Source organism: Arachis stenosperma, chromosome 1 (genome assembly GCF_014773155.1).
Source record: "Arachis stenosperma cultivar V10309 chromosome 1, arast.V10309.gnm1.PFL2, whole genome shotgun sequence".
Lineage (NCBI taxonomy): Eukaryota > Viridiplantae > Streptophyta > Magnoliopsida > Fabales > Fabaceae > Arachis > Arachis stenosperma.
The window spans coordinates 131,505,742-131,577,642 of record NC_080377.1 but is presented as its reverse complement, the minus strand read 5'-3'; the positions used below and the strand labels follow the sequence as shown (position 1 = coordinate 131,577,642).

At 32.2% G+C, this 71,901-nt stretch overlaps 6 protein-coding genes and 1 non-coding gene across 9 annotated transcripts; 5 read left to right on the top strand and 2 right to left on the bottom strand.

Annotated features, from left to right (window-relative positions):
• Window positions 1-29,460: 29,460 nt before the first annotated feature.
• LOC130969728 (piriformospora indica-insensitive protein 2-like) lies at window positions 29,461-31,032 on the bottom strand. Its single transcript, XM_057895629.1, has 2 exons — window positions 30,922-31,032; window positions 29,461-30,735 (listed from the first exon to the last, which is right to left on the bottom strand). Exons 1-2 carry the CDS (start codon window positions 31,030-31,032, stop codon window positions 29,503-29,505), a joined length of 1,344 nt encoding a protein of 447 aa, XP_057751612.1. The 3' UTR covers window positions 29,461-29,502.
• An 11,380-nt stretch (window positions 31,033-42,412) lies between these two features.
• LOC130937911 (uncharacterized) lies at window positions 42,413-46,816 on the top strand. Its single transcript, XM_057867115.1, has 8 exons — window positions 42,413-42,598; window positions 43,220-43,439; window positions 43,970-44,093; window positions 44,176-44,507; window positions 44,688-45,467; window positions 45,717-45,813; window positions 45,950-46,149; window positions 46,555-46,816. Exons 1-8 carry the CDS (start codon window positions 42,525-42,527, stop codon window positions 46,651-46,653), a joined length of 1,926 nt encoding a protein of 641 aa, XP_057723098.1. The 5' UTR covers window positions 42,413-42,524; the 3' UTR covers window positions 46,654-46,816.
• A 144-nt stretch (window positions 46,817-46,960) lies between these two features.
• Window positions 46,961-48,288, bottom strand: LOC130937927 (peptidyl-prolyl cis-trans isomerase CYP26-2, chloroplastic). The gene is made up of 2 exons (XM_057867116.1): window positions 47,229-48,288; window positions 46,961-47,143 (listed from the first exon to the last, which is right to left on the bottom strand). Exons 1-2 carry the CDS (start codon window positions 48,128-48,130, stop codon window positions 47,041-47,043), a joined length of 1,005 nt encoding a protein of 334 aa, XP_057723099.1. The 5' UTR covers window positions 48,131-48,288; the 3' UTR covers window positions 46,961-47,040.
• Window positions 48,289-48,810: 522 nt separating this feature from the next.
• On the top strand, window positions 48,811-48,892 carry TRNAS-GCU (transfer RNA serine (anticodon GCU)). The gene has a single exon. It is a non-coding gene; the product is annotated as a tRNA-Ser (tRNA).
• Window positions 48,893-48,913: 21 nt separating this feature from the next.
• LOC130962048 (single-stranded DNA-binding protein, mitochondrial) lies at window positions 48,914-51,576 on the top strand. Of its 2 annotated transcripts, XR_009079702.1 has the most exons (5): window positions 48,914-49,246; window positions 49,388-49,614; window positions 49,709-49,809; window positions 51,124-51,264; window positions 51,377-51,576. XR_009079702.1 is itself a non-coding variant. In XM_057888137.1 (4 exons), the coding sequence occupies exons 1-4, from the start codon at window positions 49,004-49,006 to the stop codon at window positions 51,204-51,206; spliced, it is 654 nt and encodes a 217-aa protein (XP_057744120.1). In that variant the 5' UTR covers window positions 48,914-49,003; the 3' UTR covers window positions 51,207-51,537. The 2 variants fall into 2 exon arrangements, 1 of the variants encoding a protein (XP_057744120.1); XM_057888137.1 differs by having other exon boundaries at window positions 51,124-51,537.
• Window positions 51,577-54,049: 2,473 nt separating this feature from the next.
• Window positions 54,050-57,510, top strand: LOC130942282 (uncharacterized). Of its 2 annotated transcripts, XM_057870994.1 has the most exons (4): window positions 54,056-54,436; window positions 54,745-54,866; window positions 56,738-56,911; window positions 57,300-57,510. In XM_057870994.1, exons 1-4 carry the CDS (start codon window positions 54,215-54,217, stop codon window positions 57,391-57,393), a joined length of 612 nt encoding a protein of 203 aa, XP_057726977.1. In that variant the 5' UTR covers window positions 54,056-54,214; the 3' UTR covers window positions 57,394-57,510. The 2 variants fall into 2 exon arrangements, with proteins under 2 accessions (XP_057726976.1, XP_057726977.1); XM_057870993.1 differs by lacking the exon at window positions 57,300-57,510 and having other exon boundaries at window positions 54,050-54,436; window positions 56,738-57,024.
• Window positions 57,511-64,338: 6,828 nt separating this feature from the next.
• On the top strand, window positions 64,339-68,012 carry LOC130940410 (putative AC9 transposase). Its single transcript, XM_057868543.1, has 5 exons — window positions 64,339-64,605; window positions 64,729-64,796; window positions 65,210-65,428; window positions 65,736-66,682; window positions 66,873-68,012. Exons 2-5 carry the CDS (start codon window positions 64,754-64,756, stop codon window positions 67,791-67,793), a joined length of 2,130 nt encoding a protein of 709 aa, XP_057724526.1. The 5' UTR covers window positions 64,339-64,605; window positions 64,729-64,753; the 3' UTR covers window positions 67,794-68,012.
• The last annotated feature ends 3,889 nt before the right edge of the window (window positions 68,013-71,901 follow it).

Here is a 71,901-nt window from a genome sequence, read left to right as displayed (position 1 = left end):
TCATCCTCAGAGTCTGGTGGAGTCTTCAGTTCATCAGATTTCCATCTATCATCAGAAAAAGACACTGCCATACAAATTCATACATTACATCACCGACAGAAAAAGAATAAAATCAATACATATGCACATTAATTATAATAAAAAATATACTTTACATACTTTATAAAAAGAACGTGTCGGCGTATCCGTGTCATGTCGTGTCCATATCGTGCGTCGTATCGGTGCTTCTTAGGTCAGACAACTCAATTACATCAATTTTATATCAGGAACCGAAGGTCTATGCTCAAAATAGATGTGGAAGACGTTGTTATTCTCATAGCAGTGCTTGATCATATTAACAAGGTCCTGGTCCACTTGCAATCTCCTAAGACCAAACTCCAACCCATCTTCAGGGTCCAAAAACCAACATGCTTCAGCCTTGTCATACCCCAATTCTCTATAATAACCTATTACCGCAAACACGTCAAGATTGTCTTCATCGACTCCAACCTATTCATCATACAAGTCAGATGTGTAGATAAAATTTCCACCAGGATCTGTCTCAAACTTTTCACCATGGTGAAAAACAAGTTTCAATCGATCAGGCATCTGAATATTATAGCACAATGCACAAAACAGACAGTATTAATCATTTTGTTGCAAAACAACCATATTGCAAAGAACTAGAAATCAACACTATATTTGTAATAAGAACGCATATATTTACTTCCTATTGACTATAACTTAAACCAGATTATGATTTATGTAGTTATAAGGTTCATATCAGAAATCCTAAACCCTAACATTTGTGCCATTAACAACCACAACATTCTAAACCACCCACTTACGTATACAACAACTCATTCACACATAAGTATCAAGAATCCTCAATGAAATACAAAAAATGGAAGAGAAAGATCAACCTGAACTGTTACCTCTCACTGTTGGTAGTGTGCGAAGGTGATGCTTCATCGATAACTCCTTCATTGACCGGAGAGAACATATTCTAAGATGATCCTTGGCGAAAAAATGTGAGTGGGAAGTATGGGAGAATGAACAGACAGAGAGAAAGAGAAAGCTTTTCTGAGGTTTTGGTGAAAAACGTTGAAGTGGAAGGATGACCAACAAGAATTGTTTATTCAAATGGGAGAAGATGTTGAACGACGTCGTTTCACACACTTAGGGCATCCTCTCCCTCAACGACATCGTTTACTGGAATGTCCACATGACAGTTCACGTTCCACATCAGCAACGTTTAGACGGCACTTCTGCGAGGGACTAATGGAGATGCACGTTTTTTAATTTCAGAGATTTAGTTGGTCATTTTTAAAAATTAAAGACTAAATTGAATAGCAATTTGAAATTCAGAAACCATTTTGAGTATTTACTCTTTAAAATAAATAAAAAATAATATTACATAAAAGCCCTTTTATATGTAATTTGTAGGTTTAACATGAGCTTTATTTTTCAATGTAAATTCCGATCAAATACCACGAATTAGTATAAAACGTTTTCATATATCCATACCCTAAATCGTTGCTTCTGAATATTAATTATACTTTGCATCTGAAACTAAGTAATTTATGAGAAATTCTCATGAATTAAAATGAGCAAAAAATATAAGTGAATCATGTGGAGGTTTCACAATAAAAGATTAGACGGTAAAATAATATCCGTATTATTAAATGGCCCTAATAATAAAATATATTTTTAAAAATTTTTAATAATTATTGAATAATTTTTATTTAATTCTAATTATTAATTAATTTTTTATATATTATTTAATTATAAAATTTAATTTTTATTTATAAATTATTATTTTATGATTCATCAATGTCTATTTTATCTTTAAAATTTTATTATTAAGTTATATGAATATTTATTTTCAATCTCTTTTTTAATTTTATTTTAATGTGAAAACCCTGGTCTCATCTTTTTTAAATTTAAAGATTACCAATTTCTTAATCTGTCATCAATTTGTTTTCAATTACAGTTTATAAATCTCCTTTCACTGTGATTATCAATTTGTTGTGCGACGATCGCCGTTATGAATTGGCAGATATGCGATTTTCGCAGTTACAGAAATTACAATCTGCAGAAATCCAATCGATTTTTTCATTGAAGAAATCGATTGGTTGGTGAACATAAGTCCTTTGCCTTTTACGTGGTTTAGAAACCAATTAATTTTTATATTCAGTTAATTGATTGGTTAGTGAAGATTTTTTGTTCAATTGCTTGTAAAACAATTGATTTTTTTATCTAAGAAATTGACTGATTAGTGAAGACTCGTAAAACAATGGATTTTTTATCCAAAAAATCGATTGATTAGTGAAGAAATATTTTTCTCTACAACAATCGATTACTTTACGAACAAAAAGTCACTTTTGTGTAAGTGAATCAATTTTATTACCTATCTAATTGATCGGTTGAGGGATCCAATTGTAGGGTGGACAAAATATACCACATAACCTGGACCAACCCGTTTGGGTAGGGTAGAGAGTAATGCTGGTTTGCCTGCGGGTCCTACCCGCGTCCCTAATATATTATATAGGTTTAATTATTCTGTTGGTCCCTATAATTTTGTTAAATTTTCAATTAGATCTCTATACTTTTTTTCCTTTCAATTAGGTCTCTATACCAATTTTTTTTAATTAGGTCTCTTTTGACAGTAAACATTACAAAAAACGTTAAAGATAGATAAATTGACCATCATATCCATCATTTATCCTTTACCAACCACTCACACTCAATAGGGTTCTAAGTTCTGACTTTCTTTGCCTCTTCTTAACCTTTCTCCTCTTTTGTTTGCTTCTCATACTCTATGAATACTCATAGATCAAAGTCACTTATCTTTAAAAATTTCTAGTTCCAAAACTCTCTTAAGAAAGAGACATCTTTATTTTTGTGGTGAGACAATTGCTGTCATTTTTTCTTCGGCAATAGGAGATGCACGTTTTTTGAAGAGGAGGATCAAAATCATACTTTTCAGCATGTAAAACCAGGATGGGATGCAAAACCAGGATGGCATGTAATATGTATATATTATTAGAAGAGTAACAACATCACAATAAACACAGAGGAATCCTCACCAATTTTGGTATAGCACCTACTTCAACCATCGCGTCATGATTATTGCGGTTTGATGCTAAAGTTGCCAAAATGCCTCCTGCAACTTCCTTTACTTTCATATCCTCATCATCAAGGTATTTAATAGATAATGGTAGAATGTCATTCTTTATCATTTTTATGCAAAGTTTTTAATTAACAGATAAATTTTAGAGTGTATCCATACTCTGCTTCTTCACCTACCAAAAATGAATACAAAAGATTTTCAATTTTAAACACCAGTGAAATATGTGAATATGAATGAAATTTATAGAATAAGAGGTCATAACCTCAGTGGCCAAGGACGATTGTCTCAAAAATATATTTATCTCTTCTACTACTCCACTATCTACTAAAATGTTCGTGTATAGATTGACTGAAGATATTGATCACAAAAAGACATGTAGCTGCCTCACATGTCACACTAGACTCTTATTTAAGGAGGTTTGCAATAAGATTAATACAACTAAAAAATTGTATTATAGTATTAATACACTTCTTTTCACCAAGTGAATATTTTTAGAGAGTAATTATAGCTTATTCTCTAACCAGAGGATCATGATCTAGGCCTAACATACGGAAAAATAAGGCCATATAAAAGAAAAATATCAAGATAAGTAAATAATAATACAATTATCCATATAAAATTTTCCTTCTAGCTAACTGATGGAAAGAAAAAAATTTTTCCTCTTATCTTGTAATCTTCTTGTTTTTTAACAGATTTTTTCTTCTATTAAAAGTAAGTATTACATGAAATAAAATAGCTGTTTATATTGAATTTATATTATGCACACACTACCAAAGTTTTACTACTTCAAGGAACAAACAGTTTATGTATCAAAATAAAAACCCCTAAATTTTGAATAATATTTCTTGGTATCGCCAACTAACAAAGCATATCAGCACAAGGCTGATTTCATTACTCCGCATCAACATAATAATATACTCAAATAACAATTTAATATCTTATTTAAACTTAAAAAAATAATTAAATTTTTCTAACATAACATCTTTAAATGAAACAATATGGCTTTTAAAAGTGTAACACTTAGCTATAAGGTTCTAATAAATATATATCACAATAAACAAGAAAAAGAAACGAGAGAGAGAGAATTTGAACATATTGAAAGCAAAAGGGATGAAGAGCATTGTGAGGTGAAATCAAGACCGTTATTACTGACCTTCGGAAGGAGAGAGAATTTGGAATTTGATTTTGAGAAGATTGAGAGTCTTGTGTTGATTGGGATGAAAACAGGAGATTATAGGTATAAGAACAGTGAAAACCGTCGAAAACATGTGTCAGAACCTGTCACTTTCGGATTAGTGTTATTCAGTGTGATTTCTAAGTTTTTCTAAGATTCAACAACAAATTCTATTGATAAGAATTAGTGTTGGAGGCTTGCAGCTTAATGCAGGCAAGAAGAAATTATATTTGGGCCAATTTTAGTTGGTTTAAACTTTAAAGTGAAGAGTTTTTGTCAGAATCCGAGAAAGTGAAGAATTTTTGTCTAAGGAGGGTTAGTTTTGTCTGTATGAAGAAAAAAGAGTGAGAGCGAATTAGGAATTGAGAAAATAGTTAGGAAATCTTTAGTTTAGGAGAGACTTAATTGAAAATTTGGTAAAATTATAGAGACTAATGCAATGAAAAAAGTGGGTGTTGAACCCATAACGTATCCCTTATAAAAACTTACAATAACCATTAAACTAGCTATTTAATTTATTAATTTAATACATTTATTTTTTTTATAAAGTTAATCTAAAATAAAAATAAAATTCAGATTGAAATATCACATATTACACCAGGTGAATTCAGAAATCCTAATGCCGTTTCTTAAATTAGATTCACTCAGTTTTTTATTAATATGTATGAAATTTCGAATGATTGAATTTTATATTTATTTAAAAAATTTTGATTTTCTGCGGGTAGGGTTTAGAACCATAGAATACGAATAGGGTTAGGGTTAAGAGATTCTTAATCTGCGAATAGGGTAGGGTAGAGTTTTAAAAAATTTTCAACTCGCGAATAAGGTTAGGATAGAGCCCAAACCCTACCATACCCATTGCCAATCCTATCCAATTGATTAGTTAAAGAAAATAATTGATTATATGCACCGATCGTTTGAAAGATTTGTATAAATACACATATTAATATATTACCTAATTTTTTATAGAATGTTTCAATCACAAATAATTTTTTAAATGATATTTACACGACAATAAGAAGAACAAAATTGTATAAAAAAGAGTGCAACTTCTAAATGTCGTAAAGTTGTTCATACTTTAAAGGATTCTATATAAAATATGATTTAATTATTTTAAATAAAATACAATTAGTAAGACATACTAATTATATAAAATAGTTTTTTTTTAAGTAAAAGGAGCTCAACACAACAAGGTAGAACAAAAGAAAAAAAAACAACAACTGACAACTCTAAAATTATCAAAAAAAATTTATAGTCTTTTCCGACATTGCTATCAACAACCAAAAGATTTGCCACCTATCCACTTATTGGAGCTTGTAAAAGATCTATTAATAATTTTTGCCATACTTGAATCTTGATTGTTGAAGATTCTATCATTTTTTTCTAACCAAATTGTCTAGATAATAACAAAAGAAAACTAATCAACCACCTTTTCCTCTTTACCTTTTTGGATAGTACATCCGTATAACTTTCAAAGTGTTGCTTGAATGTATCTGGAATAGTCCATATCCTTTCAAGAACGAATAACCAACCACACCATACTTGGCAAGTGAGTTCACATCCAATAAACAAATAAAAAACAATTTCAACAAATTTATTATATAAGACATATATATTATCATTTTGGTCAATAACACTTAATCTAATTATATAAAATAATTGTTCAAATAATAAATAGATAAAACATATAAATACTCAATAACTAAAGTTCTTTAATATTCTAGACCATTGATATTTTTATATCTAATTATTTGTGTCAGCCAAGACCATAACTCGTGACTTTCTCTAGTTGCAAACTATTGATTAAATGCACAGTTATTATCATGTAAAAATATAAAAAGTATTTATTATATATTATATATTAGTACTAAGTGAAAGTAACGATCTTACATAATAAATAAAAATATAGCCAAAATTTATGGTGTAATTACTTGATAAAAACTATTGACCTAAATTGACAAAAAATTTTTAACACGAATTTTTTTTTTCATATTTTTAATATGAAGTATGGTAATTTTAATAGCATATTTAATTTTTCATTTAGTAATCTCAAAATAAAAACACAGACTAAAGATATGTTAGGCTTATTGTTAGCTCCTATTAATGATTGTTTTGGGTCAGTAAAATTGGGCCTTATGACTTTTTTTGTCAGGAAGCTTTGTGATTGTTAATTGTTTAAGCTCACAGTTGGGCCTATCAAAAATTCAGTTTTTTTAAAACAAAATTTAATTTAGCAGAGATACAGATTTTTGGTTCGATTATTCTGACCCGGTCCTTGACAAAAAAAAAGATAAATACTTCTGTTCCAATTTTGTTTAACATAAAACTCTAACTCTCTAAGCCTATGTTTGTTTAAAGAAAAAATGAAAGGAAAAAAAAGAGAGAAAAGAAAATGAGAAAGAAAATAATAATTTTTTATTATTTGGTTGAAAAAAAAAAACGGATGAAAAAAATTGGTGGAATTTACTAATTTTTTTTTTAATGTTAAAAAGAAAAGAGAAAAAAAACTTATTTTCTTTCTATACTTCTAATATTATTTCTTCACTTTGTTCAATATATTTTATAATACAAGGGTAAAATGATTTTTTTATAATATTTCTTTTCTTCTTATTTTTTTTCTATCCAAACATATTTAAAAAAAATAAAAAATAAAAATCCACTCAATTTCTTTCCTTTTCTTTCTTTTCTTTCTATTTCCTTTTTCTCTATTTCTTTCCTTCCAACCAAACATAGTCTAAAGGTTGTTGCTCCTCTCTTCTCAGACTCAGCAAAATCTAAAACTTTTCACAGATTTTCTCCATCTCTCCTCTTACTGTCGTCCGCCACCCTCCTCCTCCTTCACCGTCGCGCCTCCCATTCTCTAACCTCCCCCTCTCACTCTCAAGGTCACCGAAACACCATTGTCGTGCGCCTGAGAAACCTACCTGAGGAGAGTGTCATCATGGCGTGCCTGCCCGAAGAGAATCATCGCATAAGAGGAAGAAGCGTTGTCGTATCGTCGGGTCAGAAGAGAATCATCTTCGTTGTCCAGCAACAGGGGCGGAACTTAGTTCAGACAAAGGGGGGCCATGGCCTCCCCAACTTTTATTAAAAAAATTAGTAATACTTTTTCAAAAAATAAAAAATAGTTAAGTTGGCTCAAATATTTTACTATAACTTAAAATACCAAAGTTCAATCTTCATCTCGTACTTTTATTGCACAATAGTTTTTAGTTTTAAACATTCAGAAGATGTTGGATTTAGAGTGAATTGAGTGTATTCGCATTTCGCAACTCTCTATTTAATAAGCAACACTCCCTCTACCTTTGAATTCAAATATAAAAAAATTTGGTATTTTTATTTATATAATTTAATATTATTTTATATTTGATTGTTTATTTAATTTAATTTTTTATATGATAAAAAATATTAATTAGAATATTCAATAAGTATTGATACTATCGTATTTGTATAAATTGATAAAAAATTTAATAAATATTATAAATTTTAATATTTGTCATTCTAACTTCTTTTTTATATATTTTATAGGATATATATTCAAATTTTTATATAAAATAATTATGAAAAATCAAAGAATTGTATCTGATTAGTTTGACCTTCATTTTTTGAAACGATACCCTGGAAAAAGGTTTTAAATTTGACAATATCACCCAAATCAGGGAGATGGGGTGAGCTTATCTTAAATGAGGTCTATATCAAAATCATATTGACAATTATTTTCTATCTGACCCCTCTCCCCAAAATTTTATTTCAAGTTCTGCCACTATCCAGCAAGATTGTTATTCATCGCTGTCGTCAGCCCGTTGAATTCAGTAATATGTAACGAAAGCGGATTTTATGAAAATTGAGTAAAAAGAACAAGGTTGACAAACAGGAAGTAGGAAAGGTGGTTTTGACGAAGATATATGTGCTTTTAGAAATAATATCAAAATTTTTAGATTATTTTTTTATCAATAGTAAATGTAAGCTTACTTGTTGTAATTTTTTTATAATAGGAGTACATAAAGAGTACATAGTATAAAAGTAGCAATAACTCAACAAATATTTTTTAAGGAATTTTTTATTCTTTTCATGAATAAATCTCATGTCGTAAACTATTCCAGCAGCCGTGATGTTGATGGTTTGATAAACCAGAAAAATAAGTTCTTCTCATTTTCAAAAGAATGAAAAAATTCATTAAAAAGTATTTGTTGAGTTATTACACCTTAAATACTATGTACTCTTTATGTACTTTCACCATAAAAAAAATTACAACAAATAAACCTACATCTACTATTGATAAAAAATAATATAGGTAAAAAATTATTATTTACAACCGCCAGTCATTGGTAAGTTTACTTGTGTCATTCCTATATTTACAACTTTCTTTTTTCTTTTATCCAGGAAAATCAATGTTTTTATATTTAGAGGAAAATAAAATTTTTTTAACGATAAAATTCGAGTTAAAAAGGTGACAGCAGATGAAATTATTATTTGGAAAGCAGAATATAAATACTATTATAATAATATAGTTAAGCTATTAGTAGCGGATGAAAACACACTTGTATTTCAATCACTGTAGTACTATTTTCAGTCTTCTTTAAACATGTTTTCTGAGCATTTTATTCAAGAAATATCACAACAAAAAAAGGATAGATAGAGAGAAGAAAAAGGAGGTGTATGTTTTTTATTATTATAAAAGTAATATTTTATATTTTCTATTTGAAAGTTGGGATCAACTCAAAGAATGTATTAAAAATTTTGTTATCAAAATGTAATACTTAAATAATACGAAAAATAAGAAAAGGATAGATAGAGAGAAGAAGAAAAAAGTGTATATTTTTTATTATTATAAAAGTGATCTTTTATATTTTCTATTTGAAAGTTGAGATCAACTCAAAAAATGTATTAGAAATTTTGTTACGGGAATGTCATACTTAAATGATATGAAAAAATAAGAGTTAGAGAATCCGAGAAAAAAAATATAATTTAGTAATATTTAACAAAAGAGGATTTTCTATGAAACTTGAGTAAGAAGAATAAGGTTGACAAATAGAAAGTAAGAAAGGTACTTTTGATGAAGATATATGTGCTTTTAGAAATTTCATCAAAATTTTTAGATTATTTTTTTTATTAATAGTAAATGTAGGCTTACTTGTTGTAATTTTTTTTATAATGGGAGTACACAGTATAAAAGTAGTAATAACTCAACAAATATTTTTAAGAAATTTTTTATTCTTTTGAAAATGAGAACTTATTTTTTTAGTTTATCAAACCATTAACATTACACTTTATATACACCTTGTATACTATGTATTCCTTAAGTACTCCTATTATAAAAAAAATTACAATAAGTAAACCTATATCTACTATTAATAAAAATATAATCTAGGTAAAAAATTATTATTTACAACTGCCAGCCGTTGGTCGCTCTTCCTTCTTGTGACTTTAACTGTGTCATTCATATATTTACAACTTTCTTTTTTCGGTTTATCCAGGAAAATCATGGATATATTAACGATAAAATTCTAGTTAAAAAGGTGGCAGGAAATGAAATTATTATTTGAAAAATGGAATATAAATACTATTGTAATAATAAATTTAAACTATTAGTGGCGGATGAAAATCAACTTGCATTTCAATCACTGCAGTATTATTTTCAATCTTCTTTAAACATGCTTTCTGAGCATTTTATTCATGGAATATCACAACAGAAAAAGATAGATGGAGAGAAGAAGAAGGAGGTGTATGTTTTTTATTATAATAAAAGTGATCTTTTATATTTTCTATCTGAAAGTTAGGATCAATTCAGAAAATGTATTAGAAATTTTGTTACGAGAATGTCATACTTAAATGATGATATGAAGAATAAGAGTTAAAGGATTGAAAAAAAAAATATAATTTAATAATATGTAAGGAAAGAGGATTTTCTATGAAAATTTAGCAAAAAGAACAAGTTTGGTAAACATGAGTAGGAAAGGTTTGACGAAGATATATATGCTTTAGAAATCTCATCAAAACTTTTAAATTATTTTTTTTATCAATATGTAAGCTTACTTTTTGTAATTTTTTTTATAATAGGAGTACATAATATAAAAGTAATAATAACTCAACAAATATTTTTTAAAAAATATTTTATTCTTTTTATGAAAAAATTTAATGTCCTAAATAATTCTAGTTGTGATGTTGATGGTTTGATAAACTAGAAAAATAAGTTCTTCTCATTTTTAAAAGAATGAAAATCCCTTAAAAAGTATTTCTTGAGTTATTACATCTTATATACTATGTACTCCTTATGTACTCCCACTATGAAAAACTTACAACAAATAACCCTACATCTACTATTGATAAAATATAATTCAAGTAAAAAATTATTATTTACAACCCTCAGCCGTTGGTCGCTCTTCATTCTGGTAAATTTATCTGTGTCATCTCTATATTTACAATTTTTTTTCTTTTATCCAGAAAAATTATGGATATATATTTAGAAGAAAATAATATTTTTAACGATAAAATTCTAGTTAAAAAGGTGGCAGGGTATAAATTATTATTTGGGAAGCAGAATATAAATACCATTGTAATAATAAAGTTAAGCTATTAGTGGTGGATGAAAACACAGTTGTATTTCAATCACTGCAGTATTATTTTCAGTCTTTTTGAACATGCTTTCTGAGCATTTTTTTCAAGAAATATTACAATAGAAAAAAATAAATAGGGAAAAGAAGAAGAATGTGTATGTTTTTTATTATTATGAAAGTGATCTTTTATATTTTCTATTTAAAAGTTAGGATCAACTCAGAGAATGTATAAAAATTTTATTATGAGAATGTCATACTTAAATGATACGAAGAATAAAAGTCAGTGGATTGAGAAAAAAATATAATTTAGTAATATGTAATGAAATAGGATTTTCTATGAAAATTGAGCAAGAAGAACAAGTTTGGCAAATAGAAAGTAGAAAATGTGTTTTTGTCGAAGATATATATGTTTTTAGAAATTCCATCAAAACTTTTAGATTATTTTTTTTATCAATGGTAGATGTAAGTTTACTTCTTGTAATTTTTTTATAATAAGAGTATATAAGGAGTACATAGTATAAAAATATTAATAACTCAACAAATATTTTTTAAGGCATTTTTAATTCTTTTTATAAAAAAATTTCATGTCCTAAACTATTTGATATTGATGGTTTCATGAATCAGAAAAATAAATTCTTCTCATTTTTAAAAGAATGAAAAATTCCTTAAAAAGTATTCGTTGAGTTATTACACCTTATATTCTATGTATTCCTTATATATTTCTTCTACAAAAAAATTACAATAAATAAGTCTATATCTACTATGAATAAAAAAAAATTTAGGTAAAAAATTATTATTTACAACCGCAAAACATCATGTTTAATCTAAGTAAAAAATTCTGATTTATTCTTAGATTATTTAACCGAGTATTTCATATTTAAGTTTTTTATTGGTTTATTAATTTTATTTATATATTTATTATAACATTATTGTTATAATTGTTTAAGATTATTGTCAAGATTAATTAATGTTCGGTTTTTAGATAGAATCTGATTTTTAACCATCCATATTTATTAAATGATATGAAAAGATTATATTATATATTTATGGCCAATAAATATTTTAGTGAAGGGTCAAAAAATTGGAATTATGCAATATAATCAGAATTTAACTCATAGATTAAAAAGTGACTTTGACTGTAGAGTATATGTTTGGAGAATTAAAAAACCAATGTGACATGTTATCTAGATTATTTTTTTTATCAATAGTAAATGTAAGTTTGTTTGTTGTAATTTTTTGTAGTGGGAGTACATAAAGAGTACATAGTATATAAGGTATAATAACTCAACAAATATTTTTTTAAAAAATTTTCATGAAAGAAAATTTCATACCCTAACTTATTTATGCTGTGATGTTAATGGTTTAATGAACTAGGAATTGAGAGAGGGAGAAAAATAAGTTCTTCTCATTTTAAAAAGAATGAAAATTCTTTAAAAAATATTTGTTGAATTATTACATTTTATATATTATTTACTCTTTTATGTACTCCTACTATAAAAAAAATTACAACAAATAAGCCTACATCTACTGTTGATAAAAAAAATCTAGGTAACAAATAGAAAAATAAACGTTATTTTAAAAGATTATTGTTTTCATGACTTTGACTCTTTGAGCCACTTGAATTCCTAATATTTCTGATGAATTGTAAGTTATTTTGTCTTTAGATATTTCTTTTATAAATTTTGAATTTACTTTTGATGCATAATTATGTTATCATTCTGTTCATAGATAACCTGAATATGTATAAATTTTTTTGATATATTACTTTACATGAACTAATTTTTATATATATATTTTTTTCAATCTGCTTGAAGCAAAATTTCTGAGTATTTTATTTGAGGAATCAAACAATACAAAAAAATATATAGAAAGAAAAAAAAGTATATATTTTTTACTACTTTTAGAATGATCTTTTAGATTTTTAATTTGAGAGTTGAAACTAACTCTATGTTAGAGATTTTCTCAAAATATTATGATATTTACATGTTACAATAAATATGAGTCATGGAGAATTTGATAAAAATAAAATTTAGTTATATCTTATGGGAGTTGAGCAAAAAGGAGAAGTTTGGCAAAAAATAGAAAAAAAAATTAGTAGTAGAACTGAAACTAGTATCAGAACAGAAGAAATATTTTTGGGAAAAATATATTTGCTTCTATAGATGTCATCAACACTATTTTTGTGATTGAAAAGAAATAACATTCAAAGTATCGACTAAAACTCGATTTATTCCTAAATTATTTAATAGAGTATGTAATGTTTAAGTTTTTTATTGGATTTTTAATTTTATTTATATATTTATTATAACAAATTTCTTATAATCATTTTAGAATTATTGTCAAGATTAATGTCTTGTTCTTAAGATAGAAGGTGATTATTTACCATTCATATTTATTAAATGATAAGGAAAAATTATATTATATATTTATGACCAATAAAAATTTGAATGAAAGATTAAGAAATTAAAATTGTGCAACATTATTGAAATTTAACTTCCAAATTAAAGAATGATTTTGATTGAAAGGTATATGCTTAGAGAATTGAAAAACTAATATGACAGATGAAAAGATAGAAATTGTTTTAAAGATCACAATTTTCAAAATTTTGAACCACTTAAATTCTTAAAATTTCTTAGAAATTACATTGTCCATGTTAATATTATTGTAAGTTATTTTGTCTTTTAAATATTTTTTATATAAACTTTTAATTTACTTTAAATGCATAATTATATTATCATTCTGTTTATAAATAACTTGAATATGTATAAAAATTTTTTACATATTACTTTAAATGAATTAATATATATATGCATATTTTAGTTAGATTGAAGTAAAACATCTTAGTATTTTATCTAAGAAATCAAACAATATAAGAAAATAGATAGAAAAAAAAAGAAAAAGGAGGTATATATTTGACCATTATGAGAATAATCTTTTATATTTTTAATTTGAAAGTTGGAATCAACTCAAAGAATACGTTAGAGATTTTTTTAAAGAATTATCATATTTGCATGATACAATGAATAGTAATCATGGAGGATTGGATAAAAAACAACCTTTAGTAATACATAATGGAATAGAATATCTTATAAGAGTTAAACAAGAAAAAGAAGTTTGGTAAAAAGAATAGAAAAAGAACTAATAGTAAGATTATAATTAGTATCAGAACATAAATTAGTAGAAATATTTTTTGTAAAAATATAATTATTTTTAGAGATGTCATCAATACTATTTCTGTAATTGAAGAGGAAGAACATTTCGAATACATAATAGAACTTGATTTATTCCTAAATTATTTAACAAAGTATGTCATGTTTAAGTTTTTGATTTGTTTATTAATTTTATTTATATATTTATTATAACACTGTTGTTATAATTGTTTCAAAATTATTATATGTTCAATGTCATAGTCTCAAGATGAAACGGAATTTTTAACCATCTATATTTATTAAATAATAAAAAATTAATATAATTACATGATACAATGAAAGTTATTTTTAAAGATCACAATTTTTATGACTTTGAACCATTTGACTTCTTAAGATATGTTAGGAATTATATTGTTCATATTAATATTATTGTAAGTTATTTTGTCAATATTTTTTTTAAATTTTGAATTTACTTTTAATGTATAATTATATTATCATTCTGTTTATAAATAACTTGACTATGTATAAAAAATTTGACATATTACTTTAAATGAACTAATTTATATATATATCTTTTTTCAATCACGTTGAAGCAAAATTTTTAGAGTATTTTATTCAAAAAATCAAATAATATAAAAAGATAAATAGAAAGAAAAAAAGGAGGTATATATTTTTGGTAATGATGAGAGTGATTTTTTAGATTTTTAATTTAAAAGTTTGAATCAACTCAGAGAATGCGTTAGAAATTTTCTCAAAAGATTACCATATTTGCATGATACAATGAATAGGAGTAATCGAGTATTGGATAAAAAATAAAATTTAGTAATACACAATAGAAGGATATATCTTATCGAGATTGAGTAAGAAGAAAAACTTTGGCAAAAAGTAGAAAAAGAAACTAATAGTAGATCTGAAACTAGTATCAGGATAAAAATTAGCAGAAATACTTTTGGTGAAAATATATTTACTTGTATAGATGTCATCAACACTATTTCTGTGATTAAAGAGAAAGAACATACAGAGTATCGATTGTAACTAGATTTATTCCTAAATTATTTAACAGAATTTGTCATGTTTAAGTTTTTTATTGATTTATTAATTTTATTTATATATTTATTATAACATTATTGTTATAATTGGTTCAGGATTATTGTTAAAATTAATATTTTGGTCTTAAGATGGAATGTAATTTTTAACCATTTATATTTATTAAAAAATAAGAAGAAATTATATTTTATATTTATGGCTAATAAATATTTTAATGAACGATCAAGAAATTGAAATTGTATAATATTATCAGAAATTTAATTAAGGTATATGCTTGGAGAATGAAAAGTCAATGTAATAGATGGAAAGATGGAAGTTGTTTTAAAAGATCACAATTTTCATGATTTTAAACCACTTGAATTTCTTAGATTTTTTAGGAGTTGTATTGTCCATGCTAATTGTTCATACCCTGGCCCAATAATAAAGGCCCAGGATCAAGCAAAAGACCTAATCCAGAGGGTTGGGCCTCACCAGTACCAATCTTCATCCTATGAAGTCGGTACTCACCACGACCTGTTCTAAAGAAGTCGGGCACGAGATTAACTGGCGGATAAACACTCATTCAAATGAGTAACTGCCCCTAGAATCTCTCTAACCACTTCCACGAGCCATATCTTAACCTCCCTAAGATAATGGGACGGTTATCACCCTAAAAATATGGCACTACTCCAACGGTGGTTATTGGTTCACCGCTATAAATACACTGACACCCCTCAGGTATCTCTAAGTCCAATACTCTCTAGACCTGCTCACACTCTCGCTAACTTAGGCATCGGAGTGTCTTTGCAGGTACCACCCCCATCTCCTCGCACAAATAAGTCGGACGGAGCCTCCCGAGTTGCAGATCCATTCGGAATCCTCCTCCTTCACACATTTGGGCCGGTACCACCCCCATCTCCTTGGACAAATAAGTCGGACGGAGCCTCCCGAGTTGCAGATCCATTCGGAATCCTCCTCCTTCACACATTTGGGCCAACCAATTCCATCCAGCCCATCAATCTCCGGTTACCCACTGTAACATTGGCGCCGTTGCCGGGGAGCCAAGAGATCAACCACTGATGGCGGACAGATCCCACGAAGAAGGTCATGTGGAGACAGATTCTGAACAAGAGAATCTGGACACAGGCAATAACGATGCAGACTTCACCCTCCAACAGGAAATTAATGATCAACACAGGGAAGGTACCTCCGGAGTAAAAAACCCGAAGGTAAACTCTTCAGAAGGGCGCGAGTCAGAGAAAGAGGGACCACCCCATGTAACTGAACTCATGGGATTAGTCCACAGTCGCCTGGAACAGTTAGAACAAGAACGGGAGCGACAAAAGGAAACTGAAAAGAACCTAAAAGAGGAGATGGAACGACGAAAAGAGTTAGAAAGAAAATTCTTAACGTTAGAATCCTCCCTCAAAGGTCGCAACTCCCGTGGCGAACGAGAAGAGCCGCCCTTAGGAGGGGAGGACCCTTTCAACGAGGACATAATGAGGGCAAAAGTTCCAAGGAACTTCAAAAGCCCTGATATGGACCTCTATGACGGAACCACGGATCCAAAGCATCACCTGAGCAACTTCAAAAGTCGGATGTACCTAGCCGATGCTTCCGACGCCACGCGATGCAAAGCTTTCCCGACCACTCTATCGAAAGCAGCGATGAAGTGGTTCGATAGCCTCCCCCCAAGGTCGGTTACTAGCTTTGAAGACCTCTCAAGGAAGTTTTTGATGAGGTTCTCTATCCAGAAAGACAAAGTGAAACATGCACCGAGCCTCCTGGGAATAAAACAGGAGGTCGGAGAATCCTTACGAGCCTATATGGAAAGGTTCAATAAAGCGTGTTTAGAGATTCAAGACCTGCCCACAGAGGCAGTCATAATGGGGTTAGTCAATGGACTCAGAGAAGGTCCCTTCTCACAATCCATATCTAAAAGACACCCCGTTTCTCTAAGTGATGTACAAGAAAGAGCTGAAAAGTACATCAATATGGAGGAAAACGCTAAGTTGAGAGACCTGAGTTGGCGACCTGGGCCCCCTCCCTCAACAAAAGAGAGGGAAAGGGAAACCAAGAAAAAGGAAGAACTCGGTCTCGAGAGACAAAGAAAATATCACTCTTATACTCCTCTGAAAGTTTTTATAGTGGATGTATACTGAGATATTTGTAACACTGAAAGACTGCCACCCCCTAGACCCATTAAAAATAAAAAAGGGGGGAGCCGCAGCGATTACTGTGAGTACCATAAAATATATGGTCACTCCACAAACGACTGTTACGACCTTAAAAATGTGATAGAAAAGCTGGTTAGGGAAGGTCGGCTTGATAGATATCTCATAGAAAGGTTGGACGGTCATGGAAAGAGAAAGCAAGACGATATGGATAGAAGAGACCCACCGCCGCAGACTCCAGAGAGACATATCCATATGATCTCAGGAGGGTTCGCGGGAGGGGAACTCACCGAATCCTCTCGCAAAAGACATCTCAAAAGAGTCTACCAGGTCGGAGAAGAGTCATCCGACCTCCCTACCGTTTCATTCACAAAAGAATATGGGCAAGGAATAATCCCTGGACACGATGATCCAGTAGTAATAACTATGATCCTGGCGAATGCCCATCTCCACAGAACTCTAGTAGACCAAGGAAGCTCAGCGGACATCCTTTTTAAGCCTGCTTTTGACAAGCTAGGGTTGGATGAGAAAGAATTAAGAGCCTACCCCGACACCCTATACGGATTAGGGGACACGCCAATAAAACCACTGGGATTTTTACCCCTCCACACCACTTTTGGAAAAGGGGAAAAATCAAAGACTCTGAGTATAGACTTCATAGTCATTGATGTGGGGTCAGCATATAATGCTTTAATCGGCAAAGCTACCCTTAATCGACTCGGAGCCGTAGTATCCACTCCCCACCTTTGCATGAAATTTCCGACCTCAGCAGGGATAGCAACGGTAAGAGGGGATCAAAAGTTGGCAAGGAAATGCTACAATGAAAGCCTAAATCTGAGAGGAAAGGGCAGAGAAGTTCACACAATAGAGCTCGGCAGTGCAAGGGCCAGAGAAGAGCTGCGACCACAACCAGGAGGAAAAACCGAGGAGATACAGGTCGGTAAAGAGGAAGGGAAAAATACTCATATAGGAGCCAACCTAGGGGAAACCCTAAAACAAGAATTGACTAAGCTCCTAAGAGATAACTCCGACCTCTTCGCCTGGAAGGCCTCTGACATGCCTGGGATAGACCCCGAGCTCATGTCCCACAAGCTCTCGGTTTATCCGGGATCCCGACCTGTACAACAAAGAAGACGCAAGCTCGGCCCAGAACGAGCCCTAATAGTAGAAGAACAAGTGCAGGCACTCCTGGAAGCTGGCTTCATCAGAGAAGTCAAGTACCCAACATGGCTAGCCAATGTAGTGCTAGTCAAAAAACAGAATGGCAAATGGAGAATGTGTGTCAACTATACCAACTTAAATAAGGCATGTCCCAAGGACCCTTATCCACTGCCAAGTATTGATACCCTAGTGGACTCCAGCTCAGGGTATCAATACTTATCATTTATGGACGCCTACTCGGGATATAATCAAATCCCAATGTATGAGCCAGACCAGGAGAAAACATCATTCATCACACCCAGAGCTAATTTCTGCTACGTGGTCATGCCATTCGGATTGAAGAATGCAGGAGCCACATATCAAAGGTTGATGAATAAAGTGTTTTCCTCTCACCTTGGGAGTCTAATGGAAGTATACGTCGACGACATGCTGGTAAAGACCAAGAAAGAAGTCGACCTCCTGTCAGACCTCTCACAAGTCTTTGACACCATAAGGCTGCACGGGATGAGACTAAATCCCGCAAAGTGCGCCTTTGCGGTGGAGGCAGGGAAATTTCTAGGATTCATGCTAACACAAAGAGGGATCGAAGCCAATCCCGATAAGTGTAGAGCCATCCTAGAGATGAAAAGCCCGACTTGTTTGAGAGAAGTCCAGCAGCTGAATGGCCGACTTGCAGCCCTCTCCAGATTTTTGGCAGGATCGGCACTAAAATCTCTTCCACTGTTCTCCTTATTGAGAAAGGGATGTCAGTTTGAATGGACTCCTGAATGCAAGGAGGCGTTCCAGGAGTTCAAAAGGTTTTTAAGCCAACCTCCTATTCTGACCCGACCAGTATCTGGAAAAGACCTCGTCCTGTACTTATCCGTAGCGGACAAGGCTGTCTCATCAGCCCTGATAAGAGAAGATGAGGTCGGACAACATCCAGTTTATTTCATCAGTAAAGTTCTACAAGGTCCTGAGCTAAGATACCACAAACTAGAGAAGTTTGTCTACTCCTTAGTAATAGCCTCACGAAGGCTACGACCTTACTTTTAGGCTCACACAATAAGAGTCCGTACGAACCAACCCATGAAGCAAATCCTCCAAAAGACGGATGTTGCAGGGAGAATGGTTCAATGGGCAATAGAGCTCTCCGAGTTCGACTTAAGATATGAAACTCGGACGGCGATCAAAGCCCAATGCCTCGCCGACTTCATTGCAGAATACGCAGGGGATCAGGAGGAAAAACCAACTACATGGAAACTCTATGTAGACGGATCCTCCAACAAAACAGGATGCGGCGCAGGCATAATATTGGTAGATGAAAGAGGAACCCAGATAGAGGTTTCCCTAAAATTTGAATTTCCAGCTTCAAATAATCAGGCAGAGTATGAAGCCTTGATTGCTGGATTAAAGCTGGCAGAAGAAGCCGGTGCTACAAAGGTGATGATATACAGCGACTCACAAGTGGTGACCTCCCAGATAAGCGGAGAGTATCAGGCAAAAGACCCAAATATGAAGAGGTACTTGGAGAAAACTCTGGAACACCTTGGGCGCTTTGCAGAAACCGAGGTTAAACACATAACTCGGGATCTGAACAGCAGAGCGGACGCCCTATCCAAGTTAGCAAGTACCAAGCCAGGAGGGAACAACAGAAGCCTGATCCAAGAAACCCTCCAGGAACCCTCAGTAGTAAAAATAGAAGACAAACAAGAAGTACTTGAGGTAGTCGGTTTAAACCTCGGATGGATAAACCCCTTGGTCGAATACATGAAATTCGACATCCTCCCTAAAGAGGAGAAAGAGGCTAAAAAGATCCGAAGGGAAGCACAACACTACACCTTGGTGAGAAATATTCTCTACAGAAGGGGGATATCAACACCATTATTAAAGTGTGTACCGACCTCAAGAACTGCCGAGGTATTGGAGGAAGTATATAGTGGGATCTGCGGAAACCATCTCGGAGCAAGGTCACTAGCCAGGAAAGTAATCCGAGCTGGATTCTACTGGCCGACCTTGCAGAAAGATGCCACAGAATTTGTGAAAAAGTGTCAACCATGTCAGATGCATGCAAATTTCCACGTGGCTCCACCAGAAGAGCTCATCAGTATCACTTCTCCATGGCCCTTTGCAAAATGGGGAATGGATTTGTTAGGCCCTTTTCCCCAAGCGCCAGGACAAGTCAAATACCTGATCGTAGGAATAGATTACTTCACAAAGTGGATAGAAGCAGAACCATTGGCCACCATCACCGCTCAAAGAAGTCGGAAGTTCCTCTACAAAAATATCATCACAAGATATGGGATACCTTATTCCATTACTACAGATAATGGAACCCAATTCACCAATTCTACCTTCAGAAGCTTAGTAGCCAGTATGAAAATCAAACACCAGTTCACCTCGGTGGAGCACCCGCAAGCCAATGGGCAAGCCGAGGCAGCCAACAAAGTCATACTGGCAGGGCTAAAGAAAAGATTACAAGAAGCAAAAGGAGCTTGGGCTGAAGAGCTCCCCCAAGTGCTATGGGCTTACAGGACAACGCCCCAATCCGCCACTGGAGAAACGCCCTTCCGACTAGTCTATGGCGTAGAAGCAATGATACCAATAGAAATCAATGAACAAAGCCCAAGGGTAATTCTCCATGACGAGATCGGAAACATACAGGGGCACAAAGAGGAGCTCGACTTGCTCCCCGAAGTCCGAGAAGATGCCCAGATAAGAGAAGCAGCATTGAAGCAAAGGATGACTACAAGGTACAACAAAAAAGTCATTCGAAGAACATTTGCCCCGAATGACTTGGTCTTAATCAGAAACGACATTGGAGTTAACAAATCAGGGGAAGGAAAACTCGCTGCTAATTGGAAGGGACCATACAAAGTCAATGAAGTTTTAGGAAAAAGGTTATTATAAAGTAACCGACCTGAACGGCACTGAGTTCCCAAGGTCGTGGCATGCTTGTAATATGAAAAGGTACTACAGTTAAAAAGCGAACTCTACTCCCTGATGTACTCTTTTCCCAACTTGATGATTTTTTTCCAAAATCAAAGGATTTTTTCTGGAGAAGGGTTTTTAACGAGGCATCATAGTAGAGGCTAAGGAAAAAAAAGCTATTAAAAACCCTTAGTAGCAAGAAGGTACCTCCCCAATCAATAAAGATCTTTTTTCATTTACAATATCTCTTATAAACTCCTTTCTATTTTCTAAGTCTTTCTACGAAACGCGCCGACTTAAGCTCGACAAAACGTGAAAATCTAATGAACCGACCTAGATGGTCGTCAGGATAAAACGACGAGGTACAAGTCGGTGTAATGAGGTTATAAAAGTTGATCGTAAAGAACTCGGAAACATCCCGACTCATAAGTCGAAAGGAAAAAACCGAGTAGAAAAGAAAACGAATCGCAAAAATAAACTAAGTCATAAGAACTCAATAAAACAAAGTTGAGTATAAGAGATAACAAAAAAGAGATTAAAGGCTGTCAAAAAGTCCTTAAACAAAAGGGCTCAGAAAAACAGACAAGCCAAAGAGAAAGGTTTTCAGAAAAAGATCAAGGGGACTTCGAAAAATCAGAAAAGCATACACGCATAAGGTAACTTAAACCCTTATCCAAAAAAGGGTATTTATTTTGTTAAGTTAAAACCCTTATTAAAAAGGGTACTTTTAAAATATTTTGTTTACGGCCTTAAAAGGCCAAAAGAAATCGTCCAAACGCCACCAACAAACAAAGAGTTTAAAAAAGGGGGGACTCACAGGCCGAGCCCCCATATAGCCATAAAAAAGTTATTTCTGCAGAGGAGTAGACGGATCACCACCACCAGAGTCAGGAAGAGCGCCACCAGGATCAGGAAGAGAGTCAACCACGGGAGATGAAGAGGAAGTCGGAGGAACAACAGAAGAACTCGAAGCATCCTTGGAACAAGGAGGGGACTCAATAATCCTCTGCCCCCGAGTCTTCAATTCTGACTCAGAAACGATTACGGGGGCAGGAGGATCCACAATAGCACCATTAATGACGACCTTGTCTGGATCTAAAGGAGAAAGATCCAAGTCAGGAGCAATAACTCCGACCTGCTCCTTGAAAATCCTCCAAGCCTCCTCGGCACCATCAGCGACAGAGTCCTCCAACTCGGCATACGCATTTCGAGAGTTCAGCAAATCCTTCTTCACAGGCACAATATCTTGAAATAAACTCTGATAACTCTCCGTGCTGTCTTCCTCAAACTCGCCTCCATGTTGCATTGGGCTCGCAACTTACTCTCCTTCTCCCGAAGGCTATCTCTCTCCGCCCTCAGCTTGGCGACCTCCTCCTTCAACTCCCTCTCATGCTCCTGATAAGAAAGAAGGCTCCCCTCCAGCTCCTCAACCTTCGAGGTTAACCCCAAAGAGCTGAGAGGAGTCTTCTCAAAAATATCCAAAAGCTTGCCACAAACACCTGCCGCCCTAAAACTCTCCTCAGCCAGAGTGGTGAGGTGGTTTCGAACAGAAATATCATCCAAACTTATATGAGGATATATGTTCTTTCGGACGAATGCAAGAGCATCCGCCTTAACCCCACCATCGAAAGAAGAGCCAGACTCTAAAGTCTTGCGCTTCTTCTTCTCTGGCTCAGAAAGAAGTCGGGCGGAGTGGAGCGGCCGAGATAAAGCTGAAGAAAAAATCACAATGGGCTGAGAGGGAATCCCCACGTTCTGAGGAGGAGGAGGAGGAGGAGGAGAGATGATTGCCCTGGTGCCACCAGCCCTGGCCCGGGACTTTGCTTTAGCCTCCTAAACTCTTTGGTAAGATTCTTGAGCATTCTTCCTTGCCATATCTGCAAAAGAAACAAATAGCAAAAACAACAAGTCGTCATTACCTCAAAAACGGCAGATATAAGTCGGAAGTAAGGAATATATATATATACATATATATAAGCTACCTAATTGCGACCGAACAAAAGTCGGCGATCCCTGGAGGAATTTTCTAGTATCCAAGTGTGGGGCTCTCCCCCACACTTCTCGGAAAAATCCCACAATGGCCGCCTCCACCTCATCCAGGTCGTCCAGACCGTACTTCTCACAGGGGGAGGCCTCCAACCAATAGAGGGGAAAGCGAGGGGAAGAATTCTCATCCAAGAAAAAGGGGTGGTGACCCTCTACAGCTTGCACTTTGAAAAAATAATTTTTGAAGTCGTGGAAGGATTCGTCAAAAAGGGTGAAAATTCTCCGACCTTGTATGGCTCGGAAAGACACCCATTGTTGCTTGTTATTTAGCCCACTGAAGGGCTTAGTCATGTGGAAAAGATAAAAGAAAATTCTCAAAGAGGTCGGAAAGTCCAAAGCGTGGCTTATAAATTGGTAAATTTTCAGAAAACCCCAAGAATTGGGGTGAAGCTGGGTAGGGGCAACTCGACAGTGGTGCAAAACAGACATCTCAAAATTCGAAAAAGGAAGAAAAACACCCAAACGGGTGATCATACATTTATACATAAAGAAAAAATGAGGGGCCGCCTCATTGGCCCTCCCAAAACAAACCTGGTCTTCTGGGCCTGGGACTACCAACTCATACTTTGGCTCGTCCTCCTCAGAAGTACAAATTCTGTGGTGAGTACGAAGATGGGTAATAAACTCAGCATCAACCAAGGGTTCCTCCCCTAGGACCGTGACATCAACCCATTGAGAAAGAACATCTACGGAAGCCATTTCTTTTTCTTATAAAGGGTGACAAAAACCTACAAAAGAAAAAGAAAAGGAAAATAAAAAACACGGTCTCTAAAGGGAGGAGATACGGAACCAAAATCTACAAACTAACCTATCTATCTACAAAATAAAAGCATGCAAACACAAAGCATGTTACGAAAGAAGAAAACCTAACCTTTATCCAAAAATGAAAGTTGGAAGAAGCAGAAGTCTCCGAAACACAAGAATGCAGCACGAACGAAGAAAGAAGAAATTTGAAAAATTGCAGAAACGAAAAATGAAAGAGAGGGAAAGTATTTATAAACATGCTAAGGGGCATAATGGTAAAAGCGGGGCAGTCATTAATGAGAATGCACCGTTACCAAGACCTACGCACATCCCTAACGGACACGACGCTTGATTAGACGTAACTGTCAGAACCAAAAGGACACGGAAAGTCACGTCGGTTTCAGAAAATCACGCCGGTCCTCCAACAAGTCGGCTACGACCCCGAGCAGAATACTCGAACCTAAATCTTGAAAAAATTGGGCTCGAGTAGGGGCACTGTTCATACCCTGGCCCAATAATAAAGGCCCAGGATCAAGCAAAAGACCTAATCCAGAGGGTTGGGTCTCACCAGTACCAATCTTCATCCTATGAAGTCGGTACTCACCACGACCTGTTTTAAAGAAGTCGGGCACGAGATTAGCTAGCGGATAAACACTCATTCAAATGAGTAACTGCCCCTAGAATCTCTCTAACCACTTCCACGAGCCATATCTTAACCTCCCTAAGATAATGAGATGGTTATCACCCTAAAAATATGGCATTACTCCAACGGTGGTTATTGGTTCACCGCTATAAATACACTGACACCCCTCAGGTATCTCTAAGTCCAATACTCTCTAGACCTGCTCACACTCTCGCTAACTTGGCATCGGAGTGTCTTTGCAGGTACCACCCCCATCTCCTCGCACAAATAAGTCGGACGGAGCCTCCCGAGTTGCAGATCCATTCGGAATCCTCCTCCTTCACACATTTGGGCCGGTACCACCCCCATCTCCTCGCACAAATAAGTCGGACGGAGCCTCCCGAGTTGCAGATCCATTCGGAATCCTCCTCCTTCACACATTTGGGCCAACCAATTCCATCCAGCCCATCAATCTCCGGTTACCCACTGTAACACTAATATTATTGTAACTTATTTTGTGTTTATATATTTCTTTTTTAAATTTTGAATTTTGATGCATAATTATATTATTATTCGGTTTATAAATAACCTGAATATGTATAAAATTTTTGCCATATTAATTTAAATAAAATAATTTATATATAAATATGTGTATAATTAGGTATGTATTTTTTTCAATTAGGTTGAAGCAAAAGATGGAATTGTACAGTTTAAACAAGGTGTGAATTTGTAGATACTTGCTAAAATAAGTGAAAAAATTTATCATGTTATTCCAGATTTTTTGTGTAGTTTTTATGAATTTGTGTATAATATGGATATTTTTATGTTTAATGTAGAGAAGTTGTAATTTCTAAGTAGCCTAAGTTTAGTGAACAATATTTTTTAACTATGTCTAACATTATGTGCCTTAATTTTAAAACAGAATTCTATGATCAATTTCTTAATATTGTCTTGTTTCTTCCTCAATGCCAATAGCTCCAAGAATCTTAATAGAGTGTATTTCTAGACTAATATACTGCTTGTTAACAAAGGATAATAATAGCTGCTTTCTTATGTCATTGGTGCTGTGTAGTATTGATGACTTACTAATTTTTTAGCTATGAACAAGTCACATATAATACTATTATACTACTATTGTAAGCTAAATTGTGTTGAGCGTAGTATTTCAATGCTTATTCTATGTGTAGGTAGGCTGTATCCTAGAGCATTTGTTGTAACATGTATACGGATTTGGATTCTCTAAAGTTTGAACATCATTTATTTCATAGGTGGGATTAAAAATAAATAATCGCATATATACAGGTCTTTTGAGCAATGAATAGAGAGATCATTGAGTAAATTTTTTGTCATGGATCATTTATTATCAATGAGCTTAGGCCTTTAATTCCCAATGGGCCCTTGCCCCTGTCCCTAGCACACTTACATATGTTTTTAATTTACAATAAGAATATAACGTTTAATAAAAAATGCTAGCCCAATAGAGCCCAATTAACCAAAAAAATCCCGAAAATGGGTTAATCATCATTTCCAGTGGCAGCAGCACCACCGTGGCCGCTACCATTTATTTTTAGTTTTTAGACGCTTTTAATTAATTATAAAAAAGCAAACGCAAATTCATGATAAGAAGCTCCTTTATTGTTTCACGACCCAAACACGGCGCAAGACTCCGAGAATAAGTTCCATTCAATCATGAATTCATGATGGGCAAGCTCTTCCACACTCCCAAATCAACTTCCAGGTTCTTCTTCCTTTTCTTCCTTTCTTTTATTATTATTATTATTAAATCTTTCGATTCTGTTGTGTCAGAGATGAATGTTCTAGCTTTGCATGACATGGTAAGATTTGAAGCTTTTGGCCTGTGTAATTATTTATTTGAGGATTTAATTTAATTCCTTGTTTTTGGATCTTTATTTATTTTTTAAAATCAGGTTTTATGTGAACTAGGTATTGATGTTATATATGTATTCAGTTATGCTAGATTGCTAGTTGAGTTAATGCCTGAGCTTCGCTTCGCTTCGTGCATGCATAGTTGAATTTGTGGATACTCAACTCATGTTTCTCTGATAATGTGGCATTCCACTTTCGAGCGTAAGAAGCGTCTTTACTCAACTGCTGAGGTACCACACTCGTGGGAGCAAATCTATTTCAAAAATTGTTCCCATGTCATCTGAAATTAGGGAAAGTTCACATTATGTAGTACTCATGATTCTGTTGTGGATAATGTTATAGAAAGCACCCATCATGAGGGTAATGCCGTTGCCGGGGATTGAACCTAAGTCACGCGGGAATACTCATCCCTATACTACCACTTTGATACTACTTTATTTGATATAATGCCTCTCATAAGAATATACGTCAAATGTGAACATTTAGATGATAAAGCGTTGAACACTACATGCTTAATTACGTAATTAAGATTTAGCATCTTCTTCATTTTCACTGCTTTCCAACAGAAATAATTAAAAACAGTGCATCTCATCTTACCAAAACATGACTATTCCAAATAAAAATTTTGTTGGATTTTTTTTCTTTCGTATAATATAAAAAAAATGTAATTTCTAAAACAAATTAAAAGGACATTATTTTTTTGGATTCACTTCTTTGTTGAGTTTTCGTAAAGTTTTTACCATGCACACAAAATTTGCCCATCGCATCGACAAATCTGCCTATTTACAAAATTTGCTTACGTTATGGTACGATTTAGATGGTATTATTTTTTTTTCAATTAATCTAATTTTCTTCAAATAATTTAAAATGAAATGTTTAGTTTAAAATTTAGATAGATATACTTTAAATTAATAATTTAATGTAATTTGAGAAACATCTTTTATTATTATACTCTATGATACACGGACGCTAATACGGACACGAGACATGAGACACGCCGACACGCGAATTTTAAAATCTTATAAGACACAGGGACATGCATATATATAAAATATAAAATATTTTTTAGATAAATCATAATGATATTTTAATATTTTATTGATACCAAAATATAAATTAATTTTATAATTATTTTTAATGTTTTATTTTAATTATATCAATTATTTAAAATATTTTTTGTTTTAATAAATAATAATATATATTATATCTAAATTTATTTCAAGAATATATGTTAAGAATAAGACTGGACACGCTGATACGAGATGGTATTTAGGTGTGTCCAAGCATGTTCGAAATTTTTTTTATTTTTTATTAAGACATGGTTGTCAGACGAGTGTCGGTGAGTGTGTGTCCAACACGCAGACACAACAATTTAGAGATTATACTCATATAATTAATTATGTTTATTCGATTTTAAAAAAAAAACTTCTTAAAAATAATTTACCCATATTATTTATTCTAATTTAAAAATAATACGAATATATATGTTTAAAAATGTTAAATAAACCTACTTGTATTGATTTTAAAATTATCTATACTTCTATACTATATATAATGAAAAGTATACTACTATATATAATAAAAATACAAGAAGATTTGGTGTCCAATTTTCTTTTCCTAAAATATCCTTTGTTGCTCATAATTTATAAAAAATATTATTCCCAAGATTTAAACCTATAACCTTTTATTTGTTCATTTATAAACCAGTTAGCATATCAACTAATTCAATTTTTATTATTTTTACACATTTATAATCTATATATCTCTAATCTATAATCTATAGTATATATAATGGGAATATAAGAATATTTGGTGTCTAGTTTTTTTTTTTCTAAAATTCCCTTTGTTGTATATAATTTATAGAAAACGTCATTTTTAATATTTGAACTCGTGACTTTTTGTTCATTTATAAACCACTTACTATCTCAAATAATTCAATTTTATTACTTTATACATCTATCTATATCTATCTATCTATTCTATACTATATATAATGGGAATACAAGAAGATTTGTTCCTTGTATATAATTTTAAAAAATATTATTTCCAACATTTGAACTCGTAGTCTTTTGTTCATTTATAAATCAGTTACCATCTCAACTAATTGAATTTTTATTACTTTTATACATATTTTAATTTTAATACATAAAAGAGTGAATTAATAGGCACGAATTGATACACTAATTTAAAATAATAAGAGTATGTTTATTTAAAATTTTTAATTTAAAAATAATACGAATACATGTACTTTTTAACTTAAAATTAACAATTTTAAATAATTAATTTTTTTTAAAACGAATAAATATAATTAATCATATGAATTCAATAATCAAGTGCATTTATTTTTATAAATTAAATTAAATAATTAATTTAAATTATATCTATTTAAATTTTAAATTAAAAGTTTTATATTTGTAGAATTTTAAATTGTTTGAGTAAAATTAAATTAATTAAAAAAATAAAAATATACTAATATTATCTAAATCGTAAGAAAGTCCGTTGAACTCATAAACCAACTTTATGTAAATAGGCAAGTCCGTTGTTGTGATAGACGAATTTTGTGTGCATTGCAGAAGTTCCCTCTCTATTAAACGAAGTTTATGAAAAGACAAAAAAAAAAAAAAGTAGATTCTGGAAAATAATGTCCTTTCAAGTTGTTTTGAAAATTAAAGTTTTTTTTATAGTTTATGAAAGTGAAAAATCCAAATTCTGTATGCTTAAAACTCCAATTGAGCAGGGAAGTCAAATAAAAATAATAATAATAATTATACACATATGCTAAATTAGAGACAATAAATAATGTATATGTACATAAATCCGAATATCATAAGTTACTAGTCTAGGCATGAATGACATTGGTCAGAATGAATAGTTAATATTGTTTACTTCTCTAGAGTAATAGTAACACATGTGGTGGTATCAGTTTTCTCTGAAATTAGCCTAAAATGACAAATTCCACAGCAGCACAGTAAGAACTACATTTACACTAAGAATCAACCATACATCATTGAATAAAAAACTTGAAATTCCAAAAGAGGTTTCTACAAAGGAATCCTCATCATAACTCCCTTCACTCATCTCAAAATTCTCAACTGTTGAAACTCCCTCAGAATTAGTTATTTCCTGTAAACAAGGTTTCACACTATAAGGCACTGGTGTCACTTGTTTGGCAACGTAGCACAAGTTTTCATTATTGTTCCAAGCAGCAAACCGCCTTCCCAATTTCCCATAAAACTCTTGTGAGAATTCAAGTCTCCCTGTCAAGTTGTTTCCATTGACATGAAGAGCTTTAAGACATGGCAGGTTCTCAAGATTCCTAGAGAGACTTCCATTAAGGTTGTTGTTGCTAAGGTCAAGAAACCTTAGCTTTTTCATTTCTGTTATGGACTCTGGCACACTACCTTCCAAACCCATGTTGGAAAGGTCCAAAGTCTCAACTTTTGTGAAACTTCTCCACTTTGTTCCCAAGAGATCACCCCCTATTGGATTGTTGGACAAGACCATATCTTTTAAGGAAACAAGTTCTTTGATTGTCTCAGCCAAACCACCAATAAGTTTGTTATGACTCACATCAAGTAATGTGAGATGCTTTAGCCTTCCAAGCTCCATTGGCAACAACCCTTCAAGCACATTGTTGCTCAAATCAAGCTTTAGAAGTGAACTCCAAGATCCAACTATTGGTGGTAGTGAACCTGAAAGATTGTTCCTGCTTGCATCAAATATCAAAAGCTCAGAAAAGCTTCCATAAGTGATTGGAACCTCACCAACCAAGTTGTTTCCAGCAAGGACTAGTTGTCTCAACTTAACCAAATTGCCAATACTTCGTGGCAATTCACCTGTGAGACTATTTTCCAGCAAAACAAGAGATTGAAGGCTTCTAAGGCTTCCAATTGTGGATGGAATTGTGCCAACAAGACCAGGGTTTGATCTGAGTATCAAAGATTCCAAACTTTCTGAGAACTTCTCCCAACCTGAAATTGGGAGTGTAACTGGATTTTTGTTAGGTGAAAGAAAGCAACTGGTTAATGAGAGAACTTTGAGGTGCTTGAGCTTGAATAGTTGTTCTGGGAATTTAGCATCATTGCTGCATATGAGAGAGTTGTCAAAAACTTGTCCAAGGTTCACAACAGTTACATACCAGAATCCATCATCATATAGTTCACATGAAACTCCCTGCAAATTTATTCATGAAATCAAAAAAAGAAACTATAAAGAATGCAATGATAGCAGGTAAAAGTAACATTTTGACATTCAACACAGTTTACTAAACACTGTTATTACTGTTCCATTAAAGTTTTGACTTCTAAAAAAACAAAAAGAAGAAACAGTAGAAACATTGTTGTGTTCAGAATTTCAAACCTGTATTGGAGTCCAGCCACAAGGATCTGGATAAAGGTCTGAACCATTCCACCATTTTCCTACAAAACCCTGAATCACATTGTAGATGACTTGCTTCTCTTTCTCATCCATTGGTGACAATGAAGAAGAGTCTTGTCCCTCACAAACACAAAAAAGCAAAACCATGAGGAACATAAAACAAACAGCTTGTGTGCACTTCCTTGATATAATCCTAATAGCCATAAATATCACAAAATCAAACAATCAAGTCAGAAAAATTTAGCTCAGGAAATTGTGAATTTTATCAGAATAAGTAGAGCAACTATGTGTTAATAGTAACACTTGTACTCAAAAGGACGGAAATGGAGGCAAAGGTAATAACAAGAGTGGTTCTGAAAATTTGAGTATAAAATGGTTAAAAAACATTGATGGGGTAGAGAGGTAAATTGACCAATAGGGTTGTGGCGAAGAAGTTCAGCAGTTCAGGCTAATGCATGTGCATGCGCATTTTCATGTGCCTTTTCTTTAGTTATTAATATTATTGTTCAACTTGTTATTGACCATAATAATTTCTCTAATATTTAATTCCCACATGGTTATGGTTTGAATGGGGGAAGGGCCTTAAAGGAATGAGGGAGAAGCAGAGGAAGATTCATCCAATTATTAAAGCATAGCTTCAAAAACTTTTGAGAATAAATCTGATAATCTAATTTCGCGTTAGATTTTAGGTTAAAAGATTTTTAATTTAAAAACAACTATAGTATTTAATTTAGAAAGAATATAACTTGCTGGAGGCCTGTAGTAGAGCATTCAAATTCTCAATATTTGTTTAAAGAGATAAATATAGGGGTGTTTATGGATCGAATTCGATTTGCATATTCGTAAAAATTACGGATATCAATCCGATTCACAAAACTATCAGATCAAATTAGATCGGATCCGATCCGATCCACATATTAGTAAAATCGGATTTCGAATTTTATATAAATATCTTCATATTCATGGATTCATAAAAATAAATAAATAAATAAATATTATTTTTATTTTGATTTTAATTAATAATTATCTTATATGTGTATTATTTTTTTATTATTTAAAAAAAGTATGTTTATAATATTTTAAAAGTAAACATATTTAAAAGAATAAAAAAAAAGAATTTTATTAATATTTTTTAATAAAAATAAATTTTTAAAAATATTTTTATGTTTTGCAAATATATTTGAGATTAAATCCGATTGGATCCAAACTTAAAAATCGCAGTTTTAATATAGATAAGATCGAAATTTTAATTATATCCAATTCAATCTAATTCCGTTCACTCCTTAATAAATGCACTGATCATTTTTTACTAAGCCAAGTTAGTTTAAGAAAAAACACTTAATCAAAGTATATATAAAATCTAGACATCATTCTAGATCCAACACCTCATTTTCCAACTTCAATATCAGTTCTTTAAAATGTTCTTTGTTGAAAGTTGGTGGTCACATTCAGAAGTCACGCATGTATATTTATTCTGCATTAAAAAAAAGTCAGGAAGACAATAAATTTTTTTTGGTAAAAAGATGTTATCATTATTATTACTAATGTATCAATCCTTATTTTTATATATGTTATTGAAAAAGTGTAAAATAGTAATTTAGTCATTATTAAGATAGTTAGTAAGTTCTTTAATTTAATAGTTAATTGTTTCTTGTTCAAATTTAAGGAATACTTTTTTACACTAAAAAAAATCGAAATACAAATATTCATTATATATAAGTATAAATTATTATTATTAAGTTCATATACTATATAAAAAAAATTAACCATCGTCATTATATATTCTAGCGTTGTAAAATAATTGATAAGAAAAAAATTCATAAATTATTAGTTATTTATTTATAATGTTTGTACATCAAAAATTAAATCTTGTCAAATTTATTATATTTTGTTATTAATTTTATAACTAAAATGCGTCACATATTTTTTTTTTCATTTTACTGTAATTGAAATCAAATTTTTACCTTTAAAATCAAAGAGTTCTCTTTTTCTTTTTCCTTTTCTCTAACTCTCAAATTCATTCACTCACTCTATTTCTTTTATATATTATTATTAATGACTAATTACAAATTTGACAATATAAAATGAACAACATAAAATTCTTTAATTATAATTAAAATTAAAATTGAAATTAAAATTAAAATATAGCTATATTATATTACTAATTTAACAACCAAAATGTGTTATGACACACCCTTTCCTTAAAATTGAGATGAAATATTTTCTTTCAAAATTAATAAACTTCCTTCTTCCATCCTCTTATATATCTACCTCACTCCCATTCTTTATTTCTCTCTACCCTTTCTATTCTATATATAACCTTAGAGTACTAATTACCCAAATCAATCTCTAAGGATTTTAAAAGCGAATATTTTAATAAAAAAAAAAAATTAATACACACAGATTAATCTTTAACCTTTTTCTCGTCAGACATATCAGTCTCCAGTCCATTTTTTGACGTGACACACTAACAGAAAATGTTGAATTGGCACATAAACATACACATGTGGCAGTTAAGTGTCCACGTATTTGAAAAAGACAAAACCGTCCCTGACCTTGTAGTAAAAACAGTGTCGTAAGATGGCAATCCCTAAATCGCTAATTCACAAATTGCGATGCCATTCTTCCCAACAACAATAGCTTCCAAAACTAACATGCTTACGTACCCACCCATGCGTCTTATCTTTCCAATCTAATACCGACATAGACACACACAACCCTCACTCTCTCTCACTCCTCTTCGCTGCAACTTCAATCCCCTAATTGTCGTTGCCACATCCACACAAAGCAACGTCGAGAGAGCACACATTTTCTGGGAGGTTCCACCCGCACCCTCACCATTGTCTTTAGGATGGCCCAACTCGCCCTCAGAACCTTCTTCCATAAGCTTCTTCCGATATGTCCATGTTTTCGGTGGGGCTTCTATTCGTTGTATTGCTACAGGATCAGACAGGCCTTGCAAGTCTCTGAACACGCCACTGATATTGGTGGCAGCAGGGTTGGAGAAGTGACTAGATATATACAACGAAGTTCTGATGGCTAGATTTCTACTGAGTTAGTTTTCAAATTTGAAAGGACAAAACCGTCGGCTAAGAATTTCTTCTCGGTAAGAGAGAAATAACCTCGTTAATACTATAGTTCTCAACCAACAAGTAATGCTCAAATCAAATTTTAATATGGTTGTCACAAAGTTCAACCCCAATAAAAGTAAACTGAAGTATTCAAACCTCGAGTCGTCTCACAAAGAATGGGCAAACATGTGCATCAAGCCATCAATATTGGTTAGAGTTCCGGAGTTGGGAGTCATGATCACGAATTTAAACTACTAGACTTAGTATGTAAGGAATCTTAAAGTGCAAGAAACTAAATCAAGTAACTAAAGTAGGTATGATCAATTTCAATCCAGCAAGAGAACATATAATATATTTCTACTCTAGAACTAAGTAAATAACTAAACTAACTATAACAATAATCAAGCAATTGGGATTTTTTATTTTTAAATATGAATAATAAAAGGAACTCTTGGCTAGGCATAGGAATTGGGGTCACCATCCTTGTCTAATAACCATATCTTGACAATTGTGAGGATCCAAGCTCATTAAGTTTACTTCTATGCTTGAAGTATGTCAAATGGCTTGATCAACATCAATCCATAATTTCTAACCTAGCTACTAATTGACTTAGTAGTAGGCTAGTGTCAATGGTTATCAAATTGACCACTAAGGATTCTCAAATCACCAAATCAATTAGACCCAATGACTCAAGTTTACCCAATTTCCTTAGCCTAGACTAAGAGTAAAGAAGACTACTCCATAATCAAAGAAAACATTTCATCAAACACATGGTATGTACTAACAAAAGACATATTCAAATTGCAAATTAATTAGAAATTACAAGTACCCACTAACAATTATCAATGGAAAACAACTCAAACAACACTATTAATCATGGAAAATATCAATGCACTAATAGAAATTCAAGATCCACAAAGTTTCTAAAATGAGAAAAAAATGAGAAATAACAAGAAAATTCAAATTCAAACACAAGATCTAAACAAAATTATACTAGAGAATTCAAATTAAGTAATTGAAACTAAAATTAACAAAACCCAATTCAGAATTTCAACAAGAGAAGATCAAAACAAACTAAATCTAGAGAGTAGTAAGAGTTTTTTTCTCTCTAGAACACAAGAACAAAAAACTAGCCAAAATTGTGTGTAAAGTGTGAATGATTGATTCCTCCTTTTTCCCCATCAATTCTTGGGTCTTTTCCATGCAGAATCCAGTTGGATTGTGCGCGTCGTCTGAGGTTTTTCAATCTACGCATATACGTCATGTCACGCGTACGCGTCGTTGGGATTTTTGCCAATCCACGCAAATGCGTCAACAATTGCGCGCGAGTCTCAACTGCATGTATCCACGCGTGCGCGTCGTGGTCAATTCTCCAAAACTCTATTCTTCATGTTCCTTCCACTTATGCATGCTTACTTTCCATCTTCTAAGCCATCCTTGCTCTATAGAACCTGAATCCATTTAACAAACGCATCACAACATCGAATGGTAATAGAAGAGGATTAAAATATAATATTTTTGGGGTCAAAGAAGCATGTTTTCAACCATGAAGCAAAATAGAGGAGGAAACACAAAACCATGCAATTTATGAGAATAAGTGCGGAAAATATTGATAAAACCCTCCAAATTTTACACAAGATAAACTACAAAATTGGTGTTTATCACATCCCATGAGAGAGGCAGCCACTGTCTGCCATCAGAGACCTGTGGCGGCGATTGGAGGAATGCCAAGATACTCATCGACAGGGGCAGATACACGAAGAAGCCAGGAGACGTCGCTGATAGAAGTCTTGAGCTGTGACAACATCTTGCGAAATGCGGCGGGATAATGGTGAAGACACGCTTTGATGAACCTGGAGATTTCGATTCCTGTAGATGAAAAACTAGGGTTTCATGAGGAGCTTTAGTGATGAAGAACGGCACCTCCATTAGGAACGATACCGATTTTTATTACAAGGTCAAGGACTGTTTTATTGTCCATCTCCTACACGTGGACACTTAATTGCCACGTGTGCGAGTTTAGGTGCCAACTCAACGTTCTCCGTTAGTGAGTCTCACTAATGGACTGGAGACTATTATTTTTGATGGAGAAAAACGTTAGAAATTGATCTGTGAATTAATTTTTTTGGAAACTAAAATATCCACTTTTAAAATTTATGGGAATTGATTTGGATAATTATTCATATCTTTGTAATTTATTTTTTATATTATATATTACTAATTTGACAAATCAAAATATATAAAAAAGATATTCTTTTATCATAATTAAAATAAAATATTTTATTCTAAAATTAAATAAACTCCCTCTCTCCTTCTTTTTCTTTATCTTTCTCTCTTATTCATTATCTCTCTCTATCCTTTTATTTTGCAAAAAATAAAATTTATAAAATAATATAATTTAAATAAATTCATAAATTATAAAAAATAAATTAAACTTATAATTAAATATGATTAAAGAATGATCCCATAATATTATTCATATAACAAATATATTATTATTATTATTATTATTATTATTATTATTATTATTATTATTATTATTATTATTATAATATGTATATGTTTTAGATTTTTTATTTAGTTTTAAATTTTTACTGCTTATTTTCTAATTTATATTTATACTTCTCTTTTTTCAAATATTTATTACATATAATTTGGAGAGAATATTAATATTATAATTAATAATTAGAATCAAGATTCAATTATTTCAAAAAAAATTAATTTTGAGTTAACTACTTTATAATTATTAATATAAATTTTTTTATACTAATACCTACTTATATTTATATATAAACACAAATTAAAGAAAAATATTATTTTTAAATAATAAACATGAAAATTAATTATTTTTATTTGTCCAACAGAGTTAATATCTAATCAAATGTAAAGTATACACATTAAATTTTTTTTAAGATTTAGATAATAAATATTAAAATTAATTATTAGTAAAAAATTAAATTTTTTATATAAAAATAACATCTAAAAAATTTATTATTTAATTTTTTAATTTACAAAAATATTGATCTTTTTAGTAGACAAAAAATTTTATTTTTTATAACTTTTTTTTTTAAAATAGTTTAATTTTATAAATTCTTTCTATTACAATTTATCATATCAGAATAAAATTGATATAATTTTAAAAAATTTATTTTTGTAATGTTATTATGACCAAAATACTAGTAACGAAGTAAACGTGATTGAAATGGTTGTATCTAGTATTGAATACTAATTAGTAGATTTAGCGTTGCACGCATTATTATATGATCATTTTGCATAATTTATGAGGACATTATGAGGAAGGTACTGTTAGAATCAACGATGACAAACTAATGAACATTACTGCTCTGATTTATAAGATACAAAAAATACAAAAAAATATACAGAATGATATCTAAAACGATTATATTGTGAGTGGGTTCGGTTGGAACTTTGGGGCACCATATAATTCTTATCTTCTTTGCTTCTATCTCTATGTAACAATCACATGCATATATTTAAAATATCAACTATATTGTGTGTATGTATCAAAATTAGTCACTAAAATTAATTATTAATATAAAATATAAATATATATTAAAAATAAATTAAATTTTATTCATGTATATTTATAAAATATATTAATGATTAATTTTAAAATAAAAATATTATTTATATATTAAAATTAATCATTAATAATTAATCATCAATATATTTATATATAAATTATATTTATATGTAAATATATATAATTTAATTTATTTTAATATATTTATATTTTAATATATATTTATACTAATAATAAATTTTAATAACTAATTTTAATATATACATAATCGTTCATTGAAAATTTGAAATATATATTCATAGATGCACCGCGATTTACTGCCATCTCTTCTATTATTAAAGTTACATGCATGTAGTTAATGATCCTCAACTGTTCTGGGAAAAGTTACAGCGGCTGCAATAATTCTATTATTTAGCTGAATTATTTTCTCAGTTTCTTTCTAAATGCTGCTGTCATCTTTTTACTAGATTCTTAAATTAATTAATGTGTACGAATATATAGGAATTAACAGTTATAAGAAAATATTTAAGAATCATATTGTGTGTAATTGTGTAAATAAAATATTAAGCAGTAAATTAGTCATTTACATAAAATAAAAATATTATATATACAAAAAAATTAACTAACAAATTAATCATTATATATATATATATTATTTTATTTATCTTTAATATATATTTTATATGCTAATATATATTTTATACAGTAATAATTTTAAGAATTAGACCAAATTAATGAATTCAAATGAAAAAACCAATTGAAAAAAAACATCAAAAACTCAGAAAAAATCGATCAAAGAATTGATTATCTGTTGAACCAGTGTATTTTTTAGCGGTTTGATAATTTAAAATAACAAAATATAAAAAAAATTACTTTTAAAAATGTATATTTTATATATAAATATATTATTTTATTATATCCGTTTCAATTTCAGTTAAACCTTTAAAAATTTTAAACTTCTAAATCTACCAGTTTAATGAATGTTTCGATTTTTAAAACCTTGTTATACGGATAATTAATTTGATTATATATATACACGTAAATTCTAATATGATTATACTATGGTGATTATACAAGTATATTGATAAAATTAAAAGCATATCTTTTAATTTATAGTTTAGTAATATTTTCTTTAAGTAATACTTTTTAAAAAATCTTTAATAATAAAAAAATATTATTTTAATTTTAACATTACTTTCTAAAATACCATAATTACTATAATATAATTATACTAAAATGATATATATAAATATAAATTGTTAATTCAGTAGCTAAATTTTTATGTGCAAAGGAATGTTAGACGCTTTTAGTAATAAGAAAAAATATAGAATTACGTAATATTAATTTAAGTATAAGATCAAAATAAGAAAATAATTATTCATCACTTAATATTTATCTTTTTAGAAAAACAAAGGGATATTGAGGAGAGTATAAGAAGGGAAAAAAATCAGAAGCAATATATATAATAATAACTATTATTTCGCTATTATTGTACGTACACACTGAACAAAATTAAATAAGAGCACATTGAAATTCGATTAGTAAGCAGACAAATTGACATATATACTAAGCTAGTATCCAAAAAAGAGGATAAGAATGAAACAAACTAGCCTTGCTTGCCAAATGGACCAATTTGGTTTATTTGGTTTACAAACTAGTGCCTCTCAATATTTACATGGACACATTTTAAGACAAAATTGTGACTACACAATATGCACTGTTATCGATATCATAATTTTAGGCCCCATTTTCATACGGAAATTATTTTTATAACCTAAATAGAGAGACGGAAATATATTTATATATTATGTATTTTTCTCCTTATTACCTGCTAGTGTTTACAAATTACAGGTTATCCTTGATATATATACATATACTCACAATATATAACATTATTGAAGGATATTAAGGCAAAATTATAGAAACAAAAAATTTCTTTATTTATTAATAGTTGTATCTCTATCGCTCCCATCCTCCAAATAAATCGTTATACTCCTTGTCTTTGTTTTTATATCTTAAAACTCGTCTCAAACACTACCAAAATACATACATTATTAATTAAAAAAAATATAAAGTACTAATATATTATGTGTCAATTTATTGTCAATAATAATTAATTATTATATTTTAAATATATATATAAAGAGATATATTTAGAAAATATATTTATAAAGATATTTTTATTAAATATAATCATAAAAAAGATATTTTTATTAGATATGTCTACAAAGACATTTTTATTAAATACAATTATAAATAAAAGTTGGCAGAAATTGACAAAAATACTGTTAGTAAGGTAGCGAAATTGTTAAAAGAAGGGGACAAGAAAGAAACACGTAAAGATGTTAAAAACAGCATAGCTCATATATACGGCATGAATAGTAAAACTATTAGAGCACTATTCATGTAAAAATGACAAAAAAAAGTTATTTATTTAGTTTCAATTAAAAAACATGCTTTAAAAAATGTTGATTAACAATAAAAATATAAATTATGAATAAAATTGAATCTAAGAGAAAAACAATTATATTAACAATTCTAGCTAATATTAATTTAAATGACACTAAATTTCTCAAATATATACAAAATAATTTTTTAAAATTTTTAATTTCACAATAAATTTATTCAAAGAATCCAAAATAAATAAGAATTATTAGACTAAAAATAGAACAATTAATAATAAAAATTAATAGATTAAAGTATAGATCTTCAAAAATAAAAAAAAGAAAATATTAAAAGAATTATAAAAATTATAAAATATAATAAAAAATAAAACAATGTTTTAATAAATTTTTTGTTAAAAATTTAAATTTTAACACATAAAAAAATTAGTATTAAAGTTCAAATAATGATTTTAAGAATTTAACAATATTCAAATATATTTTTTTAAAATAAAATACGACTTATAATTTAAAAAATTCTTGTTAAATATAGTTTATTTCGGTATATTTGTGTATTTTTGGAGACGATGATAATAGTTGTCATTGTTAAATATGGCTTATTTTTTTAATTTATAATTAAAAAAATTCTTGAAGAAGTCACGCTTGTTGTCTGTGTATTTTTGTGTACTCTTATATACTGTTTGTAGATCTCTATATTATTTGGAGATGATGATAATGGATTAAAAAAACGGAATTGAAAAAAAATTAAAAAGAGTTCCTCGGGGATTAGACGTCGGGGGGCGGTGAACTTGCTCTAAACAAAAAAAATCGTATTTGAGAATTAAAGTTTAAAAATGGTTTCGGAGGAAATATGATTTTTTTTATTTCTGAAAAATATACATATATATTTTAGTATGAGTATATTATAATAACTATAATACTTATTAAAATTAAAGTGAGATTTTTTTAATCTTAAATTAATTTTAATAATATTTATATAATCATTGTAATGACCGTAACATAATCTTATTAGAATTCATATATAAATAATAATTGGTGTTGTGTAGAAAGAGAGTGGTACATACAAGAATTGAATTAAGGGGTGGCCGCTGGCTAGAACAGTTGACCTATATAATATAAGATGTACGAAGATGGACCACCCTAGATAGAGGTAGGACAAGGGTAGTAATAAGAAAGGGTAAAAGAGGTACTCTCTTTCACTATTCTGCATGCAAACTATATATGCTTGCCAGCTCAATCACTCCCTCCTCTATGTCCTTTTCATTGTTACGTACACTTTACACAACCTTCATCTTCATTCTCCCATGCCTTCTATCTATCTTAATTAATATGCTTTGTTTCTTTTCCCATGTCCTATATATGGACTCCCTTAATTCCCAACATCACTCTATTGGAGATCTACATTGCTCTTTTTAACTCTTTTTTTTCTTCCTATCCTTTTAATTATAACACGATTTGGTTAAATTTAATATTATGTTAATTTTGTTATTATGATTAGATTATATCCTTGGCCTATAAATAAACATCTCTCGTTATATATTCATACAATGACACAATGATAACATACACACAATGACATAACGTCGATATCTAAATAGAGAAAGTATAGGGAGCCAATGACCTAAGCGTATAATGTGCACAATGAAGGTTTAGAAAGTATTAGAAATATGATTATTAGTGTTATATTGTCTTATTAGGTTATGCTTTTGGGATGAGTGGTTTGTTTATTATCCCTGGTACCCGGATGGTTATTCTGGATAGTATATGTAATGTTCATTTTATTCATAAACCAAAGATTTAGTCCATTATACACATTGTACGTTTAGGTCATTAGCTCCCTAGCACTACTCATCTAAATATTATGTTTATTTTTGGGTTATTATAACGAGTTCTAATAATTTAGACTTAATTATATGCTTTAAAATTTAACAGAACTTAAATTATATGAAATATTTTGAAATTATTTTTCATTCAATAAGAATAATATTAGACAGATAATAATATACAATTAAATTTTACATTATAATACCTTTTCTTCCTTCCAATTTGAGTGGAATTAACCAAGATGTTAGATACATCAAATATAATAGACTCTTTTTTGGTCGGAAATACAATATTGACTTTAAGCTATATTTATCAGAAGAGTAGTGAACAGACTGATCCTTTTTTTTTTGGGTCATGGAACAGACTGATCCTTGAGTTACTTTTTTTTTATCGGTAATTGATCATTGATTCTCAGACTTTTGGGATTCTGCCTAATCTTTCGAAATGGGTAATGGGCCCGTCTCTAGCACATTTCCAAATACAAGCACAACAACATTTTAATAATAAAAAATTGGAGCCCAACCCAATAAAGCCCAATTAAGTAAAAACCCCAAAAATGTGGTTGAGGAGGTGGGTCTGGATTTCAATAATCGTCGCTAGAGGCAGCAGCACCACCGTGGCCGCTACCATTTATTTTTACTTTTTAGACGCTTTTAATTAATTATAAAAGAAAAACGCAAATTCATGATAAGAAGCTCTTTAAGCTCCTTTGCTTCTTAAAACATTTATTGTTTCGCGACCCAAATGGCGCAAGATTCCGAGAAGAAGTTCCATTCAATCATGGATAAGCTTTTCCATACTCCTAAATCACCTTCCAGGTTCTTCTTCTTTTCCTTCCTTTCTATCATTATTATTGTTATTACGCTTGAATCTTTCGATTCTGTTTTATTATTATTATTTCGCTTGAAACTTTCGATTCTGTTGTTTCGTTTGGCAACATTCATGAAATGCTGGACAGTGTCACAGATAAATGCTCAATTAGTTTGTCTGAATTTTGAAATTTTCTTTCGTTTTAATTTTTTTAATTTAGCTGTAACTGTAAGCATTGTATGACATCGTAAGATTTGAAGCTTTTGGCCTGTGTAATGATTTGTTTGAGGATTTAGTTTAATTCCTTGTTTCTGAATCTTTATTTATTTTTTTTAAATCAGGTTTTGTTTGAACTAGGTCTTGATATTAGGAATTGTGTGTTTATCTATTCAGTTATGCTGGATTGCTAGTTGAGGATTAGCTAGTGGTAGTTATAGATAATATAAGATTCGTTCAGTTATTTAGTTAGAATCAGTTAGTGCCTGAGCTGGAAGCACTTGTTGCACTGTGCTTCGTCCATGCATATAAACTCATTCACTGATAGTTGAATTTGTGGATTCTCATGTTTCTCTGATATGCATATTCTGAATCTAAGTTTGATAACTAATAATGTGTTTATATGTTTGCAGTTCATCTGGCATGCAACTTTTGAGTGGTAAGAAGCGTCCTTACTCAACTTCATTGGGGACAATGGAGCTGAATCTGAGAGGGGATGCTGCTGAGGTACCACTTTCGTTGTCAGCCACAGTGGGAGCAACTGAAGGAGCGCTTTGTCGTCCATGGGATCGTGGTGACTTTATGAGAAGATTGGCCACATTCAAATCTATATCATGGTTTGCTAAACCCAAGGTACCTTTTCATTTTCCATCTATAAATCATGGTCTCTTTCTAGTGTGGTGTACTTTATCATTACTTTTAACATTTTCTTAATATTATTATATGATTTTTCTATTTATATTTACCCTTGAATAAAAAAGGAACATTATGCTTGTATTGCAGAAATTTAATGAACTCTCCATTCGTTTAAGGAAGGAAAAAACTCTGTGACAGCGCAAATAAATTGATCAATTTTATTCACGACCAGAATATATTTGTTTGATACACTGTTGTTGATATTAGTGTTAAAAAAAAGAAAAAAAAAATTAGTATTGAGGAAACAAATGAATTCAAACTCGACAAGTGAAATGTTATTATAAAATTTATTTTGAAGAATAATTATAATTTTTAGACGTCAATTTTATCATGGCACGGCATCTCCATTACCAAAGAAAGCCCCTTGCCTCACGCTTCCTACTTCCCTTTGCCAACTTTCTTTATAGATATATTATTTGTAACATTTACTCTACGGTGGCTTATGCTTTGACTTATGCCATTTACAGGTTGTAAGTGCTGTAAATTGTGCTCGAAGGGGTTGGATAAATGTGGATATTGACACTATAGCCTGTGAAGCATGTGGAGCACGTCTGCTTTTCTCAACACCAGCATCTTGGAACCAGCAGCAGGGTATGCCATTCTTGATGTTTGTTATACAATTCACTGGAATAATGAATTTTATGATTTTCTAATTAGTGTTCCATTAATTCAGTGGAGAAAGCCGCCCGGGTATTTAGCTTAAAGTTAGATAATGGACATAAGTTACTTTGCCCATGGATCGACAATGCCTGCAGTGAAACACTGGCACGGTTTCCTCCTACAGCTCCTCCAGTGTTAGTTGACAATTTCAGAGAACGCTGTTCTTCTCTTTTGCAACTCTCAGCTCTTCCACATGTTTCATCTTCAGTTATAGAGCACATGCACAGTCCACTATTGGAAGACTTTCTTGGACAATCATTGTTTCTTGATTTTGGAAATGGATCTGCCAGAAATTCTGACATAGAAATTATTAGTAGTCAAGAGGAACTCAAATTGTATTACCAGGTAATAACAAGTGTACTTCTGTGTTCTAGTGACTTAATGATAAATGCATTAGATGAATGATCTTTGTTTATATTAACAAATTTCAATTGTCTCATTTATTCTCTTGAAAACATCTTTGTGTATGTTGGCACTTCTTTCATTCCTACCTTTTTAATGTAATTTATTGGTGTTTATTTGCAGTCTCAAAAGCTTATAAGTTTATGTGGTTGGAATCTTCGCCCTCTACCTTACATAGTTGATTGCAAGGATACAAAGGAGCAATCTGTTAGAAGTACAACTATTCTGGACCGTTCTCAAGTAGTTGCTGATAACAACAATTTTGAAACGAATGAAAACCTCAAGGATTCTAATGGAGAACAACTAGATCCCAATTCTGCAGTTCTAGAATGTACCCTGTGTGGAGCTACTGTTGGATTGTGGGCATTCAGCACAATTCCTCGGCCTGTTGAATCACTCAGAATAGTGGGGTATGCAGAAGTAAATTGCAAAAACGATTCTGTGATCCAAGACAGACAGGGTCAGGGTGTAAATAAGGTGTCTGACATTGCAACTTCGTCAAAGGATATGTCTTCTAGTCTCAATATGACGATTGCAGGGGGTCCTCCGCCAACAAAGCAAAATTTTAAAGCCATAATATCTCTGCCTGTTATTGGTCAGAATTTAAGGGCTCGTCTTTCTTATGACTCGGATTTTAGAGATCATGTCTTTGTTGATGGAGATGGTATGCAGTCAGATTCACGGAAGAAGATCAGGATTCAGGAGAATCCTGATGATAACATAGTTGATGCTTCTAATAAACAAATTGTTCCCATGTCATCTGAAATTAGGGAAAGTTCACATGATCAAACTGGTTCTAAAGCTAGTGCTCGTGACCCTGTAGTGGATAATGTTACAGAGAGCACCCATCATGAGGGTGATGGATTGAACAGTTCGGCTGCAGGTGACCCTAGTAGCTTGCAGGTTAGTTTTGGTTTTCTTTTCTGTCAGATGGACAATTTATTTGTTCAACCAGAGAAAATTTTATCTCTAGATCATTGCATCATGTATTCATAATTTATAACAAACTGAAGAAAGTATAGCAAGTGATAGAGTTTCTTTGCTTGATCATAAGCACTTATGATGTGATGTATTCTTTGGAAATTGCAAGTGGTGTTAACTATATTGCTGTGCAGAAAGATTGACTGAAGGTAATCTCTTTCTGTTTCACAGAAGAATTCGGATGGAGTAGTAAATCGTCTTTCAAACTATGGGGCCAAAGACAACGTAGAAAATTTTGTCAACAGGGAGGATCAACATTGTAGTTTAGGTCAGTACTTACATTTTTTTTCCCTGATAAATTATTACCATTGACTGTAAATGTGACTATGTGAGAGACAATTTGTAGATATTGTAAGATAAATGAAATGTTTAAGAATATTTTTTTCTCCTTTTGCTTTACACAGAAAGAGACATGAAATCAACCACGGCTGATAAAACAATGGAATTTAATCCAATCAGGCATCACAGATACTTCTGCCCCTGGATTGCATCCATAGATGACATGGAGCCAGGGTGGAAACAAACATTATCTGCTTTGTTTCATCAGCAAAATCATTTTCCACATTCACCAAATAAATCTCCAACATCTATGCTCATTGTTAAGGTATTTATTATGAATCAGACTATTGCATACTATAATAAATTGGTAGTTCGCAACATCATGAATAAGAGTGCTTGGTTTGACCTTATGTTAATTTCATTAGAAAAGTGATGCATTCAACTTTGACAAACCTATGATTGGTACTTGAAACCAATTACTAAAATATAAGGGTTTGAATTTGGTATAGAAGAGTCAAGGTTAACGTGACCATCTTTTGTCTATTTATGCAAAGTGAATGTTGCCAATCCCATTAATAAAAATCATGGAAATGAGAGTTTAATAAATTTTAATACTCTTTATTATGTCCTTTTTTCCTCCCTTTTATTTCTTTATTGTTTGCCCTTTTTTTTAGTGGAATTGTCACATGAGGAAGTTCAGCATCTTACCAAATTGTGTGTGTTTATGCAGGTGGATGACCCTGTAAGTTCGGTTAAGAAGCTTTTCTTGTCTCCATCTACTAGAAGAAAGCTTGCTCACATTGCAAGCCAAAATACAGAGCATAGGTAGTCTGGGCTTGGGTAAAAGAGGGTGTTCCGATTCTGACATACTTCCTCTTTTCCTCACCGTAGTTTCTTTGTGTAATTACATGCCAAATTGCCAATAGCATGTTATTTCATTTTAAACCTTGTGTAATGGTTGTAACAAAAGTTCAATATTGTTTTAGAGATAATATATCTCGGCCAATCCCCCTCATAACGAAAGAAACTAAATTTGCTACATCTTAATTCTTATGATTCCCAATTACTTTGCCCTTTGGAATTGGGCTGTAAATCTTTTTTCTCCTCATTTTTCTATGGCAGACACTACGATCAGCTTTGATGATAAAGGAGATTGTTATTGAACGATTATATGTTCCCTTACATTGACACTGTAAAATCAACTGAAGAAGATGTGCTAGGCTAATACACCACAGTTTGTAATTATGATTTTTGAATAAGGCCTGTTGAATCCTCTTTCTGCTACAACAGCTCTCTTGTCTCCTATTAGCTTTGCCACCCTGTTACATCAATATTACATATTATAGGGGGAATTAGTGTAATTTACTTATGTTAAATTGCAAAGTCTTTGTCTGTTTGACTCACCTGAAATAAGGAGAGCTTGTATTCTCTTGTACCGTTTTCACTTGACTAATCCTCTTCACAACCTCCATTCCCTCTACTACTCTTCCAATCACCAGAGTAGAAGAATCCAACTCTGGTGAATCCTTTGTGGCAATGACAAACTCTGTCCCGTTAGGATCAGCCCCAACTTCTTCCTGATCAATCTCCAGCTTCCCTTTTCTTGCAACCAGCTTCAGTTTCGGAGGCGGTTTTGAAGGGTCTCTCACAACAATTCCAACACTTCCAGCAACATTCTTAGCCCCAGAGCATGTCTCATACTGTCTCTCCCACTCCCCAACCAGAGTATCAGCAGCCAAATCACTCCCTGTCCCTTTTGCAATTTCGGCGTCCACCCCATAGGATCTTAGTCCACCATGCTGCACGTAATTTGGCATGATCTTCACAAACTCTTTTCTTCTGTAGCTAATGCCAGCAGCTCCACTCACAATCTTGCTGAACCTATTGACCCCTATTGGAACATCATCTCCATAGAGACCTATGGTAATCCTTCCAACAGGTTCGCCATCAATCGATACATCCAAGAACACTTGCTTGGTTGGTTTTCTTTCAGTGCAGTTAGGAGTGGTGGCATTCAAATTATTCTCTTCTTGTTGATCAATGTTGCTTGTGTTGGTAGTAACAGCAACTTCTTCCTCTGCTCTTGCTTTGGAAACTTCCACTCCCTGAGAACCCAACAGAAGTAGCAAGCAAGAGTTGCCGTAGATTGCGAGATCCCTACGCGATATACTGCATTGCTGTTTGATTGTTGGGAAAGATTTGGATGTGGGTAGGAGCTGAAATGGCAAAGGGGTTGGTGCTGAAGAACGGGTTGGAGTGTTGAATGGTTGTGGGGAAGGTAATGAAGCTCTTGTGTTTTGTAGCATTTCTATGGTGGTTTTGGCACTGCTTAGGAACTGGTTTATGTTAGTGTCTGCATCAGTTGTAGCAGGTGCAATGAGATTATGGGATTTGGAAAAGTAAAGGGTGGGAGAAGAATAGATAGAATGATGGATACTGAGGAGATTTTGTGGATAAGAAACGTGGAAATGGTTGATGTTTTATGGCAGCTATTTGCTCATAACTTACTCTAAAGGCTAAACCTTGTTCCATATTACACTAAAAATAAGATTAATTTTTCCTTTTGTTAGATAATAAATTAGGAAAGGTGTTCAGTAATTTAAACATTAATTTTAATTAATAAATATTATATATATTTTTATAATTAAGATCAATGATTAAAAATACTGATATATCGGTATTTCAAGAACATTTAAAATTCTTCTAAAAAGTTAATAATACGCGGCATAAATATTTTGTAATACATTATAATTTAATTGATAGGATGAAGAGAAAAATAATTCTCAAATTTTTAACTCAAAGACAAATAAATTTATGACTAATTAAAAATGCAAAAATATCTTTAAACTTCTAAAATGCGAGATATCTAAATTTTTATATCTAAAATATATGAGAACTAATAACTCTTTCAAGACTTAATGATTTATTTGATTTTTCAGTCATCAAATTGACAATAATAAGGGTTATAGGTGCCAACATCCCATCCGACGCTTTGGCCGAGTGGTTAAGGCGTGTGCCTGCTAAGTACATGGGGTTTCCCCGCGAGAGTTCGAATCTCTCAGGCGTCGTTGTTTTTATTTTTCGGGTTTTGAAACGCAAGGGTTTTAGGGTTTGCTTGGAAGTTGTGTAGGGTTTAAGACAATCGAAATTCAGAGCAAACTACACACTCAACCAAAAAAATGTCGAGCTCCTCCGGTTTCACCTCCATCTCAAGGAAGCTCTATCGTTCTCTTCTCTCCGCCCGAAACCCCTACAAACTCAACCTGCCACGTCACTTCTCCACCACCAACCCCCTTTCTGACTCGGACGAGTCATCCCTCCCTGACTCAGACATGTCACCCGATTCTTCCTCTGAACAGCAGCAGCAGCAAAAGTTCTTCGATCGCCCCCTCGAGAATGGCCTCGATGTTGGCATTTACAGGGTCTGGTATTTCGAAATTCTTCTTAGGTTTCACTTAATCATGATTCAATTGGATGAATTAATCAATTAGTTAAGTGATTAATTAATCAATTAATTAATTAGTTGTACGTTTGTTTGAATAATGTTGCTTTGTTATTGAAAGGCTATACTGGTGGGTGAGGCTGGGCAGAAGCCGGTTCAGAAGAAGCTGAGGAGTGGGACAGTGATGACTCTGCTGTCAATTGGGACCGGTGGGATCCGCAATAATCGAAGGCCTCTCGAAGGTGAGAAACCCTCTGACTACGCCAACCGGGGCGCCGTTCAGTGGCACCGTGTTTGCATTTATCCCCAGAGGCTTGGAAATCTTGCAATGAAAACTGTTCTTCCAGGGTAAACAATTAACAAACCCTTGTTTGGATATTTACAAATTCTGGCAAAATAATTCTTCTTATGTATAGATGAATTGTTTGTTCATTTGTTGTAGTTCAATCTTGTATGTGGAAGGAAACTTGGAGACCAAGGTTTTCGCAGATCCGGTCACTGGTCTTGTCCGTCGAGTTAGAGAGGTTGCTGTTCGGAGAAATGGTATTTTTTTTTTCATTAGTGTTGGTTTGATTTCTTAAGTAATTCTCTGCTGTTTGTTTCCTAGTTGACTTTGTATTTAATTGCTTCTCTTTGTTCATAAATCCATATGTCTTTTTGTTTTCTTAGTTTTGACTTTCGTTTCTGTGATGCTTGTATACAGTTTGTCTGTTGCAAATTAGTTAAATGTGGGTAGGTAGCTGGAACTTGGATGATAAAGATGCCTAAGCATATGCGTGATGTTGTCATTGTGGGCTTGTGGCTCTGTAGTGTAGGGTTGCATTGTTTATATAGTGACTTGTGTCACTGGCATGGTTTGTTCTGGTTTTCCGAGTTCTGCTGAAAAGAAAATGGTCTAGGATTGTTGCTTACGATATTATCTAAACAAGCTAATTGGGTCAAAACTCCCACTCGATGACTATGCAGAAGGTTTTTGTTTTTGTTTCAATGTTCTGTCTTGTACACTAGCTCACAGCTCTTACTTGATACCATACTAACACTTTTATATGTTATTAGAGATTAGGGACCTATATATTGTGAATAGCGTTAGAAAGTTTTCTGCAAATTCGCTGCTACTGAAAAGTGAGAGAAAATGAAGTACAGTATTCTTATTGATAGATGATAGAAAATAGGTGGAAAATATAAATGTTAAAATTAGGAATAGGATATTTCATAAATTTTCACCCGATTTATCTTGGTTGAGAGTATAACATAGAAATTAAAAAAAATGACATAAAAAAAATCAATTCTAGATTCCTTTCATTATGCTATGCTAGGAGAATCCATATGTTGTCAGCTTGAAGTGAAAGTGTGTTTTTATTCAACTTCCAACAGTTCTTCATTTCGGTTCTATTGAGCAACTGCCTATTTTCAGCTCAGCAATGTACAACCTACTGTTAATTGTGTATGACATGTTGGATTGTCAATGTTATATACCTAAGGAAATTGGAAAACTGCACCTTAAAAGCCAGCTTTAATGGGGAAGAACCACTCTTCTCACACTACTGATGTAGGACTTTGGGCACCCCATAATACCCAAAGTCCCTAACAGTCAATTGATGGATCTAGGAGATATGACAATTTTATGCCTGGTGCATTTCTTGCAACTTCCAAGAACTGAAATCATTGATATGTGTATTGGGTTAATGCTCTTGAACAACTATTTTAAGCCACTTTCTACATACTTTCTTTCAAGTCTTGCCCTTTAGCCGTGGTTGATATGATCCATGATTAAAATGGTAGTTGTCAAATGACAGAAGATTGCGTGAGAACTAATATGAAGATGCTTAATGCAATTCTATTCGTTCTGATACACAGGTCGAATTGTATTCATAAATCAAGGTGGTGATGATGACCAACAGAAACAATATGAATCCACCAGAACTGTTGGTTATTACTAATATAGATGGATGCTGTAGGAACAACGTGGAATTCGCTTGGCAACGGAGAAAATCTCGAGTTTGTAACTATATTCTGATTCTGATAATTTTTTTTAATGCAAAGTTCGAATTGTTGCATGGACATTTGACATTGAGTGATTACTGTCCTTAATATGTGCAATGTTATGCAGGGAATCTCAAGGGCTTATGTATGGCATGGTGCTAAACGTGTTATAGTGCAAACATTTCAGTCTATTTTTGCTTTGAATTGGAAGAATGATTCTCTTTATGTGCCATTCTTTTTCATAGTCAATACCTTAATTAAATTTTAACACAAATTAACATTATTGAATGCATTCGAGATCTGTATAATAGCATTAATCAAATTGATATGTAGGTTCTTGTTTTCGGACGGTATTAGGTTTTAGCATAACATTTACGTTGACATCACCTCTATTATAAATTAGTAATAAACTAATAATGGTGACTTCAGGGATGATGAATATGATGAGAACAAAGCATGTCACATCTTGGCACATATGTGATATGACATACTAATGCTAATTAAGAGAATTGTTTAAAAGTAGGATGTACCTAACTCCACTCCCTATTATTATAGCATGTATTTTTATGCGAAAGGTGAAAATAGGGAAAATATTCTTTTAGTAGAGATGAAGGTACCTAATACATGCCTGAACGTTGAATTTAAAATGGGTAATGAATCACTTAAGAATACTATGAATCTCCCAACTAATACCCCCGATTCGGCAGGTTCATCGAAATCTAAAATAAGTAATACCCCTTTTTCCTTGTTTCTAGATAAGAAAGCAACAATATATCATTTAGAATTTATTTATAAAATGGTATTCGTATATGAATCCGTATGTCCTCATAAATATTATTATTATTATTCGTTTTATTTGGGTAAACATGTTTTATTTTATTATTTTAATTATAATGGGGGGGGGGGGGGTGAATATGAGAGGACCGAATCCCAATCTTACGATTAGTTAATGCTTAATAGGACCAAAAAGATAAATAAATAAATAAGTTTCATCACCATAAAGGAAATTACCAGAGTCCCCACCTGCATTAGTAAACTCTATTTATCAAGTAACCTCCAAATTAGTTCTTAACGAATTTTAAATTGAATACTTTAGTTCTAATAAATTTTTATTTACTAGAAGTCTTTAAAAATTATTTTTGTAAATTAATCTATCCATTACTTTCAATTAAATTTTTAATTTTCATATTGAATAAATAAATTCTTAACAAATTTTGTTATAAAAATAATTAGATTTCTAAAAATATTATATAAAACAAATTAATCTCCTTTAAAATAAAGGAGTGACCAATTTAGGATCGATCCTTTATTTTTAATTAAGAAAATTGGAAAAAAAATTAATTTTTTACACATATAATTTTTATATATATGTTAGACATATAATTATTTGTTTTGTCGATTTTTAGCAAATCGATGGTGGTTTGATTTTAATGGTCTAGGAGCGAAACCAACCCCTTTTTTGCAGGTACCAATTTTCTATAAGTGTATCAAAGAATCTTGAATTAGACGAGTATTAAAATGGGAAATAAGTTTGAAAAGTGCAAAAGGGCAAAAAAAAATGTGAAATAAAGGATTCGAAAATTAACATTGACTGAAATGGAAAAGGTTTGCATCGAAATGTAAAGAGAGCGAAGATGCCTTGATTGGATCAAAGGATTGTAGACATGGAAATTAAAGGTACTGAAATGTAAATTGAACATGAAAATTAAACAATACCTGAAAGATAAATTTGCTTGAAAGATAAAGTTTTTTGCAAGAATTGTAAATGAAAGGTAAAGACAGTGGAAGGAACACTACCGAAATCGAACTCGATATGAGTGTGCTTGAGTGTATTTCTGAAAAGAAGTTCCAACCCTTATTTCCTAAAACTTACTAATATTTATAGCCCACTTCCATAACCGACCATTAATTACATGACGCTGCCTTGTATGCAAATTCTTAGGTAACTGTTCCGCTCTTTTGCCTATGAACGTTACCCATAAATTTCTCACTTAGAGTAAGCCTTCAACTTCTCTACTTGTGTAACCACTCGATTCTCCATTCGAACAACTGTTCGATTCTTCATTCGAGTACTTGTTCGATTTAGCAAGGTGTCTAAATTAAGTCCGTGTCAAATAACTTTCAATTAATGTCTGCACGTGCATCTTTTCGGCCTCTGTTTCTTTCTTGACCCTTTTCCAGCATTTCGAATCAGCTTAATCTTTCAAAAATAATTATCTCAACTAACACTATTCACATACCTCTTTTTATTATCTTAAATTTTTAAGATAAATAATTTCATGATATAATATCAAACCTATTCGATCTAATATTGTTTGAATCACTTGCCTATAAAAATTTATATTTCAAATAACTATTTTTGGACGTAAAAAAGAGTGTATTATAAATTTTATATTTTTCAAAAATAAAGTATCTAAAGAATTTGTAAATATAATATATCCTTAACCTTGTGACCTAATTTTTGGGGTGAGATAGGTCTATTTATTTAATCTTAATTATAATAGTATAATATTTTTTACCTATATATTTATATCAATCACGACGCACATAATAAAAGCTTTCACTTTTTCGTTCGTAATTCCAGAAATGTGAGAAAAGGGTATCCATGTATTGATCAGCAAGTACAAATAAGAGACACACATGTAATTTTATACATGTCTTAGGTACCCGACCTTATCATATCATCATGATGATCCACTTTCTATTATAAATATTTTATAGGAACATAACACGCATAAGTAATTAATAGAGCAACCACTTTGTCCTATGTGCTTTGTATGCCTTGTGTTGTGGGCTAATTAATTTGGAGCAAATCAACGTCACAATAATAAATGTCACATTAAATTTTCTTCTAAAGAGAGAAAGAGAGAGAAACTTCTCATAGCTCTGTTCATAACATCCACACATACATAAAGAAGAAAGAAGAAAGAATTGAAGGAAGGAACAAGAGAGAATAATACTAATAATGGATGTGAGGAAGGTGGTGGTGGTGGTGGAAGAGGTGGAAGCAGCTAGAACTGCACTTCAATGGGCACTTCACAACATCATTCGCTATGGTGACATAATCACACTCCTCCATCTCTACCCTTTCACTTCTTCTAAATCTAAATCCAAGTCTCGTCTTCTTAGACTCAAAGGATTTCATTTAGCACTTTCATTCCAAGATATATGTAACAAATTCTCAAATGTAAGAATTTTTTTCCACTTTCTTCCTCTTTAGACACTTAGCCTTTCCTTTACTTTAATTTGTATTTTCATTTTTTGTCTTTATTTTCGATCTTTTTTATTTTTTAAATTTTGTGAAAAAAAATATATAAAGATACTAAATATTATATTAACATTTAAATGTTAATGTTAAATATTGGATATATTTTAAGAGTGAAGAAATTATTATTAGTTTGTTTTTGTTACAATTTGTTTGGCTTACTAAATATTGTGGTTGTTCAAATTAATGGTTATGTGTGTTTATAATCTTATATAGGATTGTGTTAACAGACAAAGGTTGAGATTGTTGTGACGCAAGAGAACAAGGAAGGGATGAAGATTGTGGGAACTGTAAGAGACATTGGAGCCTCAATGCTTGTGGTTGGACTCCATGATCAGAGTTTTCTTTACAAGTAAGTCCAATTAATTAATGTCTAAATGTGTTTGTCTAAGGTTTTGGATAATCAGTTTCAAGAGTATTCATATTATTGGAATTGTTAGCATTGAATCAAATATAATATAGTTTCATATGATGGGGTCCATTATTATTATCTTCTTGGGGTGCTTGAATACGTTGGAGTTGGCTCCAGAGAAAGAAATTTAGAAATTGAATAATATGGAAATTGTCAATTTTTTTATCAAGTTCTTTTTACATTTGAGAGAGTTAAGTTTGGATCTCTGTTATAAAACTTTCTATTTAGAAACATGCATTCCTATAGCAAAAAGTAAAGGTCCACTTGTACCTGAAATTTCTGGGGAATTTCACCCTTTAATTATTCATCACTCATATCATTCTTTATTAGTGTATTAAGAAAAATGTTTGGTTGAACATCTATATTATTATATTTTCTATTTTCAATTGACACTTGTATATTTTATCATCTGTATTAATGGGACTTTTACATTAGTACTGAATCTCACATATTTAGATTTTGAACTATACTATGTCTTAAATTAACCCTAATTTTTAAATACTAAAAAAAACTATATTTCTTTTAATCTTTTGAAAAAATTTTAAATGTATCGAAAATAATAGTGTTTCAATTATTTTAACCGTTGATTTCAATTAATATATATTATATATATTTTTTATAATTTAAATTAACAATTAAAATAACTAGAATACTGATATTTTCGATACATTTGAAACTCTTTTTAATCTTTTATGTATTTGATAATTGATAAGACATGATAAGTGGGACATTGGGTGCATTGTCTATATTTGTATTGTGCTCCTTAAACTTAGAAAAGGACCATGGCCATGCCATTGGCATTGTCAGAAACTGGTCTTTTGAAAAACTTTGGCACTTGCACGTGCCTTCTTAATGGCCATACAAAGAAAAACCTAAAAAGCATTTGGGCTCCACTTTGGAATGGGCTATAGCCCCATATTATTTCTTTTTAAAATATTAAAATTTCATTTTAAATTTAAAACTTAGAATTCAATTTTTTTTAGTATTTACAGCCAATTTGAGTTAGTATATTGGTTAGAGCACTCATTCGTTTAAGCAAATATCGAGAGTTCGAATTTTATATTATATATGCAGTAATTCAGTGGTCAATAGATAAAAAATAAAAAAATATTTAAATATCTATAATTTGTAAACACCAAAAACAATCTAATATTAAAATCTAATAATACAATTGATTGGAATAGATATCAAATTAAAATTTATAAGAGCACTAAAAGTTTACAAGGTATATGAAAATTATCATATAATATGATAATAAACTATTTGTTAGTTATGCATAATGGAGCCAAGAAAGCTCCAAAAATAATGTTATCAATACAGGAAATTGCCAAATTGGCAAACATAAGGATAAGCTATTAACAGGGTTGAAAGTTGAAACATAACCTTTCAACTACACTTAGTTTTTTCTTTTTTTTAGTGAGAGATTAGAGATTTTGTATCACAGATGCACTTTCGGCAACAGTGTGATTCAAGAACCCTAACTCTACTCATCCATTCATTGTAGTTTGTGTCTTAATCAGATAGCTAATGCATTGTATTTTAGATGCATTATACTTTTATTATTTTAAGTTGAAAATGACAAAAAAAAATCCTCTAAAAAATAGTGTTTGATAATTTTTGTCAAACAAATATTAATTTTTAAGAGTTATTTTGTCATTCTTTGCTTTTTAAAATTATTTTCTTAACCTTTATTCGGATACATTTTTATATCTAATTTACTCTTTTTTAACTAAACCTTATTATTATTATTATTATCATTAATATCATAATTGAAAGAAGTTTGTTTCTTATTATTTCTTGAACTTGCATAGATTGGCAATGGGGCATAACAACATATCCAGGTACTTCAATTGCAGAGTGATTGCCATAAATCAGCCTCCAATAATGTCCCCACACACTCATCAAAGTTCCATGGTTTCATCACTTGGTGTCTTAGACAGTTCAGCTAACATGGATTTCTCACTTATTCACATCTCTGGATTGCAGTTAATTCCTCCAACATCTACCTTCCATTACTATTTCTTGGCACTTTTATTTTTATTTAATTTTGACCCTGTAAAAGATTTTAATACGTATATTTAGTTACGTATTATTATGTCAGTCGATAATTTTTTTAACATCTATTTTATAAATAATTATCTAAAAAAATAAATATAAATGAATGACCGTATCAAATTATTACACTATTTTTTTTTTTCAAATTAATTACCTATCAACCACCTCATAAAACAATCTTTAATTCTAGGTTTGTTAGTGCTTACATTACATATGATTATACATCTCAATTTAGGGTAAAGTTTAACTAGTTATTACAATATAATAAAAAAAATGAAGGGATGTTTTTGTAGTAATATTTTTAGATATGTATTGCAGAGTTCCAGATACCCCTCCACCGAAAGTGAAATACCAGATTTGCCCTGACCCGACTGCAATTATTTGGAGATTAAAGAAGTCAAGGAGAAGGTAAAAGTAGGATGGTCAACAGTCAACACCTCTATCTCTTCCTGGAAGCTGACTTAGTCAATTTGTTACTAAAAAATATATATATATTAAGAAGGTTCTGCAAACAATTGGAGTTTTGAAATTTGGGCTACTCTTTTCTTTTATTTTTTTCTTTTTTACTCAATCGTAGATACATAGAAATGAAAAGTGCAATTGGCACACAACAAAACATAGTTTGGTTGTTTGTATTGAAAATTTTCTAATTGTATAAAGGATCTTGTCGTAACATTACCAAACAAAACAGTATATAATGGAAGAAAAAAGAAAAGAAAAAAGAGTAGGAAATTATTCCTAGGGTTTCTTTACTTAAATAAATTAAATAAATTTTAAAATTATTCAAATTTCTTAAAGTAATTTTTGAAATGTGAATATATATCCTAATTCTAATAATATATAAATCGTATAAGGAGAATATGATTTATATATAATATGTTAACTACTGTAATCAGGAATAATTTATGTATGAATGACTTCTAAAGAATAATGTATAAATCGTCTTAAGTTGGTCAGCTTTACCAATTGTATATAAATCGTCCAAGATGTGTGGAAAAATTTACGTAGATTCAGACAAAAATATTTATGTGTAAGTTATAATTTCCAGCACTCTGTCACGATTTATATGTCATCTGTAATCCTAGCACCCTGTCACGATTTATATGTCAACTGTAATCCTAAGATCCAACCAGGAGTTACCCACAACTCTTAACGTTGCACACAAAAATCTCCATTTTTATCTTATCTAAGCATTTAGCGATAAAGTTGGGGAAAAAGCTAAGAGAGCCCGCACCGATGGAAAAGAGGCATTAAGTGACCGCGTTTGGCGTAGGGGTGTTAAAATTCAAACCGATTCAAATTAAACTGCTCATTCAATCCAATCTAAACTGAAAAACAATTAAAACCGCACTAATTCGGATTTGATTGGATTCTATTTTTTGCAAACTACTAGATCGGATCGGATTGGATCGAATTTCGGATATACTTTGGATAACCGATCCAATCCATTCCAAACCGCACAATGTGTTATAATATTATTATTTTATTATTATATTTATAATTATACTTAGGGGTAAGTACGATTTTGGTCCCTAAAATTTAGCGCCAGAATCGATTTCGTCCCTCTTCTAATTTTGGATTTAAAATCGTCCTTAACGTTTTTTTTCGTATTAAAATCGTTTTTTTAATTTTTTTTGGACAAAAATACCCTCATCACTATCAACATAATTACTTCCTCCACCACCACCACCACCAACACCAACACCTCCGCCACAACCTCCACCAACACCACCACAGCACCACCAGCACCACCACCAACGCCGCCGCCATCCCCCTCCCACCTAAACCCCTCCTCCCTTCCCCCTCCCTGTCTCCCCTCTTCCCTCCCCCCACCCCCACCCCTCCTTGCCTCCCCTCCCCCCACCCTCACCCCCTCCCCGTTTTCCCTTCCCCGCACCCCACCCCCACCCCCACCCCGCGTCACCCCCCCCCCCCCGTCTTCCCTTCCCAGCACCCCCACCCCCCACCCCCCACCCCGCGTCACCCCCTCCCCGTTTTCCCTTCCCCCACCCCCACCCCCTCCTCGTCTTCCCCTTCCCCCCACCCCGCGTCCCCTCCCCCTCCCCGTCTCCCCCTTCCCCAAATCGATAAATCAGAAACAAAAAGCAACAATAATATTCACAAATCAGCAACAAATCAGCAACAATAATAATAATAATAATAATAAGAAGAAGAAGCGGCAGCGGCGGTGCGGTGGTGGGGTTGGCGAGGCGGCGAGGCAGAGGCGGAGGCGAGGCAGAGGCAGACGCGGTGAGACAGAGGTGGAGGCGAGGCAGAGGCAGAGTCGGCGGTGGGGTCGGCGAGTCGGCGGTGGGGTCGGCGAGCCGGCGCCGTCCCCCCTCCCCCTCCCCTCCCCCTTCGTATACCCTTTGCCTCCCCCCCACCCACAAAACGCGTTTTCTTTTTTTTTTAATTATATATTTTTTTATTAAAGTTAAAGTAAGGGTAAATTTGGAATAAATTAAAAAATGTTATTAAAAATGACGATTTTAAAATGAAATGCAACATTAAGGACGATTTTAAGTCGAAAATTATATCAGGGACGGTTTCGATTCTGGCGCTAAACTTTAGGAACCAAAACAGTACTTACCCCTTATACTTATAATATGTTCAATTTGTTATATATTTTTATATTATTCATGTATTATTATTATTTAATAAATATTTTATGTTCAAAATGTTATTTATTTATTTATTTTAACTAATCTATAATTTTATTTCTATTGTTATGTTATTATTGGCTTTTTAAGATATTGTTGACACTTGTTATGTCATTGTTGATTATTTAAACTTTGATGTTGAGACTTGTTATATGTATTTAATTTTTTTAATTTACAAAACTGCAAATCCAATCCAAATCGCTTGAAATCGGATTCGGATTGGATTTTTTTAAAAAATCATCCAATCCAAACCGCATCGCAAGTAAAATTAGTGTTCAGATTGGATGAATTTTTGATTCAAGACCGATCCAAACCGCACCGCAAACACCCCATCATCTTCATCATCTTCATCATCATGATCATCATCGTTATAGTCATCATCTTCTTCTTATATATATCATTGTTATCGTTATCATAGAATTTTTGCCATATTGATAACGTTGCCTAATTCAAAATTAATTTTTTTTTGTGCATTTGTAGCAAAATTTCGATGTAGGAGTTCTGAATATGAACTGTTATTGTGATGAATATGTTCCATTCTCGTTTTGGTGTATTTTGAAAAACTTTCGGTGTATTTTAAAAATCTTGCGGTGTATTTTTATTCTGATAAGTTCTGCATAATTCAAAACTCTTTCTTTTCCTCCTCCTCATTTTTTGCTACTGTTTCTTCTTTTTCATTATCATCATTTTTTTTCTTATTCATCTTTTTCTTCTTGTTTTACCTTCTCAAGTTTCCTCTTATTTTACTCTATTAACAAGAATAAAAAAAATCAAACAAATAAGAAAAAGAAACAAATAATGCTGCAAAATTACTTGAAAGAGGATAAACATACATTCATTCAGCTAAATGTAAGAAATAATAAGAAAAAAAGAAGAAGAAAAGAATACATTAAAGAAATTATTTTTCTACATTTGTAGTAAATTTTGATGTAGGAGTTCGAAATCAGGACTGTTATTGTGATTAATTTGCTCTATTATCATTTCGGTGTATTTTGAAAAACTTTCAGTGTATTTTAGAAAATTTGCGGCATATTTTGAAAATATTTCAGTATATTTTTATTCTAATAAGTTTTGCATAATTCAAAACTTTTTCTCTTTTCCCCCTCACTTTTCTGCTGTTGTTGCTGCTTCTTCTTTTTCATTATCAGCATCACCTTCTTGTTTTACCTTCTCAAGTTTCTTCTTGTTTTACCTTCTCCATTTTTTTCTTGTTTTACTTTTTTAACAGTAATAAAAACAAAAAAATCAAACAAAGAAGAAGAAGAAATATATAATGCTATAAAATTACTTGGAAGAGGATGAACCTACATTCATTCAACTAAAAGAAAGAAAGAAACAAGAAAAAAAAAGAAGAAAAAATGCATTAAAGAAAATATTTTTTGTGCATTTGTAGCAAAATTTCGATATAGGAGTTCTAAATTTGAATTGTTATTGTGATGAATCTGTTCCATTCTTGTTTCGGTGTATTTTGAAAAACTTTCGGTGTATTTTGGAAATCTTGCGGTATATTTTGGAAATATTTCGGTGTATTTTTATTCTGATAAGTTCTGCGTAATTCAAAACTCTTACTTTTTCTCCTCTTCCTCCTCATCTTCTGCTGCTGCTTCTTCTTTTTCATCATCATCTTCATCATTTTCTTCTTTTTATTCCTTATTCATATTTTTCATTTTATTTTACCTTCTCAAGCTTTTTCTTATTTTTCTCTCTTAACAAGAATAAAAACAAAAAAATCAAATAAAGAAGAAGAAGAAACACATAATGATGTAAAATTATTTGAAAGAGAATGAACCTATATTCATTCAACTAAAAAAAAAAAAATAAGAAAAAAAAGAAGAAGAAAAAATGCATTAAAGAAAATATTTTGTCTATTTATAGCAAAATTTCGATATAAGAGTTTTGAATCTGAATTGTTATTGTGATGAATTTGTTCCATTCTTGTTTTGGTGTATTTTAGAAAACTTGCGGTGTGTTTTGAAAATATTTTGGTGTATTTTTATTCTGATAAGTTCTGTATAATTCAAAACTCTTTTTCTTCCTCTTCCTTATCTTTTGCAGCTGCTTCTTCTTCATCTTCTTATTTTATATTCTTATAATTTTTCTTAAGGGAAAAAAATTAAACAAAGAATAAAAAATATATAATGTTGTAAAATCAATAGAAAGAGGAGGAGAAAAAAATATAGCAATAACAATAATAAAAAGAATGATGATGAAGATGAAACACGTGAAGAGAAAGGAAGAGAAACGCAAAGAAGAAGGAGATGAAGAAATAGAAGGAGGAGGAGGAGGAGGAGGAGGAGGAATGCGGGATACAAACATTGGAGGAAGAACAACGTAATTTCATGCGCGTGTTATGTAAGTGGGTTTTATTGGATTAGGGTTAACTTGTATGCAAAAAATGCTTGTATGTATAGCGGGACTCTAAACTATACTCGGGATATTAATGTAACCAACAACAACAACAACAACGACAAAGCCTTATCCCACTAGGTGGGGTCGGCTACATGAATCAAACGACGCAATTGAAATCTATCATGTATCATGTTTATAGAGAGACCATTTCCATATAGATCTCGTTTGACCACTTCATGGATGGTCTTCTTAGATCTTTCTCTACCTTTCACCCATTGTCCATCTTCCATCTCATCCACTCTTCTGACTGGGTATTTTGTCAGTCTTCTTCTCACATATCTGAACCACCTGAGACGCGATTCTACCATCTTTTCTACAATAGATGCTACTTCAACTCTCTCTCTTATATCTTCATTCCTTATTCTATACAATCGTATATGACCACTCATCTATCTCAATATCTTCATTTCTGCCACACTTAACTTATGTTCGTGCTCCCCTTTGGCCGCCCAACACTTTGTGCCAAAAAGTATAGCCGGTCTGATAGCAGTGCGATAGAATTTACCTTTAAGTTTTAAAGGCACTTTTTTGTCACATATAAAACCAGACGCACTCTACCATTTTGACCAACCTGCTTAGATCCTATGATTTACATCCTGTTCAATCTCTCAATTATCCTGTATGATGCACCCAAGATACTTAAAACTCTTAACTTTTTGTAGGATGTTGTCTCCAATCTTCACCTCTATATTAGGATTTTTCCTTCGCAGGCCGAACTTACATTGCATATATTCCGTCTTGCTACGACTTATGCGCAAACCATACACTTCTAGAACTTCTTTCCATAACTCCATCTTCTTATTTAGGTCTTCCATTAATTCTCCCATAAGGACGATATATTCGGCAAAAAGCATGCACCATGGTACAGGCTCTTGGATATACTCTGTGAGTACTTCCAAGACTAATGTGAAAAGGTATGGACTTAAGGATGATCCTTGGTGTAATCCTATACCAATAGAAAATTTCTCTGTCACACCACCTTGAGTCACTCATAATAACCTCCTCAGCTTGCATCTCCTCATCCACAACTTCTGGCACACTAACCAGGTGATCAAAGTAGATATAAATCTCATTTGTCTCCTTATTTTTAAGCTTATTATTCCTCATGTTATTTATCTCAGTATCACCCCTCATAATATGTAAGCCAGATTCCAAGTCAGGTGCCATGCTATCAAACCAAAATATCGTCATGTATTCTGTGTAACCTAACTCCTTTAGTAATGTTTCAAAATCAAAGAAGTTCACCAAATCAATGTCTAAAGGTGGCCACTTCTTGACTTTTTCATCAACATATTCTAATTTGTCCTATGCATTCCTCTTAAAATCCATTCACGTCCACAACATTTTTAAAAATAAACAACTAGGCAACCCATTTCAACCTACTCAACACTGCAACACCAACATGCAATTTAGGAACAGAGATTGGATTACAATAATGTTTTACATGCCCAAATTCGTTACTAACTTGAATGCCGATACAAGCTGCTTCCACTGCACGACGTCGGTGACTCCGTCAAGTGCGGAGTTAGAGGAGTCATCTGAGTCCTTCATGGTGGCCTTGTCAGCACCCTTGTTAGCACCAAAACTTGCTACTTCCACCACGCTCTGTCCTATCACGCGAAGAAGGTTGAGGGGTTTTGGTTATTTTGTAAATATGAGTTAGGGCTTGGGGGGTTATCAGGGTGAGAATGACGTTTGCTCCTTCTTAATCTAGCAACGACATCGTTTTTGAATGTTGACAGGGGGACAAATCGAACCCTGTCCATTTATCCTAATCCAGGTTGGCACTTAACTCTGGACTAACTGTCAGATCAGCGCTGGTAAGTACTACATCAGACTTTTTCGTCAACTATGGACGGGAGATATACGGGAGGAGCACGATGAGTTATTTTATGCATAAACAAGAACCGGCGTGAGTTACTTTTTTTGTGAGGGATCATCTTGTCCTAATTTAAAATGGACAGAAACCGAATTAAGTGTATACTCTTTATTTTACTTTGGGTCCAATGTGAAATTAGAGGTGGGGAGAAATCAGAAAGTGAATTAAGGGAAAAACATAGTGGGCTTGGTATGGGCCAAGGAATAACGAAGAAGGCCCATTAATGAGTGAGTGAAGCAAACAATGGCCGAGTGAGTGAAGTCACATATGTTTATGACGTGCAGAACCAAGCCACTGGGTAGAGCCAAACTGAGCGAATGACTCAGTGAGTGGGAGAAAGGTGGTTTAATTACTACTTTACCCTCTTTGCTTTGTTTATAGAAAGAAAATTTAGATTGGGTTTGCCTTGTTTCACTCCCTTCTTTGTTTGTGGTTTGAGCGAAGCCGTCAAAAACAGCGAAACACAACACTCTCAGATCTGCAGCAGCTTCAATCTCTACGCCGACGCGCCTCTAACATTCATATCTCTCTCTCACTCTCGGCTCAGATCCCACGCCGATCTTCCTCAGCTTCCGTTCATCTTTCTCTCTCTCTCATCGTAGCAACCAAATTCTGCTTTAAAAGAACAAAAAAATTGAATTTTGAGACTTGGGTTCTCATGAATTCCCCCTCTCCGGTATACCCAATTTCCTCTTTGCCTTTTCATGCTTATTTTACTTTTTTTTTTGGGTCGTTGATTACTTAAAGGAGAACAAAAAATCTTCCTTTTTTCTGACTATTTTTTGTGCGGAATTTTTAGGCAGGTGACAGTTGGTGTTAGTTACATGGAGTGGGGTGATAATAACAACCACTACAAAACTTATAAAGGTACCTACTCAATATCCACTGTGTTTTCTGTTTTTTAGCCTCTTACATTTTCTTTTCGAAGACTCTGTACATTATTGGATTCTAGCTTCGTGTAATGCATGATCATGGTTCCTTTTTCAAATAGCGGGAAAAACTGATGCTTTAGTTAAATTGTTGTTGTTGAGGGACTTACTTGTACATTGTGGACTTTGATCACGTTTTTCCAGTTAAATCTGTGAACTATAGTTTGAGCTACTTTGAATTAGCATAACATGCTATGTGAAATCAAAGAAAGGGAAGTGGTTTTTCACTTCGGCATACTTTAGTTGTTAAATGATGTCTCAGTCTGAGTCTTGTTTTTCAACATCCTATCAATTTCTTGAGGATGCATTTTTTATGACTCTGAATTCCTTCTTCTCTTTTGTTTTGAGTAGGCGACCAAAAACCAATGATGGATGTGGCTCTCATTTCAAACATGGATCCAGTTAACATTGACCTGAGTTCTTCAGATAAGCCAGTTCCCGTTAATCCACAGAAGCCAAGAAAGAAAACAATGACATCGGTTTTTTTGAAGTTCTTTGAGACAGCCGCCGATGGGAAGACTCGGAAATGCAAGTTTTGTGGACAGAGTTATTCTATTGCAACTGCCACAGGTGAACTGTCTTCACCACCTTTTGTGGAGAAAGAGAAAGTGAAAATTTGTTCTGAGATGTAGATATTTGAATGTCTCTTTCTCTAAATAGATTTCTGTCCCCCCAATGTATTTTTATTTCTTCTTTAGATAGTCTTTAATTGCAGCTTAAGTTGACCATAATCCTCATGGGCATATAGCTTTGAAACCTGATAAATGCTTATGAAACTTTGTTGTTTAAATATCTCAAGCTTTTGATTTCAATATTTCATAAATATGCTTCGCTTTTTTCATATATACATTCACTAAAATATCCTTTATTCATGAAGGCAATTTAGGACGGCATCTTGCTAATCGCCATCCAGGTTATGATAAGTCAACGGGAGAGGCTGTCAATAATGTGGCACCCCGGCCCACGGCTGTGGCCAAGAAGTCTCAGCCTCAAACTCAGCCTCAGCCTCAACCTCAACCTCAGCCTCAGCCTCAGCCTCAGCCTCAGTCTCAGTCTCAGCCTCAAGTAAAAGCAAACCGGGTGGATTATGATCATCTAAACTGGTTGCTGATTCGGTGGCTCGTTTTAGCTTCTCTCCCTCCTTCAACTCTAGAAGAAAAATGGCTTGTAAATTCCTACAAGTTTCTAAATCCATCTATACAGCTCTGGTCAGGTGACAAGTACAAGAACGTGCTGGGAGAAGTTTTTAGAAGCATGAAGGAAGATGTGAAAACGATGTTAGAACATGTTTCTTCCAAGTTCTCCATTACTCTTGACTTTTGGACTTCTTTTGAACAGATCTTCTATATGAGTGTAACATGTCATTGGATTGATGAAAACTGGTGTTTCCAGAAACTGCTTCTTGATATCTCGTACATACCCTATCCATGTGGTGGTGCAGAGATTTATCGATCGCTTATAAAGGTTCTTAAATTCTACAATATTGAAAACAGAATCATGTCCTGCACCCATGATAACAGTCAAGGTGCAATGCAGGCCTGCCATACATTGAAAGAGAACTTGGATGGTCAGAAAATAGGGCCATTCTGTTATATTCCATGTGCTGCTCGAACTTTGAATTCAATAATAGATGATGGATTGAAATCTGCAAAAAAAGCCATTTCTAAGATCCGTGAGTTTGTAATGGAGTTAAATTCTTCATCAGTGATCTCTGAAGATTTTGTTCAACTGACGGCAGCATATCAAGAAGGTACTTGGAAATTTCCTCTTGATTTTACGACAAGGTGGAGTGGAAACTACCAGATGCTTGATCTTGTGTGCAAGGTACCATGTTATATTTTATAACCGCCTTAAATGAAAATAAGAATCTTGATCTTGGTAGTATTATATTTTAAATGAATTTGCCTGTGTGTTACTCTTGATTTGTTTGCGGCATCTGAAAAATGTTTGAATCAATGTTGTGCAATATGATGGATGGCTTCAAAACTAAAACTATGTTGATTTTATTTTGCAGGCAGGTAAATCAATGGGAGATGTTATCGGTAAATATGACGAAATTCTAGATAGCAGAATACTTCTGAGCTCCGCGGACAAGAGTTTGGTTAACATCATGCATCAGTATCTTGAACCATTCTACAAGACCACAAACAACATATGCACCACTAAGGTTCCAACAGTGGGGCTTGTCCTTTTCTTCATGGATCATATATTAGAAACAAGTGCTACGTCCAGCGAATCGCGACACAGCCCAGAATGGCTAAAATCTGCTGCAGAAGGAATGACAGAAAAAGCCAGAAATTATATTAGTCAGGTTTCTAACATGTTTACATATATGACAGCGATCCTAGATCCTAGAATCAAGGGAGAGCTGATCCCAGAGGGTTTAACCTCGGAAAATTTTCTGGATGAAGCGAGAACACACTTCATGAGAAACTATTCTACCAGTCATTTTCCATCCATGAGTTCTGGTTACAATGCACAAGAAACGGAAGATGGAGGAAGCGTCTCTTTTGCGGAGGAAATAGCTCGCAAGAAACGCCGAGCAAGCATGAACTCTGCCACAGACGAGCTTACACAGTACCTGGCGGAGGCTCCAGCCCCGATACCAACAGATGTCTTGGAGTGGTGGAAGGTTAATAGCACAAGATATCCTCGGCTATCCGTTATGGCTAGAGATTTCCTTGCTGTGCAAGCAACTTCGGTTGTGCCTGAAGAACTCTTCTGCGGCAAGGGCGACGAAATTGAGAAGCAAAGGTTCTGTCTCGCACATGATAGCGCGCAAGCTATTCTGTGTATCAAGTCGTGGATTCAGGCCGGCATCAAGTTCAAGTTCAAGTCGACGGAGATAGATTATGAGAGGTTGATGGAACTTGCAGCAACATCTGCTGCTGCAACAGATAACAGCCCTGCTAGTTCTGACAAGAAGCAAAAATAAACATGGTCACTATTAGATTATATCTTGATTTGGGACCAAAGAATGTTTTGAAAACTTATTGTTGTATGTATTAGTGTAATGTATTATTTTGTACAGTTGAATTCTGCTAGTAACTTAGCCTTGGAAGAAACATGTTCAATAAGCACCTTATCGCAAGCAAGAATTATTTTTTATTTTTTCACTTATGAACCTGGCAATATCAGAACAGGAATAATACAACTTGGCTTATACAACTCTTAACATTTTGGAGGTCTATAAGTATTTTTTTTAATTATGAAAAGTTATAGCATTAATATTTAGTATGATTTTTAAAATTAAATTATAACTTTTTAAAAAGTTATTTAAATATTTATAAAAAAGCTAAAAAAATAAAATCTTTTATAATAAAAAGATTTTTTTATTACTTTTAAAATAAGTATTTTTAGGATTAAAAAATTAAATATAAAATAACTTATTTGTATGAGTAAATAGTTAAAATGGTTCCTGAAAGATTACGCAATTTGGTATCCGAAAGAATTTTTTAATTAAATTCATCGCTGAAAGATTTTCAGTTAGTCACGTTAATCATTCTATCACTTCCCTCGCTAATGGCGTTAACGGAAGTTGACGTGGCACGTTAGGATCCATGTCAGTACACCCCCGTCCATCCCAGTTGTCTGCCAGTACGATTTTACGAAATTTCGTTAAATTAATCCCTAACTAATAAACCCTAATCCCATCATAGTGCATATATGTCCCTTTATGTTGGAGTTAAGTTGTAGAGGTTTAGAGACCAATATTGGAGATCACTGGCATGATGGGTTGTGAAAATAGAGGTCGTTGTAAAGGGGTCTCTTGTCACTCACTTGGTAACTATGGGTCTAGCTCGTTTATGCGAAAAAAGAGAAAATAAAGACCTTATATGTTATTGTGAGCTGAAGACGTTGATTAAGAAATTTTGAACTTTAGAAAATGCAGATAGATTGTTCCATACATGTCCAAGATACCAGATGAGTTGTTCTCATAAATTCCTTTATCTTCAAAATTCTTACTAGCTGTGGAGATTTTCAATCATAAGATTTTTTAAATTTTTGCAGAAGGGCAGCTATTACAACTTCTTCAAGTGGGTTGATGAAGATGAATATGATAAAAAAAATGAAGATGCAGAAGTAGAGAGTAATCATGATGAGTAGAAAGTATACATTGAATGGAGAATGAGAAGTTTAGAAGCAGAAGTCAAATTTACAAAAATGCTAATGACCTTTATGTTCATTGGATTGATAATTGTGATTTTAATTGTGGGATTAATTTGCACATTTTATATTTTCAAGTGATAGTGCTATTAATTTGTTTTTAGGCATCTAATGTGTTATGAATAAGAACAAATTAATATGTCCTATTGTATTCAATTTAGCAATAAATTGAACAATTTGTTTTCTTAAATTTAATTTTAACAAGATTATCCTTTAAATTGTAACCTGATTAATTAAACTTAAAAGTAGGGGTTGAAATTAACACTTTATGAATCAGTTAAAACATTACACAATTGTTTGAATCAACAATTTGTTTGATCATAATTGTCTGATTGATATCCAAAAAGTTAACTATATTAACTTAATCAAAAGGCTAAACCAAAAAAAGGAATTTAACAATGAAACCAACCACAATATTTTTAATGGCAATAAAAGAGCCTTATACAAAAAAATATATCACTAGTCCTAATTATATAATGTTCAGAAATTAACATCAGGTAGGTTTATCCTTCTTCTTAAAAGGTTTGAATCTTAGAGTAAAAACAAAAGTCATATAGTCTACAAGTCTTTTGACAGTAAGAGAGTGAGTGATATGGCTCAGTACTTAGGGTAGTAGGAGCAGCATCAGATGGAAGGACATAAGTAGTTACAACTGCAAGTTGCAGTTGCATTTGTCTTGCTTATTCTCCAGTCTCCATCTATCTTTTTTTTACAAGTTCTCTTATTATGACCAACTTCACTACAGAAAATGCACCTAATGGGAGGTCTTTCCATCTACAAAGGAATAAAGATAAAACTTAGTCTAAATTCAAAACGACAAACAACTCTATAATGTACGTTATTTGATTACAAGAGTTTTGACAACAAAAAACGTTCAATTCATTAGTAATAACATACAAGAAAAATTAGCATTTATATTCTCTAAGAGTATTATTTAAATAATATCATACAAGTAAATTGATTGATGAAGATATTATACATTGTTGTTTCACATGATTGTGCCAAAGGATTATTTTTCATGCCAAAGTAAACTTTTTTTGGTTTAGCCCTCGTGCCATGTTAACTTTTGTTAACAGTGTTAACGAGGAAATTGACGGAAAAACTAACATAACTAACTGAAAATCTTTTAGGAATAAATTTGATTAAAATTTTTTTTTCAGAGACCAAATTAGAGATCGTATGATCTTTTAGAGACCATTTTGACTATTTAGGCTGGGTTTGGTAAAGCTTTTTCAGGAGGTGCTTGTGCTTTTAAAAAGCTCAAGTGCTTGTGCTTGCGGCTTTTAAAAGTTAGGGGTGCTTTTGAAAGCACCTAGGAGGGAGCTTTTCAAAACTGGCTTATGCTTACCAAATTTTTTTCATTTTTCCGCACATATTTCCCGCTATTATATTACCATTAAAATCTTCATATATTTCTAACTTCTCTTCCTAACCTTCATAAAATCTATCACAATCTTCATATATTTTTTATTTTTCAACCTAATCTTCACAAATTTCAACACAAATACATCTCTATCACATATTAGGTATGAACTTCTATCTATTTATATTATTTTTTTTGCGTTAATTTTGTATTTTTTCAGTAGATCTATTATCTTTATTTGTTTTTTTCTGTTCTTTGAAACGGGAAGAGGTTGATGAAAACCAATCATAAAATTTTTTTTGCATGAGCATTAGTCCAAATTATAATAACAACATGTATATACATATGTAAATATAGATATATAATCATAAGAGTAGTTTATTTGAGATATGTGTCCCATTTTTTATGATCTGTAAAGGTGAGCCAATATACATAGGTGGGTAATGGACGTACCCAGTACTAACATTGGATTACATACAAATTTTATGATACTTATATAAAATTTTAAAGTTAAAAAATAGAAGAATTTATTATATTTATTTGTTTATTATGAATTTTTTATTTTAACATTATTTTATTTTAAAATATTATATAAAATTTTAAAGAATTTGAAAAAAAAATTATTTTTTTGTTATAAACATGTTTATTATAATTTTTTCAACTTTTAAAAGCTGTTTTACCAAACACAATTATGGTGCTTGTACTTATTAAAAGCCATTTTTAATTTGATTTTACCAAACGTAAGTGCTGCAGCTTTTAAAAAGCTGTCTTTTAAAAGACAGCTTTCATAAGCTACTTTTAAAAAGCAAAAGCTTTACCAAACTAAGCCTTACTCTTATTTATATATTATTTTAAATATAAATATTTATTTTTTAAATTTTTTTAAAAGAATTAATTAAATTGTTTACCCAAATTGAAAATGGAGATAAACTCTAAAATGTGATGGGATTGAGATTTTTTTTTGACGACTGAAATAAACTAAATAAAGAAAAACAAAACAAAGGATCTGCTTAAATAAAAGGACAGTCCTTTTTAAGACTACTCTTAAACTTCTCCCAAGGTGAAAGAAGCTCCACATGAAAAAGTTGTAACTTCATCGCCATCTTTGCTATAGTATCTGCCACCGTGTTTGCATCTCTCATAATCAAACGAAAGTCAACACGCTAATTCCAGTGCGTGATATCTCTTATTTTGAGCGCCAATAGATCAATAAACCCAAAACCATCTTGGTGATTAGTAACGAGATTAAATGCTTCCACACAATCCGTATCACAAATAACATCTTGTTGACACACATCCCAACCGAACACTATCACTCGAACCAAGATAACTAGTATCACAATTAATCTTGAAAGTACCAATGGATGTGGGATTCCAAAAATCATTTAGAGTAGAGGGAAGGGACATACGTTGTAATTCAAAAATATTCATAAGATCATTTTCTGAAGTTAATGCCAGACAAATCACTTTTTTCGGAGGCCAAGTTTCATGCTGATTAAAGTTGTCATTATTC

Excerpts from the sequence above, each read along its gene's own strand:
- LOC130942282 (XM_057870993.1), top strand. The coding sequence starts at position 54,215 with ATGGATGTGAGGAAGGTGGTGGTGGTGGTGGAAGAGGTGGAAGCAGCT. Across the intron at positions 54,437-54,744 it reads TATGTAACAAATTCTCAAAT|ACAAAGGTTGAGATTGTTGT; the intron begins GTAAGAATTTTT and ends TTGTGTTAACAG. Across the intron at positions 54,867-56,737 it reads GATCAGAGTTTTCTTTACAA|ATTGGCAATGGGGCATAACA; the intron begins GTAAGTCCAATT and ends GAACTTGCATAG.
- LOC130937927 (XM_057867116.1), bottom strand. The coding sequence starts at position 48,130 with ATGCTACAAAACACAAGAGCTTCATTACCTTCCCCACAACCATTCAAC. Across the intron at positions 47,144-47,228 it reads ACAAGCTCTCCTTATTTCAG|GGTGGCAAAGCTAATAGGAG; the intron begins GTGAGTCAAACA and ends TTGATGTAACAG.
- LOC130937911 (XM_057867115.1), top strand. The coding sequence starts at position 42,525 with ATGGCGCAAGATTCCGAGAAGAAGTTCCATTCAATCATGGATAAGCTT. Across the intron at positions 45,468-45,716 it reads GTGACCCTAGTAGCTTGCAG|AAGAATTCGGATGGAGTAGT; the intron begins GTTAGTTTTGGT and ends TCTGTTTCACAG. Across the intron at positions 46,150-46,554 it reads CATCTATGCTCATTGTTAAG|GTGGATGACCCTGTAAGTTC; the intron begins GTATTTATTATG and ends GTGTTTATGCAG.
- LOC130940410 (XM_057868543.1), top strand. The coding sequence starts at position 64,754 with ATGGAGTGGGGTGATAATAACAACCACTACAAAACTTATAAAG. Across the intron at positions 64,797-65,209 it reads CCACTACAAAACTTATAAAG|GCGACCAAAAACCAATGATG; the intron begins GTACCTACTCAA and ends TGTTTTGAGTAG. Across the intron at positions 66,683-66,872 it reads TGCTTGATCTTGTGTGCAAG|GCAGGTAAATCAATGGGAGA; the intron begins GTACCATGTTAT and ends TTTATTTTGCAG.
- LOC130969728 (XM_057895629.1), bottom strand. The coding sequence starts at position 31,032 with ATGGATGAGAAAGAGAAGCAAGTCATCTACAATGTGATTCAGGGTTTT. Across the intron at positions 30,736-30,921 it reads GTGGCTGGACTCCAATACAG|GGAGTTTCATGTGAACTATA; the intron begins GTTTGAAATTCT and ends ATAAATTTGCAG.
- LOC130962048 (XM_057888137.1), top strand. The coding sequence starts at position 49,004 with ATGTCGAGCTCCTCCGGTTTCACCTCCATCTCAAGGAAGCTCTATCGT. Across the intron at positions 49,615-49,708 it reads ATGAAAACTGTTCTTCCAGG|TTCAATCTTGTATGTGGAAG; the intron begins GTAAACAATTAA and ends CATTTGTTGTAG. Across the intron at positions 49,810-51,123 it reads GGTTGCTGTTCGGAGAAATG|GTCGAATTGTATTCATAAAT; the intron begins GTATTTTTTTTT and ends TCTGATACACAG.